This window comes from Adiantum capillus-veneris, chromosome 2 (assembly GCF_014529385.1).
Source record: "Adiantum capillus-veneris isolate H3 chromosome 2, ASM1452938v2, whole genome shotgun sequence".
NCBI lineage: Eukaryota > Viridiplantae > Streptophyta > Polypodiopsida > Polypodiales > Pteridaceae > Adiantum > Adiantum capillus-veneris.
In genome coordinates this window covers 106,444,504-106,516,592 of record NC_140932.1, presented here as the reverse complement: position 1 = coordinate 106,516,592, position 72,089 = coordinate 106,444,504, and the positions used below count along the sequence as shown (strand labels likewise).

Here is a 72,089-nt window from a genome sequence, read left to right as displayed (position 1 = left end):
AGAGCTGGAGTCGAAGATTATGCATGAGGAAGATGATATGGACACTTTCCTTGCTAGTGTCAAGGATATCAATGAGAAACTTATTTCTGCAGGTGAAGTCATTTCAGACAGTTCCCTTGTGCAGACTGTTCTTCATGCCTTACCAGATTCTTACAAGACTTTTGCTAGTACTTGGAGACTTATGACCCAAGGAAATCCAGAAGTTGTCAAGTTTGGTGCATTATGCACATTGCTGTTGCAAGAGTCACTTTCCAAAGAAAATAGGACTAGACAGCGTACAATTGAACAGGCTTTTATTGCTTCTCAAAGAAAGGGTGGTAACAGCAATGCAGCCACTTCTTATGGTTCTGTTGCGAGTGGCAAAACCATGTTCCTAATGCTTCTATTGGCAACACTTCGTCTGACAATTTTGGTGATAAGGGCAAAAAGAAGATGCTTTGCCATTATTGTGAAGCTAATGATCACTTGATCAAGCAGTGTCCGAAGTTGAAGGCCAAAGAGACTAAGAAGAAAGAGGGTGGTTCCACTGCAAATGCTGGTTCCACTACAAATGCAACCATTGTTGAGTCTTCTTTGAAAGGAGACTGTGATGCTGATGTCGATGCAAAATGGGCTTTTAGCGCAGAGTGCACTTACAATCCTGCTATCCATGATGCATGCTTGTCAGTTGCTGCAGATTCACATGTGTGGTATTTCGACAGTGGTGCTACAAAGCACATTACCTCACATCGTGAATTGTTCACCTCCCTCGAGTCTGTCCCTCATGGGAATTCAGTCACTTTTGCCAACAATGCCTCTTATCCGGTTCAGGGAGTTGGAAAGATTGTGCTTACTGCTGCAAATGGCAATTCCTTCACACGTGTTGATGCACTTTATGTACCTGGGATCAAGAAGAATCTCTTGTCTGTATCCACACTTGCTAGACTCGGACTTGTAGTCAAATTTGTGGATGACAGATATACAGTTCATGATCTCAGTTTTGGTGTTGAATTTGTTGCATCTGGCCTTTTGTGCCGTGGGATGTATAAGCTCACTTTGTATGACAAGTGTGGACAAAATTTTGCAAATGCTGTTGCAGATTCAAGGGCTATTTCAGATGCAAAACTTTGGCATTCACGTTTTGGTCATCTGAATTTTGCCAGTTTGTTGCATTTGCAAAAATTTGATATGGTTGCTTCCTTGCCGCCTCTTGAATCACCTGTCAAACATGTTTGTGAAGGTTGTATTTTTGGTAAGATGCAGCGTTCTAAGTTTCCAAAGGATGGTTCAGTTCGGGCCACATGCAGGTTGCAACTTGTGCATAGTGATGCTTGTGGGCCCATGCAAACTCTGTCCTTGGGCAATTACCTTTACTTCATGACTTTCATTGATAATTACTCCAGGCATGCATGGGTATTTATGCTTAAAGCGAAGTCCAAAGGTTTTATGTGCTTCAAACAATTTCTGGCTATGGCTGAAAATCTCTCGAAATGTACTATGGGCACCCTCCGTTCCGATCGAGGGGCGGAGTATGTGTCTCATGAATTCAATGCATTTCTGGCTAGTCGTGAGATAAAACACCAATGTACAGTGCCTTATACACCTCATCAAAATGGTGTTGCTGAGAGGAAAAACAGGTCACTTACGAAAATGCCACGATGTATGGTCAAAAGTCAAGCTTTGCCGCATTTTTTTGGCTTAAGGCCATCATGTGTGCCACTTGTGTACTAAACAAGTGTCCTACAAAAGCTTTGCAGCCTATTACTCCATATGAAGCATGGCATGATAGAAAGCCTTCTATTGAGCACATGCGTGTTTTTGGTTGTTTGGCATATGCTTTGGTGCCACAAAGACAGCGCAGAAAATTGGATGATAAGGCTGTCAAATGTATTTTTGTTGGTTATAGTGCTGAAAGCAAAGGATACATGTTGTATCATCCGCAAACAAAACGTATTCTGGTTTCAAGGGATGTAGTGTTTGTGGAAGATTTTGTTCAGCCCTTGCTGTCATGTACTAGAGATAGTAATCTAAGCTCACAGGACATTTATGACACTTTGTTGCCTCTTTTCAGTGGTGGAAATACAAATGTAAGTTCCAATGAGGCAAATGTACAGCCTATGGGGGTTTCTGAAAATGTTATAGATCTGCCTATTACTGATGCAGATGTACATGATGTACTTGATGAGGAAAGGGCTGAAAATGAGCAGGCTAGAAGTATGCCAAAATGGCTGGTGCACACTTTGCATGACAGTAAATTGGATGCACCTTTGTCTAGTCGTACTCATTCAGGCTCTCGCCATGCATCTTATGCATCAAATTGTTATGCTTTGGCTATGTCTAGCTTACATGACGTTGAGGAGCCTCTGTCTTTTGATGAAGCACAGAATTCAAAAAATTGGATGGCTGCCATGCAATCAGAATATGATGCACTTATAGAAAATGACACATGGACTTTATGTGATTTACCTCCTTGCAAAAAGGCCATTGGTACGAAGTGGGTTTACAAGTTGAAACGCAATCTGGATGGTGAGATCGATTGCCATAAGGCTCGACTTGTTGCAAAGGGTTATGCACAGCAAAAAGGCATAGATTATGAAGAGACTTTTGCTCCCACTTGTCGTATGTCTACTGTGCGTTTCTATGTGCATTGGCAGCTCATTTTGATTGGGATGTACATCAATCAGACATTGTTACTGCTTTCTTGAATGGTGACATATTTGAAGAAGTTTATGTAACACAGCCTCGCAGTTTTGTCATAAAAGAACAAGAGGACAAAGTGTGCAGATGTAAGAAGGCTTTGTATGGGTTGAAGCAATCTCCTCGTGCTTGGTATGAGAAAGCTGACACTCATTTGGTTGAACAAGGCTTTCGTAACAATCCAACAGAAAGCACATTGTATGTAAAGCGTGAGGGTGATGTACTTCTCATTGTGGTTCTTTATGTCGATGATTTGCTGATCACTGGACCAAATGAGAGACATATTGCTGAATTTAAGGCTGATTTGAATGCTACTTTCAAGATGAAAGATTTGCAGTTGTTGCATCATTACTTGGGTATACAGTTTAAGTAGTGTGATGGTGGTATTGCCTTGTGTCAGAAAAGTTACATAGAGATATTGCTATGTAAGTTTGGACTTGAGGATTGCAAACCTATTGCCACTCCCATGGAAACAAGTTTGAAGTTGAGTCTACATGATGGTGGCGATCCTGCTGATGTCACTCTTTATCAAACTGTTGTTGGCTGCCTCATTTATGAATGCAACACGAGGCTGGATATTCAGTTTGCAGTCTCACAGGTCAGCAGATTTATGCATAGCCCAGGGTCTAAGCATTGGCAGACTGTTAAGAGGATTTTCTGCTACCTTAGTGGCACTTTACATCTTGGCTTGTTTTATCCCAAGGGGGGATCAATGATGCCAGACTTACATGCTTTTTCGGACTCAGATTGGGCTGGTTGTTTTGACACGCGAGTGTCCACAAGTGGTTTTTGTTTCATGCTTGGCAGTTCATGTATATCATGGTTGAGCAAGAAGCAACCTACTGTGGCCACTTCGAGTTGCACAGCTACAATTGAGTGTGTATGGCTCACATGCCTTATGGCTGATTTGGGTGTTGGACAGGACACTGGCAACACTATCTACACTGACAATGAGAGCGCATTGGCAGTTGCGAGGAACCCAGTTTTTCATGCTTGCACAAAGCACATTGAGGTGCATTACCATTATGTCAGGGAGAGGCTCTCATCAGGAGAGATCATCTTGGCTTATGTGCCGACACAAGACAACCTTGCAGATCTTTTCACAAAGGCATTGTCTCGTGAGAAGCTTGAAGCTTTCCGCAAAGCTTTGGGCTTACTCCCCTTTGTGGACTAATCATGTCCTCAGGGCATGGCACTTCCCTTTACTCATGTGCCAGCTCTCGTTCACCGCATCACTCCAGGGGGGATTTGTTACCATATACATGTGGTAGTGATGTGTGTGAACACACTAGGACTGTTGGGGCATCTTTAGGAGGTTTTTTCCCCCGAGCATTGTATATACGCCCATCACTCTAGGGCGGCTATCTATCTTTCCATTGCCCACTAAGTAACACACTCTCTATTGTGTTGAGCTTCCTTCGTCTTCTCCAAGCTGTGTGCGTTTCTCTGCAACCCTAATTCCAACATGTGTGTCACTCTAGTGTTCTTGCATGTTCCCATATTTGTGTTTTTCTTTTACTACACACTTTGACTTGGTGTCAAAGTGCTAAACTCTCTGAGACCTTCCATCACCCACCCATCTTGGTGCCTCTGTTTACGCATGTGCACTCTCTGTGGCTCACACAATTCTTTTCTCCCCTACATTAATGTTATTTTATAATCCACCTTAGCACCTTTAAAAGAATATTTGTCCAACATTTTTAATTATTGCAAAGGTCTCAGCATTTTCTTGTAAAAGTTGGCCACCGAGCATTCTTTTTTGTTGGTTACACTTTCTCTATGTTTGATTATTGGTTGCTACACGTGGGGCACCTCCTCTCCACTCCTCTACTACTTTGCTACTGGACTCTTGGCATTAAGTGCTACCTCCTTTGATATCGGTCTCGATCATAGCTTCTCTCTTGGCTTTGTAGTTTCTCCTTCCTACGTGAACTTCGCCATCAAATTCCTTCAAGTGCTTTTACATTTCAACTCTTTCCCGTTTTGTTCATTCCCTTTGGCATGAAACCACCTTTGGATTGCTCTACCATGGTGTCTTGCTAGTGCTACCAACCCTCGGATTGCTATGTTTTGGTATGGACAACTAGATACTTATGCACTTCCCGCTTTTTTTGCATTGACTTCATGGGGTGTGGGTTTTTGATCTCCTTCGATTGTGTGCTTCCTACTTCGTGAGACTTTGATTTTTTTTAAAATACTTGCCTTTCCTTGTAGTTATAACAATTTTGGCAACGGGAGCCCGATCTTTCACACATCAAAGAAATTGGGCGGTTTTGACGTTACAGTTTGGAAGATGGATGATCATGGTTATTCTTATGGAAACAACTTGTAAGATTGACTTTTGCATCACAACAATGTGATACATGTTGGGTATTCAAGCCCGGATTCAGTGTGTCAAGCCTGTGGGAATTAGCTCTTAGAGCATACAGATGAAACTTCAGTTATTTTTAGCAGTTTGCATGGCAAGATTGCTTTTATATACATATGTAAGGTTTTAGTAAATGTACAAGCAATATCAAGCGTGTCTTTTGTTCACTATGTCGAATCTCTCTCTCTCTCTCTCTCTCTCTCTCTCTCTCTCTCTCTCTCTCTCTCTCTCTCTCTCTCTCTCTCTCTCTCTCTCTCTCTCTCTCTCTCTCTCTCTCTCTCTCTCTCATATGCTCTCTCATTCTTTGTGTGTTGCACGCCTCCAAGGCCTCCATGGATCCTTACCGCCAACACCCACCATAGCTCCGCTGCTCCCAACACTCGTATCAGAGCCCAAGAGCCCAGGCAGGCCAAAGCAAGGAGGCACTCGCAGAGAAGAGTTCTAAACACTATTGAAGAGCCCATAGGTGCAGGAGAACAGACGTTGCATATCAGAACGCTGTTGTTCCCAGGCTAAGAGTTGGAGCAAACAGTGGTCGTCGTCGTCCTCCTACAGAAAGCCTAGTCGCTCTAGGTTGTAGTTTTGCAAGCATATTGAAAGGCACACAAAGTCATCGGCGCTCTCAGCAAGCAGTTCTACTAGCAAAGCCTAGGCAGTGAGCATTGGCATTTCAAAACACTGCAGATTGATAGTTTTTGATAGGCAGCTTTGTAAAGCTTCTCAAAACGCTGTCATCTCTAGCATGCAACAAACAACAACATATCAAGATGTTGTCTATCCAACAATTGCAGAGGCAACACCTTTTCAACAAGCATATCAAAATGCTTCTACAGAGGGTTGATATGCTTAGGGTGCGTTTCAAAACGCCCTCTCGGCGGTGTGGCAAAGAAAGCATTTTCCGAGCATATCAAAAGGCTGTTGTGTAATGCTAGCCATCAACAAACAATAGCATATTAATTCATTCATAACGATGTTTAAGCGTGCGAAGCATTATGTTCTTAGGAGGGGAGATGCGGTGGGGGTGGGCTATGGGGAGGCGGGGGTGGGCTATGGGGTACCAAACGCGTTTCACTCCAGGAAGTGAACTTTCGAAGGGGTTTAGTTAGGGAGTTAGTTCATCTAATTGAAGGAAGAGAGTGGTGTAGAGTGTGGTGTAGAGTCCCCATAGATAAAAAATAAGGGCTTAGACTTTTTTACCGAGGGAAGTCTTCATTGACCAGTAGCTGAGGGGTGGTTTAAGTGAAGGCGGGGCCTAATAATATGGATAAAATGGTGGGTGGGTGGTTGGGGGGGGGAAGGGGGGGGGTTTGCGGCGTCGAACGCAATACAAGGGGTGTATCCCTCAATGGTGTAGCGGAGGGGTGATACTGCGGGTTGCTTGTTTCGATATAAAAGAGTATTGGAGGGGTTAAATTTTAAGGGGGACTAAAATAGAAAACAAGGAGTGAATAGAGGGTTTTTAAGAATAACATGAAGGGTGGTGTTAATTACAAAAAGAGTTGTTTGGTTTCAAAAGAGTTTTTAATCCAAGACTGTGAGTGTAATGTACAGGACTGGGTGTAAGCTGTACATCGGGGGGGACGGGGGGACGGGGGTTGGGGCTGATTTGAGAGCTTGAGGAGCAAGGGGGAGTAGTTTAATTCACAAAATGGTGTTACAAGAGTCCAATTAAAAGGGACAAAAATTGGAATGTAAGCTCCAAAGAAGAAGGGGGGTTTTTAGGATAGGAGGGGTCTTTGTCGCCGGTGAGCTTTTTTGGGGGGGAGGAGGGGCTTTGAGAATCAACTTGCAAAACAAGCGGTAGCGGTTAGGGTAGGGTATAAAGAGTATTTCAAAAAAAATTGGTTTGAATTTTGTTTTTGGATTTGGTTAGAAGAGTGCCTAAGTTTTGGCCATTGGTCCAACATAGGATAGGTTTGTCAAGATGAGAAAGGATGGGAGAGAGGTTGCAGGCCGTATGGATAGGTTTGCCTATTGTAAGGGTAGGATGAAGTCTTCGAGTTTCTGGTGCAAAAGGGAGTTTGAGAATGTTAGGGAGAGGATTTTTTGAAGAAGGGGTTTTGGTCAAGAGAGAGGTTCCTTCCTTATAAGTGATCAATCCAAATACCTTAAGAAGGAAGTTTCTTGGGTAGCCTCTCCGAATGAGCCTTAGGAAGAAGAGGTTTCTCAAACTAGAGAATCCGTCGGGATTACTTTCCCTAATGATATAGCATCTAAGTTCTGTTTTGATAAAAGCTACTTTTTGGTGGAGAGAGTGCAAAGAGATAAAGGTATATATTGGTATGAGTTGAGAGGCTTTTGGTAACAATTGGAATCAAGGATACCATAAAAGTTGAAAGCATGTCCCTTATAGAAGTGGACATCTAGGATGGTAGCTTCAAAGGAGGAAATGATGGGTGAGATCACTATATGTTCTTGTAAAGGGAAGGCGCAAGAAGCGAGGGCTTTGGTAAGTGATTTACGACTTCTTGTCCAGACCCCGAAGGCATCATCTATGAATCTTTTGTAATATGCTAGGTTCAGGCTAAGGATAAGAACAGAGTGGTTTTCTAGGTGACAGAGAAAGAGGCAAGCATAAACCACTGCAAAATTAGATCCCATTGCGGTGCCTTTAATTTGCTTCCACACTTTATCATTGAAGCAGAGATAATGGTGTGAAAGAATAAGGGTGGCAAGTGAGATGATGAACTCTGTTTTTGGGGTGTCGAAGAAGTTAGTGATGGTTTTTTTGAGGGCTATGAGTCCCTCAGTCATAGGGATGCTAGGGTAAAGGGAGGTCACATCGAAGGTAAAAAGGAGACAATGGGGGAGGAAAGTCTGGGAGTGGAGATTGATGATTAGGGATAGCGAGTCTTTCAGGTGTTGCTCTTGTGAAAGGAGGACAGGATAAAGTTGGAAGTGTAGCCATTTGGAAGACAAGTATCCACGATAAGAGCAAATAGGGCGGGCTACAAGCAAGGGTTTGTGTAGCTTAGGGAGAAATTGGATAGCACAGGATTTGAACGGTTTAAGGGATGGTGTGAGGATAAAGGTGGCTTCATCTAGGGTTAGAAGAGTGTATTTGAGGGTGATGGAGTGGAGTAAGGAGGCGAGGTAGTTTAGTGGTGGTGGGGTGAGGGGTGTGTATGTGGAGGGATCATTGAGTTGTTTATAGGCTTCTTGTTCGTACCATTCTCGTGATAGGATGGTAAGGCCAAGATTTTTATCCGCCGATTTAATGACTATTGTGTCATCCATTGAAAGAGTTTTAAGGGCACGCTTGATGAATTTGGGAAATTTTGAGTGGGAAGATTTGTAGTGTACAAGTGCATCATTAAGATTTTGGAGGTTTAGGGATGTGATCCCCTCTAGTGTAGGATCTAAAGAGGGGGGTATCCAAGAGGGGTTAGGGATTTTGTAAGGGGGGGTTTGTTGGATGTAGAAGATTGAAAAAACAGTTTGAGTTGTAAAACTCCTTGCCAAGGAGTCGTGGGCTTTGATAATGAGTTCCGCAGAGGGGTGAGGGGGAGGGGGGATGTATTTAAGTCCTAGGTCTAAGCATTTCTTTTCATCATTAGAGAGGGGATGGGAGGTGAGATTGTGCACAAAGTTAGTACAAAGGTTGTTGACCAAGGTAGATGAAGGGAGCTTACCAAAAATTGTGAGTTCGAAGGCATGGGGATTTATGAGAGGAACCCAAAATTTGTGTCCCTTCCTTCCTCTATTTGTGGGAAGTTTTTTGAAAGGGATGGGGGGGCTCTGTTGGAAACGGATAGGATAGAAGGTGGTGAGGTAGAGATGGAAGGGATAGAGTGTTGAGTGTTTATCCAAAGGTAAGGGAGGAGGGGGGCTTGCTAAAAAGCAAGTGTAACTAAGAGGTTGGACAAGAAGGCCCTAATCCCTCCTCCCTTTTCCTTTTCCCGCATTGTAGGCACGCTTGTGGTTGTCGTCGTCATTGTAGGCACGCTTGTGGTTATTGTCGTCGTCGTGATTGGTGTAGTTAATGTTGTTGTCGCGATTGGTGTAGTGGTTGTGGTGGGTATTGTCATCTTCATTGTCTTCTTGAGGGTGTTATTGTGGTTGGGAGGTTTGGTTAGCTTGTTGTAGGGGAATGGCTTGGATTTTGTTTTAGGGTTGTAGGCAGAAGGGATATTTGGTGTAAAGAGGTTATGGATGCAATTGAGGGGGTGTTTTGGGTTTGTGATAGGCTTATTAGGAGGCTTGTTAAGAGGGGAGTAAAGGAAGGGTTTTTTGGAGGGCTGGGAATGGGGAGGAGAGTGGGGTGGTTCGTGTTTTTTGAAGAGAGTTGAGATTGTGTGGGTCTTTGGGGTTTTAATATAGGTTTTGGTGGGGGATGAGGGAGGGTGTGTAAGGTGGGAGGAAGAGGAGAGAGAGGTTCTAGGGGGGTAAAAGGGAGCTTTGGCCGGGGCACGGTTTTTTGGTGACTTGGTGAGAGGGGTGTTAGTGGTGAAGGGTGAGGAGATAGAGGGTTTGATGAGAGGGAGGGATTGGAAATGTTTGCGAACTTCTCTCTCTCTCTCTCTCTCTCTCTCTCTCTCTCTCTCTCTCTCTCTCATATTTGCTCTCTCATTCTTTGTGTGCTGCACGCCTCCAAGGCCTCCATGGATCCTCACCGCCAACACCCACCATAGCTTCGCTGCTCCCAACAATGGTATCAGATCCCAAGAGCCCAGGCGGGCCAAAGCAAGGAGGCGCTCGCAAAGAAGAGCTCTAAAACGCTATTGAAGAGCCCATAGGTGCAGGAGAACAGACGTTGCATATCAGAACGTTGCTGTTCCCAGGCTAAGACTTGGAGCAGACAATGATCGTCGTCGTCCTCCTACAGAAAGCCTAGTCGCTCCAGGTTGTAGTTTTGCAAGCATATTGAAAGGCACACAAAGTCACCGGTGCTCTTATCAAGCAGTTCTACTAGCAAAGCCTAGGCGGTGAGCATTGACATTTCAAAACACTGCAGATTGATAGTTTTTGAGAGGCAGCTTTGTGAAGCTTCTCAAAACGCTGTCATCCCTAGAATGCAACAAACAACAACTTATCAAGATGTTGTCTATCTAGCAATTGTAGAGGCAGCACCTTTTCAACCAGCATATCAAAATGCTTCTACAGAGGGTTGATATGCTTAGGGTGCATTTCAAAACGCCCTCTTGGCGGTGTGGCAAAGAAAGTATTTTCCCAGCATATCAAGAGGCTGTTGTGTAGAGCTCGCCATCAACAAACAATAGCATATTAAAGAAATACTCCAACGGGTTGTTCCACTTTGACGAGCATCTCAAAATGCAGCTGCAAATAAGTGGTCCATCGAGGATGCTTTGACAAATTTTTTGTGATAAAGCAAAGTGGATCGGACGGAAAGCCTGTGAAATTAGTGCTATACCTATAATAATATCGTATAGTAAAGGTGTCACAAGTAGCAAGGATCTCGTAAGAAATCACCTTGTGACTTTTTTGACGGTTTTACTTCAAGAACGTGGTATACAACTTTAAATTCAAAGCTCATCCAGAAGGAAAGGAAAGCACATTCAACGATTCTCTCAGAGCACTTGCTACAACAACATATACAAAGTCCAAAATTGTTTTTCCTTGTTAAGTGTCATAGACTTATGGTTTGTCTTTTGTCAACAAAATTATCTTTTGCAGTCAAAGCCTCTTTTACTTTATCTATTGTCAGTCATGCCATGATAAAAAATTGTACGGGTTAGACACTGCCACACATACATAAGTGGTAAGACCTCCCAAAACATTTGTTCTCAGTCCATTTTTTGTCCCGCTTCTCATGAGGTTACTTGGGTACACCTTAAACCCAAGGTTTGGCAGCGAACCAAAAACTCCATTTAACGGTAGCCTAACAGTAGCACCAAGTTATGGATACACCAAAATCCTTGGTTGTGAGAGAACCTAAAACTCACAGTTGATGAGTATACTGAAAACTCAAGATATCATGAGAGTGATGTAGTTCGGGCTTTGGGCGAGGGGGGGGGGGGGTTGTTGGGCATTCAAGCCCGGATTTAGTGTGTCAAGCCCGTGGGAAGTAGCTCTTAGAGCATAAAGATGAAGCTTCAGTTATTTTTAGCAGTTTGCATGGCAAGATTGCTTTTATATACATATGTAAGGGTTTTAGTAAATATACAAGCAATATTGAGCGTGTCTTTTGTTCACTGTATTGAATCTCTCTCTCTCTCTCTCTCTCTCTCTCTCTCTCTCTCTCTCTCTCTCTTTCATCTGCTCTCTTGTTCTTTGTGTGTTGCACGCCTCCAAGGCCTCTATGGATCCTCACCCCGACACCCACCATAGCTCCGCCGCTCCCAACAATACCTCCTACCATTTTGACTTCCTCAATTACTGCTTCTGCTTTGATGACTCCTACCTTCTTAGTCAATTGATTTTTTATTAGATCTGGTACTCGATCATTGATTGTTATTCAAGCCATGGTTGAAACCCAGAACAAGACTAGTCGTGAGGTGTGTTCCTTTCTCTGCATGAACTGTGCAGATTCCATGATCTCACCTCTTACTTCATTTTGATCATCGCATAAGGTCTGGGACTACCTTTGCAACTTGTATGAGACAAGTACCTCTCGTTGGATCCTTGATCTAGGGAAGACTTTGTTCAATCTACAATACTGGTACTTCTCTTCTATTAAAGCTCTTATTTCTTATACACAATAACTTTGAGACGAGCTTTCTGTTTGTGGCAAGGTGATCACTTTGGAGGACACGACTACTTGACTTCTGGCTTACCCTCCACTCCAACATTTTCTATATGGAAAATTGACCCATTTCACGATGACAACTAGGAACCATATCTCAACAATGATAGACACATGTACACACCTCTCTCAAGGGTTTTGCATGGAGAATGACCTAAATCTAATGCCCATCTGAGCTTAACATTCAAAGTCTTAGAAGAGAATAAAAAAGCATAAATAAAGACATCGCAGATAAAGACTATAATCATAGCTAAAAAGGGGCTACGTAGAGTTGAAGTGAATTCTTGGAATGAGTCAAAATGGAGGGATTCTTGCATAGGTTGAAAAGAATGGGGGGCCAATGCAAATTTTGGTGAGAGATAAAATATGTCACCACAATAAAGGCAGGAGGAGATGCAACCGAACTATGATAAAGTGACATAGAACAATAGTTTCATAATGTAAATGTCACTTTTACATTATATTATCTGTCGTCTACAATGTGAAAAGTCACCAATGATCTACATAGGTGGTGGTCCGTAGTGATTGCTTGTCTTAGCTACTTTTGAGAGAGTAAAACAAGGTAAATAGTCACAATGGCCCCCCATAAAAGATTGGGAAAGTGCTTATGGTCCTCGAGTTAATGCCCCCACTTAAACATAGATAAGATGCTAATTAGAAAGTGTGTGGCCTTGTAGTGAATGGCTTTCTCAAACACTCAATTGAAAGTATGAAAAAACATCATTGACTTTTTCATATGGCCCTAATCAACAAGCTTAACCAAATGGTGTCCAATTGCTACCAAGAGTTCCCGGAGTTCACTTAGGCTTTATGTAGGCCAAAAAAATGTGTTTACCATCATTGACTTTGCCATGTGGCACTAATCACGCTTAAACCGATGGTCCACAATTGTGTGTGTGAGAGAGAGAGAGAGAGAGAGAGAGAGAGAGAGAGAGAGAGTCCCCTCCGGGATTAAACTCCATAGGAATAGTAAGGATGGAATATATTCTGGGAGTATGAGAGAGAGAGAGAGAGAGACAGAGAGCCGGGATTAAACTCCATAGGGATAGTAAATATATTCTGCGAGTATTGGCATCGAGTGGCAACATTGAGTCGTGCATAATAATACGATTTCTGTTGGTACGCGGCATTCACGTCATCGTCAGCATTCGGAACCACGGCAACGGAAAGGTTAGCAGCAAAAGAGCAGCTTCCCGCACCGCCATTGCTAACTCAGAGCATTAGGAGGAACTTTTAGTACGCGATCACTTGAGGAACAGCTCTGCTTCTTCTCTCATTTGAGCTTAATCGCACCTCCATCGTCATAGCTTGTCAAGGTTATTCAGTTCTCACATTTCTTTCTGCTTGTTTCTTGTTTGATCTACATCTTGATTTTTCTGTCTAGCTTCTTTTCTCCGTAGGCTAGAATGCCATTCTTTCTAGCGTTAATGCTGCTGCTACATGACGTTCCTTTTCCTCTAGAGGCCGTGCATTGATGACTTTACCCTTTTGATGCCTTTTGATCAGGCAGTGCTGATTGCACCACCGAGTATTTTATTGAGGTTTTCTCCTTTCGTAACCTCAAATGTGACAAATACATGCACACCGATCTCATGCCATCTTAATATTTACCTGGATAACAAATGTTGCTGCACTACCAAGATCCCGTCAAGCTAAAAACCAAGAAGGTAATCTTGGTTCCACTCATACATTTCAGCAGTCAAATGTCTGGCTGTAAATCTGAGTTTTGGTTCTGATGTCTTTTGCAGGTAATATTTGAAGACACATACTATGCAAGGGACTCTGGCACTTTAGAGCAACTCAAGGAACTGACAACAAGAAGAAAAGCTGTCGAAGACTTTCTCAATGGTTCCAATCAGCTTACACCGGCGATTGCAAGAGAGATGGCAGGCGGTGTTTCCTCTCCAATTTTGCAGGTAGGTTGGTTATGTAATCTGTTTTGTTTGCATCTTTTTTCAACTTTAACCGTCTGGCTATGCTTAGCTTCTGGGCGCATTGACAGAATCATGCTTTTATTGTCATGAAAATTTTGATGCTGCAGGACCTTCAAAAAGTAGAAAGATACATACCCTTGTTGCAGAACCTTGTTGTTCGTGTCGAGTCTTCCAGCAGCAATGCACGCGTTCCTCAATGGACCTCTGAATTGAAAATTCGTTGGACCAGTGTTTTGACCAGTTCTGGTCCTTTTGGGCTTGCAGCTCTGAAGTTTTATCGCGTGGATAACCTAAGATTTGAGCTAGCAATGGTGTTTTTCCTATATGGAGGCTTGCTACGTGAAAGAGCCTTGGAAGTTTTATCTACAGGTCAAGTATTGGCGTGTGTGGTAACTGGTTTTGACCATGTAGACTTCATGTTCTTTGACCTATAAGTTTTGAGATGCAGACCTGGTTGAAGCTGCAACCTTGTTCAGAAAAGCAGCAGGAGTTTTTCAACATATGGCAAAAGATGTTCTTCCACCACTGCAAGATCTGCCATCATCAGAGCGGATTCCTGAAGTCACTTCAGCGATGGTCACCGTCATGTGCCTTGTCTGTCTGGCAGAAGCACAGGTTAAGTGCTGAACATGGTATTTTCTTGAGTGGCATTGCATATTTGCTTGGGATAAAAAGTATGGGAAGCAAGCTCGTTAAGGAGGACGTTCTAAATTTATCAATAGAAACATATTTTCTCAAAGCTCGAGTCACAAATTGGTATTGATGATCATTAACATGTCTTTCTAAGCAAGCTAGATCAGGAAGATGGTCTAAGCTGTCACTAGTACCATATGAAAAGAAAGTAAAAAGTTTCTGGACCTTACTGTTTTTTACACAGTCTTTAGATTATACACATAATTTGTTTGTGAAGCTTGGGGTGGGACATTCATCCTACATGGCTGATGCCAAGAATGTTGTTTTGAAACAGGCTGTCATTGTACGAAAAGCTGAAGAGAAGGCAACCAGTGGAAGTTTGTTGGCAAAATTGCACTATGGGGTTGTGCAATTCCTAGAAGAGGCAAATAGCCTTCTTCTAACTCATTCTAGCGAGTTTAGTGATATATCAGATAAATTAAAGGTCAGTGAACCAAACAGAGTTCTAAATCTGGGAACTTTGCCACTATAGATTCTAAAGCTTATATTATATTTTGCAGAGATTTATTAACACATGCATGATCTTGCATGAGGCACGCAGTCAGGTCTATATAGCAAATGAGTTCAAGAAACAGGAAAAACTAGGTATTGCTGTTGGTATATTGCGCTACGCTATGAATAAATTTCAGGGGAAGTCTCCTGGTAAGTTTGAATTTTTTACTCTAGTGTTTACAGTGATATATAAATGTTAACATGCATGTTTACCACAAGTCGTGGGCTTTTGCTATTAATTGAGTCTGTGTGCTTTTTTGTCACATTGCGATGTGTTTTATATATTGTTCTTTATTTCTATATCCATGGAAATCTGATGACCTGCACGATGTGTTTTGTACATGGTTCTTTATTTCTGCATTTATGGAATCGGATGACCTGAATGAAGTAAAGTTTCTCCCTTCACTTCTCTCTAATAATAAAAGTATGCAATGGGTCCATGTCGTTATAAGTCATGACATTTTGGACTGAAGCTTTGCAGACTCATTAAGGACATAGTGCCATCTTGGTAAAAATTTGTTCCAATTTTCTGGGATAAAGTAGTATTTGCCAAAGGCATCTCTTTTATCATCAACTGCTCATTCATTGGTCTGAGTAACACCATTCTGCTAGTGTTGTTGCTTTTGCAAGGTCACACCATGTCCTCAGCATTACTGGCAAACTCGGTAGTGGTGGTTGTTCATCCAGGCCTAATGCGAGATACCATTAGCTATCGTTGTATGGTTGTACAATTGGAGTTTTGGTTTGGTATGGTGACACGTAATAGAATCTAGCTGGCCATGCATGTTACAGATTTTCGTATATTGCAGCTTTTACCTTTCTCGGAGGATTATTAGAAGGATTTTGTATGAGCATGGATGGCATACCATGTATGTTGTATGTTTGGTTATATTCTAATTGTCCTGCACAGTTGATGCTAGACGTGATAGACACCAGTTTTCATACAATCATCCCCTTCGCTTGGTTTCTTTTACCTAGAGAATGTTCCTTTGCACTAGCGGAGAGAGATACAGAGTTTGGGAGGTGACTAATCTGTGATGTAGCGAACAGAGCTGTCTCCATGTGGGGCTGCTGATGAACACGAACAGGGAGATCTTGGGCACATCAGATGGAAGAGGTATCTATGGCTGAATGCTGTCTGCAAAAATGCAGATAGGGTAGCCAGACGATGGCTGCAAATTGTGGGGAAAACGCAGCTATGGATGCGGGAAATGATGGGGAAGATGATGGGCAGCAGGGGCAGGCACTATGGACAGGGAAGAGTGGGGCAGCACTTTGTTAGTTGCCAAGGATGGCAATAGCTGCTATGGGCTGTCGGAAATGCCTGGAAAGGACTGCTGAAAAAAGCCAGGGCTCCCAGATTCACTGAGAATATGGCGCTAGGGCTGAAATGTGGTTTGCATTTATACCTACTAAATAAAATCTGCCCTTGAAACTTTTGAGTTTCATAATCCCCCAAAACGAAAAACGTGCTCACAGTTTAGGGCTATTTTATGAAACTATCTCTTAAATAGGAACACATTCTGGTCTTGTCCTAATCTACATGCTAGTGTGACATGTCAATTTAAGTGTGATAAAACCTGTCAAACACCTCATACAAACCATTTAATCCCCTAGGCTCTTTAGACAAACCTTGGCATGTGGCACATAGCTATGTACATGTGACATTTCCTCCGGCTTAAGGTGAGGCACTGCTGAGGCACTGCTGAACTCATTCCCGCACCTCAAAATGGTCTCCGATGGATGATGTCTTTGCAATCTACAAAGAAACTGGATCGTTCGGGGATGGTTGCGATGTAGGCTCACTAACGCTTTCATCTTCGACAATGATTGCCGCGGATTGGAGCTGAAACCGGCAAGTCACCTCACAAGGTGGTAAAACAATGCAACAACGTAACAACAAAGGGAAAAACAACAAACGGAATTGAAAGAGAATACTTTAGATAAGACACAGTGGGTTAGAGTTTCTCACTTAGAGAGATTGAGATTGACCCCCTCTAATAGGCATCCCTTGTGGTATTTCTATCCATGTTGATGACTTACGGCGGTTACAACTATGTGTGTGAGCCCCCACACACAATCTTAGTACAGTTGGCAACCGACGTCAAATATATATATTCAAACGCCAATCGAACGTCAAATGCAAATGAGTTTGATTTGAATCCCTAGGTTCAATCAAACATGACTCTAATTTTTTAACTCGAAGAAAAACAAATCTACAATCAACTTTTTTTTGTCAGTGTCATTACATTGATCAAGATGAATCGAGAACTAATGATCATCGACCGTTGTGAATCGCAATAGAAAATTTTATTAATCATTTAAGTAAAGAAAGATGGCTATTGCCATCAATTAGCAAACTCAACGAGTCGTACTTAAAGATAAAGAGTTAAGACTCAAGGCTGCAGAAATGGAACTTTGGACTCAAAACTAATGAAAACCACCAAACATAATAGGTCGGAAAAAACCATTGTCAAATTTTCCATGGAAAGTGTCACGAGATTGTGACAACCACTACATATATTTTCAGGTTTCTTTCCCTTGTTTTTTTACTTTATTTTTGAGACCCTCTTGTTAAAATCACAAATGCTCAGACATTGCATGGCCAGTGTGAAATTGTCATTGGCCAAGAGTCTCACCCGCAGTTAGGAAGGGCAGGTCGCCAGGAGATGGTTGGGCCAGTTAGCAGTGAAATCCGAGCCGTAAAAAGTTGGCTATGCTCGTTCAAAGTCATTTAGGCCCCTCGCCAGGACTTTATAAGTTGGTGGGTACTAGGAAATTAAACCAAAGGGAGTCAAATGGACACCTGGCAGTAGGGAAGCTGCATGCAGGCCAACACACACTTTCCAGAAGCCTCATCCAAGAGGGGGTGTCCATTTTTGAGCGGGGGCTGTTTTTTGGACTTCATATTACATAAGTGTGCTACACAGTGTGTGAGACTGTGAGTAGCGGGTGTAGGTGATCACAACGTTAATGGAAAGCTTGCCTTCTCCCTTGCTCTATGTAGCGCCATGATTTGCTCTCGCACATCTTTCTCTCCCCTTTGCGCATATGGTAATGCCCCACTAGTTGGGCTTCTCAGATGACCATGTACAGTTCTGGGGGTGTTATGTGCGTTTGCCAAGGCAAGAACCTTCTGTACAGGAACCGGATTAGCTAATTGCTAATCCCCTTTAGGTACGCACAGTTCCATCGAGAAGGAATGCGAAAACAAAGAGTTCTCTCGTGTGAAAACTCGTCCGATTTATAGGGGAACTGTCCCATTGTGTGCGGGAGCTCTTGACACATGCGTAGACGTGTTTGCTTCATGCAAATGATACGAAACAGAAAATTACAGCCTGCTGTGATTTTTTGTAGGTTTAGGGTTTCGCACCTTAACTGCAAGGTAACGCTAGGGGGGTCTCGGGAAAGCCTTGGGTACTTGTACAGGACAATTGAGAGAGATTTCCCGCGAGGAATTTTGTCTAGTTCAAGGGGCAAGCGACCCTACACGTGCGAGAGCTCAAGGGCTCACTTCTGAAGTGATGGGCACGCGAATCGGAGCGCAAGACAGAGAATTACAGCTTGCTATAATTTTTGCAGGTTTAGGGTTTTGGCTAGTTTTGATGCCTACAGGTCCCATGAGCTTTTGGGAAGCTAGGAATCATTGAACAGGTATTTTGGGTGCAAATTGGAGGCCAATAACAGAGAATTCTGCGTGCTGTAATTTCTTGCCAGGTTTTGTAAAGTGCTTTGAAGTGCGTGGAAAGTCAATGTTTACTTGGGATTTTGTCCATGGAGACTTCTATTGTGGTTATGTTGCCAAAATCGGGTTAGAGTAGGGGAATTTCAGCCCGATAAAAGTGGGACAGCTTGTAGAAGTTTATAGGTTTTTCTCAAGTGCAATAAGAATAAAGAAATACCGAAAGGGGCGCCAGTTTTTGGGGCCTATAGGGTGTCGCTGGCTGCTTGGGAGCGCTCTAGCTACCAAGTTGTGAAATGTTGAATTTTAATCACAGGTTTATTCGTGAAGTTTCTTTGTGTTGTAAAGTTCAAGTAAAGTTAATAAAGTAATGATGGGGTGAAAACGAAAGTCTACCGCCCTACGGGCTGGTTCCATGGTTCCATCGTTGGGATAGAATCACTTTTTCCTTAAGAAGCGAGCCTTGGTTGGGTTTTGGCGAAGACAGAAAGCATATAAACTCGGAATTACACTATAGATGACAAGACAAATGACTCCAGGGAAGAGGGTTCCTCTTTTCAGTACAAACAGGTCGTATCTCCAGTGTTCGAGGTTGGCGAGAATTCATGGCAACCACTGTCTGTACCTTTTGTTGATTTGAATGCTCCTGTAACCGGCTTGGACACTCCAAGTGAGAAATCAATAGCAACAGGCGAACAGAAACTTCATAATCATTGAACTTTAATAGTGAGAGAGAGAGAGTCGACACGGCCTGACGAAGTTCTGTGCCCAGAGGTATTGGCCCCAAAGTTTTGCGCCCCTTTTATTTTTCATTAATCATTGCAAAGTACAACTCCCGAGGGACCTCTTCTCTCAGACTCTGTGTCTAGATGCTTTGCAGAGTGAGGCCGAAAGGGCTCTTATAATTTTTTTTACAAGGGATGCCAAAAGCAGAGCCCCAAAAGCTTCAAACTCAAAAGCAATAATCCCCAAAAGCAACTGGCTAAAAATCTGCAAGTAAAGTCAGCCAGCACAAAAAGCGGAATTCCGTACAGGCTGCCACATCAACACTGTTAGCGCAAATCTCAGAAATCCGTACTGTTCTGCCACGTCAACAGCCAATGCAAAATCAAGAGAGTCCGTACTACTGCCATGTTAGCGTCCGTACCGTATTTGCCATGTCAACACCTGTCTGGGTGGTCATGCCACGTCATCACTTTGTGGCATTGTCACAAAGTGATGACGTGTCTACGGACAGCAGAAACCCTAATTTCTGCTTGAAACCCTAAAATTCTTGCAAACGATAATTTTTGCCAAAAACCCTAATTTCCGGAAATCGCGGAGGCTTATTAAATAATAATTTTATAAAAAGAAAAAGAAAAAAGATGAGCGACGTAAATTTTGCTTTTTCTCTACTTAATAAGAAAGGGAGAGAGAATGCTTTTGCTTTCAAGTTTTGACTCTCTGTGAGAGAGAGAGCAATTGCTTTTGATTTGAAGCTTTTGGGGCTCTGCTTTTGGGCATCCCTTGTAACCTTTAAATTAGTGGTGAGGGCCTCACTTCTGAGGGCATCTGGACGCAGAGTCTGAGAGTGAAACCCTAGCCACTCTCTTGTACTTTGATCCGATTAATATAAAAAGAAATACCGAAAGGGGCGCCAGTCTTTGGGGCCAATATCTCTAGGCACGGAACTCCGCCGGGCCAATGCAAATCTATTGTGATCTGTGAATTGTTTTGAAGTGGTTATTTGGTGCTGTCGCGATTGATTCTTGACTTGGAGTGTCCAAGTCTGTTACAGTGGTATCAGAGCACGGCCGATTTCTCTTCTACGGGAAATCTGATCCCCGAATTTTTTTTTTCGGGGCACCTATGGCTTCAGGCAATGATCAGTCGACTCCCTCTGCATCTGGAGATGCGGGCAGGGATCACAACGAAGATTCTGGCAGAGAGTATGGCCCGCCTTGGCCTACTTAGGCGGAGCGGCGAGAGATGGAGCGTCGCCAGTTGATTGGCGATGCAACAAAGATGATGCTCAATTTTGCCAAGGACCCGAAGATGGCAAAATATATGAACCAGAGCTCTTTGGAAGAGGTACAGACGAAGTGGCAGAGAACCACAACACCACTCCCGAAACCCGCTCTCAAGAAACCTTCTGCCTCCAAGAAATATACGGAGAAGGAACTGGAGAACGTGGTTGATGCACGGATTGCGCAGCTTTTCGATGTGCAAAAAGCACGGCAAAAAGCAGAAGAAAGGCACTGACTTCCCGGGATACAACGAGGATTCAGACAGAGAGTATGGCCCGCCTCGGCCTACTCAGGTGGAGCAAAGAGAGATGGAGCATCGTCAATTGATTGGCGATGCAACAAAGATGATGCTCAATTTTGCCAAGGACCCAAAGATGGCAAAATATATGAACCAGACCTCTTTGGAAGAGGTACAGATGGAGTGGGAGAGAACCACAACACCACTCCCGAAACCCACTCTCAAGAAACCTTCTGCCTCCAAGAAATATGCGGAGAAGGAACTGGAGAACGTGATTGATGCACGGATTGCTCAGCTTTTCGACGTGCAAAAGAAAGGCAAAAAGCACGGCAAAAAGCAGAAGAAAGGCATTGACTTCCTGGGATATTTGGGTCGTCGGTCGACATTTGACAAGGCAAAGAAATTGAAGAAGCGCGTCAAGTTTGAAGACCTACCCAGTTCTTCTTCTTCTTCTGACAGTTCTTCTAGCTCTTCAGACTCGAGCGAAGAAGACATGAAAAGCAAAAAGCGAAGCAAGAAACAACGCTTCGGAAAGGGCAAGAAAAAGGCAAGGAAGTCTAAGTCTCGCCTAGTGAGAGTGACACTTCTACAGAGGACTCGTCTACAGACAGTTCAGACTCTGACAATGGAAACTTTTATGCGAACAAGAAGAATTTTTACAAAGCCAACCAGTATGACTTTCTCGAAGATAAAAGCAAGAAAGTCCGAGAGTTTAAGGAAGGTGGCCACTCGATCAAGTTTGATACTTTTTCAGGATACTCAGATGCTTCGAAGGCTCTGTCTTTTATACAGCAGTTTGACATCGCTTTCGCGGGAGGACGCTATTCAGAGCACTCCAAGGTTCGGAGAGCTGCCTCTTACTTTAAGAGGAATGCTCGCACTTGGTGGTCCACGCTTCTATTAAGCAAGACTGTGCCAGTTAAATGGCTGAAATTTAAGAAGCTTTTTATTTCTTCTTGGTTAACGCAACAATATGAATGAGATATACGAGCTACTTGGAACCATCTTCAGATGACCAAGAAAGACACAATCAATGCTTATTGTGAAAGATTCTGGAGCTCTTTTCTACCCGCCTCTTCATTTAAGAAGATCTCATTCAGAGAACAGATTGAGCGGTTTACCTTGGGTCTACCTACAGAGATCCGAGATCACTGCTTGGAACAGAAGTCAGCTTCTATTCAGGAGTTGATTAGTCATGCAAAGCGGGGCTTTGCCATTCACTCTGGCAGTCTGACCTACCCCACAGATGAGGCCATGACACAACGAGCCGAACAGACTTCTGGGAATGAAAGTAGAAAGAAAAAGAGCAACCCAGAGAAAAAGGATGTACGACCCAAGCTTACTCCTGAGGAGAGAGCTCGCTTCATCAGAGAGGGTAAGTGCTTTGGATGCGGGGAACATGGACATATGTCCGCGAAGTGCCCTAAAAAGGCACAGAAAGAACAGAATGATAAAGAACGACGACAGGCGTAAGAGTTCGAGAGCAGCTGAGGAGCGTGGCAGAAAAGACAGATAGAAAAGCAAAACTGGTACCACATGGCATGGGACTTGCACCGAATCAAATGAATGAAAGTACAAACTTTGCTGCTTTTTGGGGCAAAGTGAAGGATCAGGAAGCTCTTTTGAAGGAGCCAAGGCCAACTTCTTTTCACTTGGAATTGGCGGTTCGATTTGGAATTATGCTCGACAGATGGACGCCACATGCGGAGGTAGTTCGACTGGCACCCGGATGGGATATTGCCATTAGACCGAGCATTGGCAAACTTCGTTTGCAATGACAGGGGTGCTCAGGGCACGCGAGTGACGTTCTACTCAGGATCCCTTAGTACCACAAGAACTACACCGTGGTTGACTATCGTGCCGAGAAAGCGACTTTGATAAATGAAGGGCTTAGAGATGTACTTGATGAACTTCAGTTTCTTACTCATTCTTTTGGGAGAGAACTGAACGCTGGATAAAGGTTGAATATGTTTTGACCTGATCAAAAGAACGCCAAGATTTTTCTCCACACTCATGCCGATTGCTTTTCAGAGGGCCTGAAGATCAAACCATTGATCTGATACCTGGAAGCACGCCTGATTCATGCGCTCTTAAGTTGGAAACACTACCTGCTAGGTGCAGACTTTGTTGTCCAAACGGACCATCAGACCTTGCGATATTTCTTGACACAGACAAAGTTATCTGAGAAGCATATGCGATGGGCAAATATTTTGTCCATGTTCCACTTTCAGATTGTGCATGTGGAAGGCAAGAAGAACGTTGTGGCTGATGCCTTGTCAAGGAAGCCACAAATTTCAGCTGTGTCAATTCCTTATCATCATGAACTTGATGATATGAGGGAACAGTATGCAAATGATGAAGATTTTGCAAGGGTCTTCGAGCAGCTAATGGATGGACAACGTCATGAACACTATCTTCTTAGAGATGGGTTCATGATGATGCATGGCAGATTGTGTGTCACAAAGCGATTGTGACACAAAGTTATAGAAGAGAGTCATGTCCCACCGTATGCAGGGCATCGTGGTATCGATGCTACTGTTAAAGCGATTGAGACATTCTTCTACTGGCCTACATTGAGAAGAGATGTGGATGCCTTTGTGCGAGAATGCCTAATTTGCCAGAAGGTCAAGTTTGACAGGCAAAAGGCACCAGGGTTATTGCAACCATTGCCTATTCCAGATAAACCATGGGAAAGTATTGCTATGGATTTTATCTTTGATCTTCCGAGAATGCAGACAGGAAACGATGGTATTTGGACCATCATTTGCAGATTTAGCAAGCATTTGCAGATTTAGCAAGCAGGCTCATTTTATTCTTGTCAGGAAGAAGATAAAGCCAGATCAGATGGTACGCTTGTTTATGAGCAATATTTTCAAGTATCATGGCATGCCACAGTCGATTGTTAGCGACCGTGATCCACGCATGACAAGTTTGTTCTGGAGAGGCTTGTTTGAGAATATGGGCACCATGCTCAAATTCTCTTCGTCATTTCATCCTCAAACAGATGGGCAGTCAGAAGAGGCAAATTCTACTGTCCTAGATCTGCTGAAGTGCTATGTGTCAGAGCATAAAGGAAAGTGGGAGCAGTATTTGCCATTGGTGGAGTATGCATACAATAATACAATGCATTCATCAACTGGCAAGGCACCTTTTGAGATAGTTGAAGGTGGCAAGAAAGTTCCTCCCATACTGCATACAAAGGACAAGATATTTGAAGCAGAGAAGTATGTTCAAGACATGGATGAAATGTACAAGAAGGTCAAAGTGGCCTTGGAAAAGACTCAGGCAAAGCAAAAGAAAGCAGCTGATCGTCACTGTCGTGAAGTGGTATTTTCACTTGGTGATTGGGTGCTTCTACGCTTTGAAAAGGCAAGGTTAAAGAAGATGAAGGGCAAGGAAAGCTTGTTTCCAAAGCTCAGCATGCGTTACTATGGGCCTTTTTAAGTGTGCGACATAATCAATGATGTTGCATATAGGCTGAAATTGCCTGACAGTTGGAAGATTCACAATGCGTTTCATGTGAGTCTTCTCAGACCCTATGTGGGTGATGTGCCAGAAGATATGCCAGCTGAAGATCAGTCGGAAGTCGAGGAACTTGACGAGATCTTGGTCCCGGAACAGATTTTGGCACATAAAGAAAGAAAAGTGAAAGGCAAGGCTGCTAGGCGTTAATGGTGAGTTCAGAAACTATCCACCAATGGATGCTAAGTGGATGGAAGAAGGTGAACTTGCAGAGTCACCAACTGTGTTATCACTTTACCTTGAAGCCTTGGATTTGCAACCTACCTTGACCCCTTGAGTTTCAAAGCTACATGGATTGTCAGTGTGACAATGGCTTCTGAAACAAATGATGTACATGGTATTTAAAGTGAGCTCAAATCAAATACATGTTACATGAATGTTAGAGCTGTACAGATTGACAGTTCGGCAATTGCTCTTATGGAATGTCCAAAAGTTTGGTTAGTGCTATAGAAGTGAGTATTTCTTGTTAGTTTGTCAAGGATACAATAATTGCTTCTATTAAAGGGTACATGTGTAACTGCATTCTTAAACTGTCGGTTTGGGTATGCTCGAAAGTGTTATTGGGCCCAACGTGTACTATAAGACAGTGGCAAAATGTGTGCCTACCGTTTTGTCATTGGAAAGTTAGTGACTCAAAGCAATGGCAGAGTGCGAAGCTACCACTATGTCATTGGGACAGGGTTCACACGCAGGCAATACATGTGTCGACGAGGTGTTGAATACACCAGTGTTGACTGTGAGCATGTACGACATAGATGCAAATGAGGACGTTTGAGATTTCAAGAGGGGGGTATGTCACCAGCGTGTGACTACTATCTATCCTTTTTGTTGATTTCTTTCTTATTATTTATTTACTTTCACTTTTTGGAAACACCCTTCGGGAAATCTGATTGCCCTGCATTGCATAGCTAGTGTGGAACTGTCCAGAGGGAGTCTTGGCCTGAGGGCAAGAGAGCACTAAGGTTGGACAAGGACTATGGTTAGCCAAAGTGGGGTCATTGGCTAGCCAAATTGGAATCCTTTGCTACAGAGGCTACATTTCAATTCTGGGTGTGGCTTCAGTGTACAAAGGGGGTCAGATGACCTAGAAAGATACAATGGCAGCATCTCCTAAAATTTAGGGAACTGCTATTTTGGGACCTAAAAATGTATTTGCGTCATTACCTCCGGAATGACAAGGGGAACATTTTATTACTCTGCCGCGAAGTCAATTGGGCAACCGGTCAGGATATTTTTAGGCGGTAACCCCGAAACGGGAAAATGCTTGTAAATACGCCAAGTGGCACATTCTGGTGCACTTTCCTCATGCATGAAGAGGGGGCGCTGATTTTAGTGAGGGGAGGGGCTCATTTTCTCCTTGTCACAGGGTAAGAGCTATGGAGTGCTTCCTTTCCCTCTTATGTACAGTGCGGTGCCAGGAGTGATGCCTTGCACGCTACGCACTGCCCTCTCTCTCCCCTATGGTAGTATGTTATTCCCCTCTAGTGGGCTTTTCAGTTGACCAATGTACAGTTGTGTGGGTTCATGCGCGATTGCCGAGGCAAGAGCCTCTTGCATAGGTATTGGATTAGCTAGCGGCTAATCCCCCGCAGGTACAGGTGAATTCGGAGAGGTTTTACGCCAGAAATCTTGTCCGATTCAAAGGGCAAGTAGCCCTACAGGTGCGGGAGCTCGAGGGCTTACTACGGATGCGACCGGCACGCGAAATGGAGCCCGAAACAGTAAATTACAGCCTGCCGTGTATTTTTGCAGGTTTAGGGTTTTGGCCCTAAACGGTCCCTAATACCCTCAGGAGGTTCGGGGACGCGAGGGGACCGCTGTACAGGTGATCTGGCGCATTTTCGGGGCTGAAAACAGAGAATTCAGCGTGCTGCAGATTCTCGCCAGGTTTTGCAAAGTGCCTGTATGCGTCGGGAAAGTCATTCAATGCGTGGGAATATTGACTATGAAGGGTCCTAGTACAGTTATGTTGCTGAAATCAGGCCGGAACAGTTGAAATTCAGCCAAGTTTGTGCGGGGCAGCTTGTAGGGAACCACAACGTTTATTCCCTCTTTTAAACAATAAAGAAATACCGAAAGGGGCTCCTAAGTTAGGGGCCAATCTGGTGTCGGTCTACTCATACAGGTGCAATCTAGCAGCCTGTATCCCTCTCCCCTTTGTTGTGTCTTGAAAGTACAGGTAAAGTGGGCGACAAATTAAATGGGTGAAAGCAAATAAGGTTTAAGTCTAAGGTCTACCGCCCTTTTTGGATTGAACATGCCGGTTTCAATTGCCACAGTTGATTGCTTTAGATCAGAAGAGAACGATTGGATCTCATCATTTGCATGTATGTGGTGAATGGTCTGGCACTCGGTCTCTTTGTTCATCTACGTTGCATGCACAGTCTTTGAGGAAGACAAGATTTTTTCCAGTCACTTTACATGGAATAGATATGTTCATGTTTTTGTGTTGGAAGTGGTTTCAGAAATTTGGAGCCGTGGAGATTCTTGAAGAAGAAAGAAGCAGGACTCTAGACGAAGTTGAAGCATCGAAGGAGCCACAGAGACTTTGTGCTGCTTTCGGCGCGACCCAAAGAAGCAAGCATTGCAGACCTTTATGAAGTTCAAGTACCGCACGATCCACATATTAGAGTGGGCCAGCGAAGAGTCCAGGATGCTATTGGTGATCTCCCTTGATGCCATACAGTTCAGTACCAGTACCTCACTTTGAAAAGGAGGGGATGTCACGTGACACATCCAACCCTATGTGTCCATGGACATGCTACAACATGACTAGGGTTCAGTTCAGTCAAGTCAGTTTAGAATAGGAAGTGATCTGGCACTTTTGTGAGTCTCTTCGTAGCATCTGCGTTTTCAGCGTATCGTCGTTGCATCGTCGTCATCGCCATCGTCATCGACATAGAGTCAGAATTCAATAGATACAAGATTTGCAGATTTCAGCCCTTAGCGTTTGCAGATTTCAGCCCGTCTCGTCGTCGTCCTCATCGTCGTCGACATCGTCGGCAAGTCCATGCATTGTAGAGAATTGTGCAATCATAAGTAGACCGCTCTTGTTGAGGTCGCACGAACCCAAGTTCACTTAGGCATGTCGATTCCTAATCGTGTTTTTGAAGAGTGACAAGCAACCCAAGAAAGAAGGGCTTGTCCAACCTCCCCTTGTGCCTCTTTTCTCTCATTGAGAGTGGACCGTGCACTTAGCGGCTAGCCAATCGACGTGTAACTATGTCAGACTTTGTAAATAATTAATGTATTTACGAGAAAAGAATTATTTAATTAGTTGTGTACACATAAGAATAGATCTAGCAGTTCTGGGGCCTCAGGTGCGCCCAAGTTTGGGCTAGTGCACCTTAGGGAGACTCTAGCAGAAAATACTCTGAAGCCCGAGTGATTGAGTGATTGAGAAATCGGGTCTTCAATGAAGGGGTAGATAGTAGCCTCAGATTTCAGGCTTAGAAAATAACCCGCGCTAGTGCAAGCACAAGAATGAGATGGGGTCCTTAGAATAATAACCCTAAGGCCTGAATTATTTTACGGCCTTAGGATAAGTTAGTTAAAGTATTTTTAAATTGTTTATGCCGGATCAAATGACCGGACAAGTGCTAACAGGTAATGCCAGAGCAGTGCTGGTACAGCACTGCGCTGGGGAAGGCCCGTGGTCTCTCTAAAAGAAATTCATGGAAAGCACCAACTCTAAAATCATCTGGCCTCCAAAAAGTTGTCAGCACGTAGAATGCTATATAAGCTCACTTTGTATGACAAGTGTGGACAAAATTTTGCAACTGCTGTTGCAGATTCAAGGGCTATTTCAGATGCAAAACTTTGGCATGCACGTTTTGGTCATCTGAATTTTTCCAGTTTGTTGCATTTGCAGAAATCTGATATGGTTGCTTCTTTGCCGCCTCTTGAAGCGCCTGTCAAACATGTTTGGGAAGGCTGTATTTTGGGTAACATGTAGCGTTCTAAGTTTCCAAAGGATGGTTCAGTTTGGGCCACATGCGGGTCTTTTAGGTACAAGGGTTGAACCTACTTCAAAACAGTGATCTATCTGGGCAAATTGTCTAATGATGATACAGCTTGGAAGCTCATAGCCTCGGATTCTCCATAAATAGAAAGTAAACAAAGATCTAATGTTTTTTTGGCAAGAAAATTACAATCACTTTCTATTACAAGGGCTTAATAAACCTCTCAAACATCTCCTTTTCTAGAGCAGGCATCTATTCCTGGAATCTTCCAGCGCACGCGTGCGCGCGCACACACACACACACACACAGTTTCCCCAATAACATCGCAACCCTCCAAAAGTAATTACATGCTGTTTTTGAGGAAAAAGAGAGTTAATTCTTAGACAAGAAATGCTTTATCTACAGGTAACATTTTCATTGGTTGCATCTATGTGTGCAGTTGTGGTTCAATTTGCACATTTCATTAATAGTTTGTGAACTTTGAAAAGTGAAAGTTGAAGGGTTTTTAAGTTATTAAGTAAGTGTGCCACTTAGTGTGCCAAGTGGCACACTTACCAATGCAAACTAACCTTCTCACTCTCACTCTCACCCTCTCTCTCTTCCTAGTGCCCCCTCTTCTTATTGGCTTGATAAGAGGCCCTCCTCCCCGACTTCTGAGTGCTGGTAGTGCTCCTACCCCCCCTATTGTGAGTATGCTCTACGCAATGGAGCTCTCCATGGAAGCTTGAGAGCAGCCCTTGCGACATATGTGGTGGCCTCGTGCTCCCATTGTCTAGAACAAGGGTTCTCATAGCCATAGCCAGCTTTTGGTGAAGTTTCATCGCGAGAAGTTGCAGCAGGTACTCTCTTCGTAGAGTGTGGTGGCTGTAAATTCTCTGTTTTCAGCCCTTAATCATCTCTCTTAGGGTGAATTTCAGCAAAATATGTATAGAATCTAGTACTTCTCTACCTACACTACGCGTACACAAAGTTTCGTGCAGTTCCATCGTGGAAAAGGTCTCTATTTCGGCTTTGGAAGGTGCCCAGGTAACATTTTCAGGTTATGTGCAAAAAGTTACAGCAAGCATGTGTGCGTGCATTTTGCGTGTTTCTCCCTTGTTTTTGTTGCATGAATGATTATGCATAAAGGGACTTGGTTAGCGGAAGGTAGACTCTCATTTTCGAGAGCTTCGGTTGAGTTTTGTGGAAGATAGACTCTCGTTTTCGAGAGCTTCCCAAAATCTCATAGCAGAGGGAAAATCCTCTCAGTATTCAAAGAGTAGCTTTCGCAGTCTCTCAGTCAGAAGCAAAAAAGAAAGAATAGAGGACGGGTTATTGCCTCGTTCTTGTGCTTGTAAAGATTCTCCCTTAGTAATAAAGATAATCTCTTTATGGGGGGGGACCAGCCCATCTTCTGGTCCCCAATGAAGTGTCAAGCTTTCTCTCTCTCTCTAAGTCTCTTGAGTATTTGAAGTACAATTAAAAGTCAATTTACTTTTTGTGACACGACGTGGGGTGGGAAAAAGCAACCTTGGTGTGAGCGCAAGGCCGCCAAGGGGTGCGCTCGCGGAAAAGAGCAGAACTCGTGTGAAGAGAAGAACCTTCTCTAACACAGATTGCAAGCGAAAGAAGAACCTCAAGAATCTCAAGACCCGCAAGAACCTCAAGAATCCAAGAACCCCAAGAACCAAGACCACCAAGAAACCAAGTTCCTCGTGAACTAACCCAAGACTTCAGTGGATGGTCATCACTCGAAGCGGAATGGATACTTCGCTTGGAGGTGATGAGCATGAGAGAGGCGAAGAAGAATTTTCCCAACCAGGAGGTTTTTCCGACGCTCCCCCTTTCCCATCTACGCCAAGGATTGCACCAACTCCTATGAAGGAGTTGACGCAGTTGTTTATGGACAACAAGTTCGAACGCGAAGCAAGAGAAGCAAAAAGAAAGGCCTACGAAGAAAGTATGGCAGCCATAGATCGTGAATACGACGCAAAAATAGAAGCCATAGAGCGTGAGAACGAGTGCGAGAACAAAGAAAGACTAGCAGAATTTGATCGCGAGAACAAAGCAAGAGATGTTGCGACTCTTTTCTCAAGTTCAGGCACAGATGCAAGAGATTCGGGAGAAGGAGACTATCTCAGTCTCTTCTTCTCCAAAGCAAGACACACAGGATTTGAATGATAATGACAAGCATGATGAATTGAATGATAATGATAAGCATGATGATTTGAATGACAATGACAAGCATGAAGCATTGCATGACAATGACAAGCATGATGATTTGCATGATCAAGATGTGATTTCTCACGAGCATGATGATTTGCATGATGATCAAGATGTGATTTCTCACAAGCATGATGATTTGCATGAAGATGATGTGTTAGTTGATACTTTCTCTAGTGAAGCAGCAAGCTAACCTCATTGCAAATTCGATCAATCACGAAGAACCGATCTTGGCCCTCGAGTGGAGGTTCACAAAACCCCCACAGGAAGGTTCGATCACACACGAAGAACCAATCTTGGCTCTCGAGCCTAGGTCCAGAGAACCCCCACAAGAAGTACTATGTGTTCGCATGATTAGTCAGCACGCATTGTTCTAGTGTTTCATTCGTGATCGTTTCCTGTATTTTAGTCAACGTCTTTATGTGATCCCTTTTCCTAGGCATGACATATTGTACGTTGAACACGTTTCATTCATGAATGAGCACGTATGTATACGGATTTCTAATGAAAAGCTGAAAAGTATGTATTCAAGGAAGTCAAATTTCATGTCTCTTCCTTGGCACGACACACTTGTCGAAAGAGCGCATGAAAGTATGAGCACCAAGCATGGGCATTTCCGTTGTGAATTGCCACAGTTGATTGCTTTAGATCAGAAGAGAACGATTGGATCTCATCGTTCACGTGTGTGTGGTGAACAGTTTGGCACTTCATCTCTTTGTTCATCTACGTTGCATGCAGAGTCTTTGAGGAAGACAAGATTTTTTCCAGTCACTTTACATGGAATAGGTATGTTCATGTTTTTGTGTTGGAAGTTGTTTCAGAAATTTTCAGACGTGGAGATTCTTGAAGCATCGAAGGAGCCATAGAAGACTTTGTGCCGCTTTCGGCGTGGCCCAAAGAAGCAATCATTGTAGACCTTTATGAAGTTCAAGTACCGCACGACCCACACATCAAAGTGGGGCCGGCGAAGAGTCCCTTCCAGGATTCCGGATGCTATTGGCGATCTCCCTCAATGCCATCCAGTTCGGTACCAGTACCTCACTTTGAAAAGGTGGGGATGTCACGTGACTCATCCAACCCTATGTGTCCGTGGACAAGCTACAACATGACCAGGGTTCAGTTCAGTCAAGTCAGTTTAGAATAGAAAGTGATCTGGCACTTTTGTGAGTCTGTTCGCAGACCGTGCATGTCCAGACACTTGATTTAGATGCATATCCTCTGGTTGCACATAGCATGACCATCAGATTCCAGCCAGATCCTATCAACAACATTTTTACAGTGCATAGACCTATTTTCCCTACGTTTTTCACTTATTATTTTTAAGTGACTTGTTGGAAAGTAGGTAGGGCAATTTTGCTTAGATAATATATAAGCAAACCAGAGTTAGCACTTTTTGGCAGAAGAGGCAGCAGGAGCACTCGCTCAACAAGTAGAACCCGCAAGATCCCTAGCGTTTTTGCCTCACAGCAGCTACACTAGCGTTTTTGCATCAGTAGACCAGCCTTGGCGGTTTTGTTCAGCAAATCAGCCCGGCGTGATCACGACACAACAGATCAGCCTAGCGTTTTGCATTTGCAGAACAACCGGCAGCAGAAGGACCATTTTCAGCCCTAGCGTTTTTGGGACAGCAGAGCACCTAGCGTTTTGCAGTTCCTCCGCGACGGAATCAGCAGAAGCATCAGCGTTTTCAGTTTTCAGCCTTTAGCACTCGCAGAAGAAGTCCCGAACCTCGCAGATCTCACCTTCTCGGAGCAGATCCTCGCCGCACGGTCGGATCCCTCAAAGTTCGCAGTTTCAGCCCGGAAAACGCAGATATTAACGTCTGCTTTTTCAGCGCGTCATCGTTGCATCGTTGTCATCGCCGTCGTCATCGACATAGAGTCAGAATTCAGCAGATACAAGATTTGCAGATTTCAGCCCTTAGCGTTTTCAGATTTCAGCCCGTCTCGCCGTCGTCCTTATCGTCGTCGAGATTGTCGGCAAGTCCAAGCATTGTAGAGATTTGTGCAATCATAAGTAGACCGCTCTTGCCATAGAGAGTGGGGCCTTCAGAGGAGTGTTTTACAACGTCTCTGATGTCGTATTCTCTTCTCTATCTCTCAGTCTTAGCACCTTCATTCACAGTGTTAATCCACTTTGTTTATGTCCATTGCACTCTCTCACTAAAGGAACGGAAGTCTCTCCCTTCCGTAAGTAAAAGGAACCCTTGAGCATAGTTCGGAGCACTCATCTTGAGCAAAGTTCAACAATCATTCCGCTGCACCTTACAACTATCCTGCATTGGTTGCGAAGTGGATGGAGGAGGAGGACCTAGCAGATACTCCTCAGATTGTGAAACTTTACCGTGAAGCTTTTGGTTTAACATAGTCTATTCCAAATGGAAACCCGAATTTAGCTTGGCCGGATATCTGGTGCAGTGGGTACGCACAAGAGGGAAGTTACTCTGCTCTTTTTTCAACATATGCCTCGATTTTTGATACTAGAGTCATTGATGTCTCTTTGAGCTTTAGGGATAGTGAGAGCTGACAGTATTTTGCTGTATGACTTTATGAAATGGAATTCCGGATAATATGAAACTGATTTGTTCCTTGCTTGTTTAAGTGCAGGAACTGATAGACGAAATGATTGCAGCATTTTGGTCTGAATGATCTCGACAGACATGGTTGCAATAGGGGTTAGTCAATCGGGCATCTCTGGGGTCTTGAGTGGATCTAGATGCGATTGCTAATTGCATTGCCGATAAATCATGGTCTGAGATCCGAATGAATGTTCAATGTGATTTGTCATGTGATGTCAAGTGATGTCCTGTGATGTCGTGTGATGTGACTGTCGATTGATACATGTGCTAGTTGTGAGTTCCTAGTGTGTCGGTACTAACAGTCAGTGTCTGCTAAGACAATTTATGGCTTCTGTCTGTTTTGCACGCGTAATCGAGGGCGATTACAATGCTTTCAAGAGGGGGGTATGTCACAAATTGGTGACGTGGCAGCCCAATACACACACACACATCCTCTGGCAAGGACTCTCGGCGGTTGCAGGGAGGAATGATGACGTGGCTTCCTTGTGCGGATCCGGACACTGAAATGCTGACGTGGCATGTCTGTATGGCAACCCCAGGAAAATGCGAAACCCAGCTACGTGGCATGTTGTACGGACGCGTGCTTTTTGCGGCGCTTTTTATGGAAGCTGGTTGGTAGATTTTATGGCAGTTTCACCTGCTTTTGGCTTCGCAATTTGAGAGAGAGAGAGAGAGAGAGAGAGAGAGAGAGAGAGAGAGAGAGAGAGAGAGAGAGAGCTCTTTTGCTTTATCTCTCTCAAGAGAGAGATAGGCTTTTGATTTTGAAGCTTTTGGGCTCTGCTTTTAGCATCCCTTGTAAATCTATATATTAGTAGTTTGGACTCTCACTTCTCAAAGCATCTGGACGCAGGGTCTGAGAGTGAGTCCCGACTACTCGCTTGTACTTTGAGCTGCAGATTAATACAAAAAGAAATACTGAAAGGGGCGCCAATCTTTGGGGCCAATATCTCTAGGCACGGAACTCCGCCGGACCAATGTTGAATCAATCGTGAACTGTGAACTGTTTTGAAGTGTATTCTTGTGGTGTCGCGGTAGAATCTCGACTTGGAGTGGCCAAGTCTGTTACAAAAAGAGCAAGAAGACCAGTGAATCCACGGAGGGCGGACAAGCAATAATTTTTGATACCTTTTCAAGTGTCCGAGATGCCCGGAAGGCCCTCGCTTTTATTCAACAGTTTGACATAGCTTTTTCTGGAGGGCGCTATTTAGAGCACTCCAAGATTAGAAGGGCAGCATTCCATTGGAAAGGCAATGCACAGACATGGTGGTCCACACTTTAGTTACGAAAAGAAGCACCGACGAAGTGGCTTAAGTTCAAGAGACTTTTTATTTCTTCGTGGCTCACTTAAGAGTACGAACGAGACGTGATCACCGCCTGGAAACTCTGGATACTTATTGCGAGATGTTTTCCTACCTGCTTCATCCTTCAAGAAGATTAATTTTAAGCAGCAAATTGAGTGATTTTGCTGTGGACTGCCCAAAGAGATATGAGATTACTGCTTGATACAGAAATCTGAGTCCATACAGTAGTTGATGGGACATGCTAAGCAAGGGTTTGCTATGCATTCAAGTAACTTGACTTATCCAACGAATCAACCTTCGACGAGTGATGATGAAAGAAGAAGAGACAAAGATACACGTCTCCGACTGACAGAGGAACAGAAAGACGAATACCTCAAGACGGGGAAGTGTTTTGATTGTGGGGAAGAAGGACACATATCTGCGCGGTGCCCCAAAAAGGCACAAGAATGAGAACGACTCACAGACTAAAATAGACCTCGGCGAGGAAATACTCACTCCAGAACAAATACTGGATAGAAAATTGGAAAAGATATTGATATGTTGACAATATTTTTGCTTTATGATGTTATGAATGAATAATTTTGAAATAGGAATTTTTGAAGATGACTTTGATTTATGTATGAAATTAATTTGTATGGAAGATCCTACTATTTGTGAACAGAGAAGAGGTGAAATCGAGAATGAGATCATGACGAAATTGCATTTGAATGCAATCTGGAGCAATGCCAGCTCCAGAATGAACTTGATAACGATAAGAACTTGCATGCGGGGTGCGCCGAAGAGGGGGTAGATAGTCTTCCGAGGATTAGTCTGCGACCTTCCTTGAACCAAGAGGAGACATCCTTGCATGGTGAAGACTCGTAGCTGTGTGGAGACCTCCACCAATCAAGAAGGCGAGCAAGTTCCACCTACGGATCCTGCCACGAGCCCTCCCCCTACCTCTCCCTCTTTGCCAAAGACGAATCTCGACGACAAGAGCGTTTGGAATTGGAGGAGGCACGTCGATTAGAGCGTGCGGAAGCGACGGAGCGAGAGGAACGTCGATCGGCAGTGGCAGCCGAGTCAGGTAGACGGGAGCGCGAGGCAGATGCCGAGGCCCGTAGATGGGTGTCACAAAACGAGCACCACATGTCAATAGAAAATAACAGATTGAACAGACTTTTAGCACTTCAATAACTACTGAACTGAAAAAGAGAGAGAGAGAGAGAGAGCACATGCGACACGAAGTGGCAGAATTCCACCCCAGAGAGTATTGGACCCAAACCTTGGCACCCCTTTCGGTATTTCTTTATATTGCTTCAACTGAGTACAATTCTGATACTCCAATCCTTGCACCTTCACATTGAAGCATGCCAAAGAATGAGCCCTCCACATTGAAGCATGCCAGAGAATGAGCCCTCTACATGCTTCTTCTGTTTCTTTGCCTTTTCAAATGTCGACTGACGACCCAAATAGCTCGGGAAGTTAGTGCCTTTCTTCTGCTTTTTGCCGTGCTTTTCAGCTTTGTTTTGCGCGTCAAAAAGCTGAGCAATTCGTGCATCAACCACCTCTTCTAATTCTTGCTCTGTGTACATCCTGGGAGTAGGAGGTTTCTTGGGTGGTTCTGTGGTCTGCCGCCACTGCGCATGCACTTTCTCCAACAAGGTCTTGCTCATATATTTTACCATTTTCGGGTCCTTGGCAAAATTGAGCATTATCTTTGTTGCATCGCCGATCAATTGACGACGCTCCATCTCTCGACGCTCCGCCTCAGTAGGCCGAGGCGGGCCATACTCCTTGCGGATTCTTCGTTGTGATCCCTTCCCGCGTCTCCGGATGCAGAGGGAGTTGACTGATCTTTGCCTGAAGCCATATGTGCCGCGGAAAAAAAATTTGGCATCAGATTTCTTGTACTCCTTGCGGATTCTTCGTTGTGATCCCTTCCCGCGTCTCCGGATGCAGAGGGAGTTGACTGATCTTTGCATGAAGCCATATGTGCCGCGGAAAAAAAATTTGGCATCGGATTTCTTGTAGAAGAGAAATCCGCCGTGCTCTGATACCACTTTTAACAAACTTGGACACTCCAAGTCAAGAATCTACCACGACAACACCAAATAACCACTTCAAAACAATTCACGGTTCAAAGTCTATTCGACATTGTCCCGGCGGAGTTCCGTGCCTAGAGATATTGGCCCCAAAGATTGATGCCCCTTTCGGTATTTCTTTTTGTATTAATATGAGTTCAAAGTACAAGAGTGCGGGCAGGGGCTCACACTCAGACTCTGCGTCCAGATGCTCTGAGTTGTGAGAGGCCTTCTCATAAATTTAAAGGACAAGGAATGCCAAAAGCAGAGCCCCAAAAGCTGAAAATCAAAAGCTCAAAAGCTTTGCAAAAATAAAGTAGTTTCTCTCTCTCTCTCTCTCTCTCTCTCTCTCTCTCTCTCTCTCTCTCTCAGTAAATTAAAGCAAAGAGGCTCTCTCTTTCCCAATTGCCTAGGAAAAAAGAAAAACCAAAAAGCTATCCAAAAAGCATTGTTGCCGCAGCTTGTGGCTTCCGCGAATCCCGCCGCAAATCACGGAGATTCGTAAAGCTACCGTGTGTCAACTTCAACGCCAGCAAAATTAGGGGTACTGCAGTTAGGGTTAGGGTTTCTGATTTTAGGGTTGGGGTTTCAACAGAATTAGGGTTTTTGCAAAATTAGGGTTTTTGGCAGCCACGTCATCACTTTGTGACATACGCAAATAGAGTATAAGTGTGTGTGTAGTCCTGCTTTATTTAATCCCTTTAGGTCACTTGGGCCCCATTGAACGTGGTTCCATAAGTTGGCGGGAATTTCTCTTTAAAAATAGGGCACTCGGCAAGACTTTGCAAGTTGGTAAAACTTCTTTTGCTGCTTTTGCTTCTTCACTTAGGGTTTAGGTCCCTCGGCCGGGATCTGCAGGTTGGCTCCGTTCTTCAGTGGCTTGACATGACGTCAGCAGTTTGTGACAACAAGACCATGAGGCTGAAGGCCAGGCGCGTAGGCAAGAAAGGACAACCATGCGTGATCTCATCACCACTTTGGCGGTGTGGTCGGATATCTCTTCTATGAAGCCTGATTATGAAAAGCTTGCGAAGACCATTACACGAATGACCAATGAACCAATTCTCGAGAAGATTACGTTCAGTAAGTATGACGGTAAGATGGACGCTATTGTCATTATTCTTGGTTGCATCAATTTACATCCTATTTTGCGGTTGTTAAAAAGTTTGATAATAACAAAGGTCTCTTGGCTTTATGCATCTCATAGGTGATGCCATCACTTGGAAGGATGAGGGGATAAAGGAGGAGGAGGAAGCCCACAAGGGCTGCCCATTCCGAGCCTCTGTTCGTTTCCCCTCTCAAGCTTAGTTGGGAGGAGTTCGAGGAGGATCTAAAGACTAGTTCTTACCTCCATAGTATCTGAAGCGATTGAAAGAGGATTTTCGGGCTTTGTCTCAACAAGGTGAATCAATGATGTTGTATGCTAACAGTGTGTCTCAGTTAGGTGGACAATTGCGGAAATTGGATGAGGAAAGGTTAGAGGCCTTTCTCTTTGGATTGGACCACTCGATCCAGTTTGATGTGGAAGCTGGTGATCCAAAGACTTTGCAGGAACCTGTATGCTTGGCTCAACTCTAATATATGAAGCACAACAAGAGTAAGCTCAAGACAACCTCAGGTAATGGTAAGTGTTCCTCTCATGACTCGTCTAAGGTTAAGAATTCTAATGGGAATGGTAACAATAAAAAGAACTCTTCCAGTTCTTCTTCTCAGTCTAATTCTCCATCTCAATTTCAATCCAAGAGCGATAAATCTAAGGATAAGGGTAAATGAAAAATCTAATAAACCTCAACTCACACCTGATGAAAAGATTGCTCAAGGAGTTTTAGGTGGTCAATTAAGTAGAGAAGAACAAGCATTGTATGCAAAGGAATGTAGGTGCTTTCATTGTTCGTAGGTCAATGAAAAAGGAATGTCCCAAGAAACAATCTAAAAACGAAAACTCTACTGCGTCAACTTCAGACTCTACAGGTCAAGTGAATGCTATGAGTGTGGTAAAGCAAGAAGCTAAGCAGCAGGGGACTTTCAAAGAGGATGAACTCATCAAATGTTATGGACATGTGAATGGTCAAAGGATCATTGTGTTGTTTGATTCGGGAATTTCTCATGAAGTCACAAGTGAATCTCTTGTGAAATGTGCTCGTCTTCAGACTTCTCCTATCCCCACCCTCCCAGGTAGGGGTTTTTTGAAGGCATGGACGCTTCGATGTCAAATTGGTCATTCAACAAACTCAATTTACTCATCGTTTTGTAGTCTCTAAACTTGCAGGGTGCGATATCATTTTGGGCATTAAGTGGTTTCGTATGTTTAAGCTCATTATTGATTGGGAGAAGTTTACGCTTCTCATCAACAATAATGTGTTGCAGCCAATCCTCATTCGAGGGGAGAGTGGCATTTCCTCTCTCCCTCTCATTTCTCGTGTCCAGGTTAAAAGAGAGCTACGTCGAGGAGCCCCAACGGTGGTCATTTATGTTAACCCCACATCATGGAATCTGGGTATTCCTGTCAGGTAGAGTGAGTTGTTTGAAAAGTTCGAGTGCTTGTTTCTCCAGGATGATCTTCTCCTACACTTCCCCGAACGACGTGATGAGCACAACTTGTAAGTAAGTTTCCACATCGTATGAACACGGCTAATGAAGAGGAGCTAGAGCTTCAACTAGGTCAGTTATTGGATAGGGGTTTTATACGTCTCAGTATAAGTCCATTTGCTGCTCCAATTCTTTTTGTTCGTAAGAAAGATGGCGCATCGCGGTTATGTGCGGATTACATGGTCCTTAACAAGATGACGGTCAAGAACAAGTTTCCTATGCATCGCATCGAGTACATTTTTTAGCGTCTCAATGGGGCGATAGTGTTTTTGAAAGTCGATTTGAAGAGTGGTTACCACCAGGTAAGAATCGCAAAGCGAGACATCTACAAGACTGTCTTTAGGACTGAACACGAGCACTACGAGTTCATTGTTATGCCGTTTGGTCTAACGGGTGTATTGGGTACGTTTAATGGTATGATGATGCGTATCTTCATTGAGTTGGTCGGTAAGTGCGTGTTTATTTTTATGGATGACATTCTTATTTTCTCCTCTTCTTGCAAGCAACATGCTATCGATGTGGAGAGAGTGTTGGCTCGATTGGATGCTAACCGTCTCTACTGCAACAAAGAAGTCGGAATTTTTTTTGACTATTGTGTGCTATTTAGGCTACATCATCTCTCTCGAGGGCATTTGATTGGATCCCGCGAAGATAAGTGAGATAAGAGAGTGGCCTATGCTTCGAACGGCATACAATGTTTGCTCATTTTTTGGATTTGTGTCAAGCATACAGTTCTCACATCAAGCACTTTGCACATATTGCGGCACCATTGTCTGATTTGTTAAAGGGTGTTAAGACTCGCCGCGTCAACGTGTTGTCATGACCGATGCCGCTAAGAGTGCTTTTGAAGCGCTCAAAGTAGCAGTCACTGAGGCCCCATGCCTCGTCCTTGCCTCTTTGGATGAGCCTTTTGAGGTTTGGATTGATACTAATAACATTGCCATTGACGCAGTGTTACAACAAAACAACCATCCAGTGGCATTTCTCTCTCATAAACTTAGTAGTGCTGAGAAAAATTATTCTGTTTATCATAAGGAACTCCTGGTCATTCATGCATTAAAGCATTGGAAGCATTTCATTTATGGGCGTGAGTTTGTCATTCGCACAGATCACAAGCCACTTAAATTGCTTCAATCTATCTCTAGTACACAATGGAGCGAACAATTTGGTGGTATGATTGAGTATGACCTTGGCAATTCTAACCTTGTTGCAGATGCATTGAGTAGGAAAGGTCAAATCTTCTCTTTAGAGTCTCATTCTTTTCTCTCTATTCAAGCTGTTTGTTCTGATGATCTCAAAGACAATTACATGGAATCTAAATTTGAAAAGCACTAGTTACAAGCACTAAATGCTCAAGGTCCGTGCAATTATGTCATTCGTGATAGTTGGCTTTTCTTTAGGAACTGGTTGTGTGTGCTATCTTCTCATAGAGCACCAATTTTGCAGGATGCACATGATGCCTTCTGAGTTTGCCCATGAGACTGTGGATGAAATGCAAACGAAAAGTTTAACATAGTGCAATAATTTTCAAACAAAGCAGGCCAAAAATGGGATGTGAACTTGGTACCACGATCCGACACTATAGACTTGGGTAGCCTGCACAATGGATAACAATGCTTGATGAACAACCGTGCATATGTGGATGAAGGTAAATTAGTCACAAAATCCATACTTATGTGTTCAAATGGTCCGTCAAGGATAGGCAACGGCATGAGTAGATCTTGTTTCTTACCATGAGGGACTTTTAACTTTTTGACATGCACACTTAGTAACGTAGTTGTAGATATCCTTACGCATCTTAGGCCAATAGAAAAACCGTTCCAACTTTTTCCAATGAACAGGTGGTGATAGGAGTATCAATGCTAATATACAACCAGTTGGTATTTGATGTTCTCCAATCGTATGCGCATGATAAGCAATCTAAGTGGGAGCAATATTTGCCATTAGTTTAGGTTGTCCTCAATGATTCGTTCTCTAGTGCAATTGGTCGGACTCCTTATGAGGCAGCGTTTGATCGACCTTTCCAATCTTTGTTAACTAAGTCTAATTCCTAATTTAATGATGCTAATTGTGTTAGTCAAACCTATGTGGAGGTACTTGAAAGTGTTAAGCTTGGCTTAGCAAGACTCAAGAGTCCTATTATAGGCCTGCTAATAAACGTCGGCAAGATGTCTCATTCAAGGAGGGTGATTGGGTGTTTTCAAGGATCATGAAGCAACGTCTCAAGCAAGCTGGTAAGAGGTGTCCTAAACTCTCATTTCGTATGTATGTTCCGTTATTGATCGTCAAAAAGGTAAATGATGTTTCCATGCAATTACGTTTGTCACCTTCTTGGACAATGCATAATTTTTTTCATGTTTCTTGGCTTGAATTTTTCAAGGTGAACCTCTAAGGAGCGTCCCTGACGAGGAGCAGCCGGAGATAATTAATGAAGCCGAAGTTATGGAACGGGAACAAATCCTTTTGCATCGATTCAAGCACGGAACAAAGAAGCAAGCAAGACAGTACTTCCTAAAGTTAAAGGATCGAGGAACACATGAAGCAGCTTGGGTGGACGAGGAGTTCTTCACCGACTACCCAGATTTGCTAGCCTCATACAAGGAGGCCATGCAGATCGGTCGTACCTCATCTTAAGCAGGAGGGGATGTCACGCGCACATGGCTCTATGTGCCACATGGACATGCTTCATCGACTTCTAGAGCCAGTTTTCCCCTTCTTCCTAGATAGGAGTGTCTAGAATCTTAGGAGGATTAGTATCGGCAATTTTGTGAGCTTGTTGCAGGACCTGCATGTTCGACGAGTCCATGATTAGGTTTTCCAGTTTTGAAACCCTCTTGTATAAATGGTTGTACACGCGTTTGGCCAGATGTTATACACTACAATGGGCATATGGCATGACAAGCATGTAGTTCTAGGTTAGAGGAATCCAACGAGCCATTCCCCGTATCAATCAGTTTCTTGGGTGGGCAGATGTGAGACAATTTCACCCAAAATGGAACCCCTTGACCTAACTTATTAATAAATCAATTTATTGATATATTTGTTGGGCCTGGTGAAAAGGAAGGGCTAGCACATTGGAGAGCTTGGCGTTTTGGGAGAAGACAAACACAACCCAGTGTTTCTACCAGGATCAACCAACGTTTTCTATTTTCATCCCTAGCGTTGCATTCAGCCTGCAGTTCAGTCAACGTTTTGGAGTTTCAGCCATAGCGCTACTTCATCCTTTGCAAAGGCAACGGTGTGGGGGGCGGGACCCCATCGTCTCTCTCTCTCTCTCTCTCTCTCTCTCTCTCTCTCTCTCTCTCACACACATCTCTATTGCATTCTCTCATTCCCTCTCTCCAAGGAAAAGTAAAAGGAACCATCATTCAAGCTAAAAGGAATCACTATTGCAAGGAAAGAAAGGAAAGGATTTGTGAGTGTGTAAAATTTAGACCTTCACCCTTTCAATTCCGCTGCACGTGACATAACTCTTGGAATAGTCGAAGCTAGACCAAAAGCCTCAAGTTACCAATTGTATCTGCTAGGTCCTCCTCTGTTATCCATTTTGCATCCAATGCCGGATAATTCTTAAAGTCGACTAAATACCGGCGTATCAGCTTTCCTTGTGGGCCAGGATATGTTTTTGAATGAGAATCTCCTCTGTCTCGTCCACCTCAGGGTGCTCCTCTGGCTCCCTGTTGACTGGCACCTCACCTGTGAAAGGTCTCAATAGACTCACATTAAATGCATTGTGAATCTTTCAAGTATTTGGTAACGTCAGTCTGAAGGTTACATCATTTATCTTCTCTTGAATCTGGAAAGGGCCATAATACTGGATACTCAACATTGAAAAAAGTTGCTCCTTACCCTTTCGTTTTTGTAGGCGTGCCTTTTCAAATCGTAAATGCACCCAATCATTCTTCTTCAGCTACAAGTCACGTTGATGCTTGTCCGCTGTCTTTTTATGCCATGCTTGAGACTTCTCGAGAGCCTCGCACACCTCAGCAAAAGCAGTGTCCATATTTTGAACGTATTGATGTGCTTCAAAAATCTTGCTTAGAATAGGTGGAATCTTCTTAGCACCCTCGCTCCCCGTAGACGTATGTTCTGTGTTGTTAAAGGCAAACTCCACCAAAGGCAAATACTTCTCCCATTGGTGTACTGGTCTACCATATCCTCAAAGCTGTGGTGATGAACCGCCGAAATAGCTAGGACCAATGGCTTAGAAGACAATGGGTCTGCCACAACATTTTTCTATCGCTGCACAGACTATTTGAAAATGAAATTGTGACAAAATGTTTGTCCACCGCATCTGCTTGTTCGAAAGATGTTTTTGAGGCAAAAAGTATCGCAAACTTTGATGATCGGTGAACATTGTGAAATCGGCTTTGAGTTGAAAGTGTTGCCATTGAGTAAGAGCATGGATGATTGCCAAAAGCTCTTTCTCATAAATGTGTGCAACCCGCTCTGGTCGCGAAGACACTCTGCTCTCGTAAGCTATAACATGGCCCTCTTGGATTAAGACCGCTCCTAGACAACGACCACATGCATCACAATATACTCAAATGGTTTTTGCAAGTATAGCATAACCAATACTGGACGAGTTGTCAACTTCTCTTCGAGAGTTTTGAAGGCTGCAATCTCAGATGGTTCCCATGTGAAAGGAACCCCTTTGTGCGTCAGCACATGCAAAGGAGAAGCAATTTCCGCAAATTTTCAAATGATCTACCGATAGCAAGAACACAAACCCAAAAAGCTTCGAACCTCGTGAATATTCTTCAAACCTGGCCAATCTCGAATGATGTCAACCTTGGACGGGTCTATTTCGACACTCTCCGTAGAGAAAACGTGTCCCAAAAAGTGGATCTCTGGTAAGAAAAACTTGCTCTTCTTCCCATTAACCACCGATTGATTTGCCGAAGTGCTTGAAAACCCTGTAACAAATGGTGTCGATGCTTTGCCTCACTCTTGGAGAATACGATGATGTCGTTGAAAAAGGCGTCCACAAATGACAGATACTCTTGGAAAATCCTGTCTATCATCCTATTGAACGCTGCAGGAGCATTTGTGAGACCAAAAGGCATCACCAAATACTCGTACAATCCAAAGGACGTCCCGAACGCGGTCTTGTGTACATCTCCAAGAGCGATTGCCTATGACAAGTGTTATGGCTACATCCCGTCGTGGTGCCGCTAGAACCGCCTCAGCCCGTGGTTCCATTTCCTTTTGCGTGATTCCAAGTTGAGCCGCCAATTCAGTCGAGATGAAGTTGGCCTTGGCTCCTCTGTCAAAGAAGATGAGGGCTTCTTGGTCTCGTACTTTGATGTCACGTGACACATCCAACCCTATGTGTCCGTGGACAAGCTACATCATAATAGGGTTCAATCAGTCCAGTCATTCTAGATTAGAAGTGATCTGGCACTTTTGTGAGTCTATTCGTTGATCGTGCATGCCCAACCACTTAGTGTAGATGCATATCCTCTGGTTGCACACAGCATGATCATAAGCATTCCCATCAGAATCCTTCAGGGGAATTTTCCAGTGCATTTAGCCTATTTTTCCTATTTTTGACATTTTTCACTTATTATTTTTAAGTGACTTTTGTTGGAAAGTAGGTAGGGCAAATTGAGTAAGTTTGCATATAAGCAAACCTTGACTAGCACTATTTGGCAGAAGAGGCAACAGGAGCCAAGCTCAGCATGCAACTTCTCAACAAGACCTTGGCGGTTTCCCCCTCCAAGCAAGAAGAACCATCTCCCCTAGCGTTTTCTCCATCAAGCACCATCGCCTAGCCCTGCATCAGCTTGGCGTTTTTGCATCAAGATACCATCGCCATAGACCCCATCCCCTAGCGTTTTTGAAGAAGCTCAGCAACCTAGCGTTTTTGACAGAGTTCTGGCCTAGCGTTTTCAACAGGTACAGCTTTCAGCATGCAGCGTTTCTCAGCCATGAAGAACCTGCATATTCAGCCCTAAGGAGTAGCAGATTCAGCCCGGAAAGACCATCAGTTTTCAGCCCTTAAGAACCTCAGTTTTCAGCCCTAAACCTGCAGATTTTCAGCGACAAAGACGTACAGAAACAGCCCCCAAAATCAGCGTTTTTGGACTGTAGTAGATTTCAGCCCATAGCGTTTTTTGACAGCAAATACAAGCTTGCAGATTTCAGCCCTAGTGTCGGCCTCGTGATCCCCGTCCTCATCGTCGACATAGCTTAGACTTGCATTAGTCTCATGCATACAGTTTGTACCAGATTGTGCAATCATAAGTAGACAACTCTTGCCGTCGAGAGTGGGGCCTTCGGAGGAGGGTTTTACAACGTCTCTGGTGTCGTATCTCTCTTCTCTCTCTATCTCTCAGTCTCATACACTTGCACGCACAGTGTCCATTCACTTTGTTTGTGATCATAGCATTCTCTCATTAAGAACGGAAGGCTCTACCTTCCATAAGAACAAAAGGAACCTTGAGCACAGTTCGGAGCACTCATCTTGAGCAAAGCGCAAACATTCATTCCGTTGCACCTTACATTGGTATTAGAGCTTTGGCAGTGTTTTGTATCACTCAAGGAAAGAACCACAAGAATCACAAGAATTTTTTTGCTTGTTGAGATCGCACGAACCTAAGTTCGCTTGGGTGTGTCGATTCCTAATCGTGTTTTTGGAGAGTGACAGGAATCCCAAGAAAGAAGGGCTTGTCCAACCTACCCTTGTGCCTCTTTTCACTCATTGAGAGCGGACCGTGCACTTAGCCGCCGGCCAATCGACGTGAGCTGGAAAAAAGCAACCTTGGTGTGAGCGCAAGGCCGCAAAGGGGTGCGCCCGCGGAAAAGAGTAGAACCCGGGTGAAGAGAAGATTCTTCTCAAACACGGTTTGCAAGCGAAAGAAAACCTCAAGAACCCAAGAACCCAAGATCCACAAGAACCCAAGTTCCTCGTGAACCCAAGACCCACAAGAACCCAAGAGCCCTAGTGTCGGCCTCGTGATTCCCGTCCTCATCGTCGACATAGCCTAGACTTGCATCAGTCTCATGTATACAGTTTGTACCAGATTGTGCAATCATAAGTAGACTACTCTCGCCGATGAGAGTGGTCCTTTGGAGGATGGTTTTACAACGTCTCTGGTGTCGTATCTCTCTTCTCTCTCTATCTCTCAATCTCATACACTTGCACGCATAGTGTCCATTCACTTTGTTTGTGATCATAGCATTCTCTCATTAAGAACGGAAGGCTCTACCTTCCATAAGAACAAAAGGAACCTTGAGCACAGTTCGGAGCACTCATCTTGAGCAAAGCGCAAACATTCATTCCGCTGCACCTTACATTTGACCTCTTGCTTTGTAGAGCTCCGGACTTTCGTCCATTTGTTCAGGGTCGGTCCCCTAAAATTTGCTACCGATCTTGCTTTAGTGTTGCCTTCCCTTGCTCGCTCCTCCGCTGCTTTGAAACTCTTTGGCTTGTCCTGTGAGTGTTCTTTAGGTGCTTTGTTGGGGCACCTGGAAAATACATGCCCTTTTTTCTCACAACCGTAACATTTATCCTCTTTGAAGTATTCGGCAAGTTGCGTCGTTGACAATCGAGTTCCTGAAGGCTTCTTTTTCTGTTGTTTTTCCTTTTTCTTGTTACTGTTTTTCCATTCTTGTCTGGTGCGAATTGTGACTAACTTGTTGGTAGGATATGTAAGAGTGCCTCCGTGCATTGGAAACCCTTGCTTTGCGTGTTCCATCAATCGTTGTTTGGACTCGGACTTCTTCAACAGACAGTAATCCCGTGTTTGTCCACAACAGAATCGCTCAATCTGTTGCTTGAATGTGATTTTCTTTAAAGAAAGAGGCCGGTAACAAAGTGTCCCAAAATCTCTGACAGTAAGTATGTAGTGTGTCTTCTTGGTCATCCTTAGATGATTCCAAGCTGTGTGATCACATCGCGTTCGTATTCCTGGGTGAGCCGTGAATAAGTAAAAACTCGCTTGAACTCAAGCCACCTGACCTCGTTGGTGCCTCCCTCCGTAGAAGCAAGGTAGACCACCAGGTTTGTGCGTTCCTTTTGAGGTAAGTAAATATATAGTATGATGCAAGTAGTATCTAATCTAAATTTGTAAAAAAAGGACACTTAAGTATCCTGTTTTGGTACTAAACTAGTGTTAACCTCCAACCGATGTTGCCGTAGTGCCTGAAAAGCCTGTAACAAATGGTTGGTGTTCTGCCTCATTCTTGGAGAATACGATGATGTCGTTGAAAAAGGTGCCCACAAATGACCGATACTCTCGGAAAATCTTGTCCATCATTCTATTGAATGTTATAGGAGCATTTGTGAGACCAAAAGGCATCACTAAATGCTCGTTCAATCCAAAGGATGTCTTGAACGCGGTCTTGTATACATCTCCAACCGGTCCTGATAATGATTGCCACTTTTAGGTCGATTCTACTGAAACATGTAGAGCTCTGTGCCTATCCAGTATATCATCGATCCTGAGTATTGGAAACCTATTCTTGATGGTGATTTTGTTGAGAGCCCTGTAGTCAATGCACATTCTCTAAGATCCTTCTTTCTTTAAAACTATCAACACTGGCGAACAATAAGGTGATGTAGTGGACTAAATGACACCCTTCTCTAGAATCTCTTTCACTTGGTTCATAATTTCCTCGTTTTGGGCTCTGCTAACTCTGTAGGTTGGCCGGTTCGGTGGCGTGCTATCAGGAATCAAATCAATGGTGTGATCTTTAGGAAGTTGAGGAGGTAACTCTCCTCGTAAGCCTTCAGAGAAGTAATCAGCTTGAGCTTGCAAAAAGTCTTGTCATTCCTTCTCAAGGTCATACAAATTTGACATTTTCTTGTCATCTAACTCATGTTAGTAGATCGAGTAAACAAACAGACTGGATTTTGTTACTTTGGAAATGGTTGAAGCCGATGCAAGTGGGACAGACTCGCTCTTTGATTTTACATGAAGAATTATATCTCTATCCTTCTAATTCTTCAAAGTTGCTTTCCTTGCTTTATAGTCAACCGCCACATTGTTCTTATGGAACCAAGGGATTCCCAAAAGGACGTCACACCCCTCCAAAGGCATGATGTAAAAGTCTTCATGTCACGGAATGGGCACCACGTGCCAACGGAAAAGAACAGATTGAACAAACTCTTAGCACTTCAACAACTGAACTGAAAGAGATAGACGACACGAGATGGGGAGTTGCGGAATTCCTCCCCAAGAGAGCATTGGCCCCAAACCTTGGCGCCCCTTTCGGTATTTCTTTATGTTACTTGAACTCGGTATAATGCCGGTACTCACGCTTTGCACCTTCACCCGGAACAGTGCCAGAGAATGAGCCCTCTGCACATATTTAAAGGCCCTTGGTCTATGAAAAGCAGTTTACATTAAAAGCTTCAAACTCAAAAGCATCTGGTCCCAAAAAGCATCTTGCCCAAAAGCTGCCGCGCGTTTTGCCGAAATCCGTACAGCCTATGAGCGCAAAATCTGGGATGTCCGAACAGTCTGCCACGTCTACATGTCAGTGCGAAATCCGGAATCCGTACAGCTGCCACGTCATCACAGCCAGCCTGAATTTTGGGAATCCGTATAGCTGCCACATCATCAATTCTTTGGATGTTTCTGTCTCTCACTGTGGTGGACTAACGTGAACAGAACAGAGAACAAAATCTGCTATGGGCTCTCTGTTATTTGCATATGTGCCTCTGCTTGCTCTTAAGCAGGTGTGCCATTTTCAAGTCCATGGATGCTCATCTCAAAGTGCTGCTCAAGGCGAAGGCATATGACTTAATATGAGGACCTGTTAAATGCACTCCATTTAAATTGGTCATTTTTTCTGCCATTTTCATAAGTAGTTTGTGTTTCTTATTCCTTAACGATATTTTTATTGAAGACGATGGTCCAAGTATGCGTGGTTTTTTCTTGGTCTTGATTCAAAACAAAGGAACCTTGAAAGCATTGTGGTCTGGCAAAATATTATTTTGTTTCCTCACTTACTACATCTTTGGATACAGGAGAGGAGTCGTGGAAGGCAATCTTCAGGCAAGAAGCTGATTTGTTGGGAGATTTGTTACGCAAATGCGAAAATCAGAATGATTTTATTTGGCGGGAAAAGCTTCCCAGGTTAGATGAATTACCCATCTTGGAAGGCAAAAAAATTGTATCACAAGTTGAATATCATTCATCTAAATTGGATAGAGACTTCGTTTTTGTTGTATAAGCATGGTGTCTGAGTGATCCCTTTTTTTTCCATGAGACGCCAGTCGTGAGCTTGAGTCAGTCTTGTCTGCCTTGAGCTCTGGCTGCTGATCATCTTTGTAAATTATTGTATGATTGATTTGTTTATGTATGTTCTCCCCCATTTTGATCATGGCAACATTGGAGGTAATTTTTGTAGTTTGCTAAGGTCACGGGGATTAGCTTTGTTTCTTTGATTGTCCTCTATTACCTTATGATGCCTTAGCACCGAGATTATGTTGCAGTAGCCTCTGCATCACTGAGTATTCTTCAAACCATGGCCGTATTGTGGGAAAGTATTCAGCATTTTTTTCTCATTTTTACCATTTCGTGTTTACTCTTACTTTGGGTAAGCTCTGTCGACTTATCAACTCCGAACATGGGCTCTTGTAGCTTTGTCAGAGTGTTGGACTTATAAATTACAGAAGAGGTCCTATTGAGTACTCACAGACAATCCATTACTTCCGCACACAGATGTCCCTTGCAAGTTCGAGAGTCTGAGCATTATACCTTACTTGAGTGCTCAACTTTTGATCACATTAAAGCTTGCTTTTCTCGCATTCTTCAGCCTCGACTATTCCCTGCATACACCTTTCTCTCGCAGCCACTCTGTGGACTCTCAGTTGCCACCGTCGTATCCACAGTCCTCGAGCATCGAGAGTCCTTGATCAGCTCAAGCAAGAGCGTGAGACATGCCTCTTTTTGTCCCTAGTCGTTTTTTATCTTCGAGGACAATAATACAATCTCTCTCTCTCTCTCTCTCTCTCTCTCTCTCATGCCCATGCCTATGAACGTACGAGTGCACAATTTTATATACATATGCATGTGTACTCCATATTCTCATGTGCATGGACTCGTATTTACAGCGATCTTGTTGTATTGATATAACAATGATCTTTTATTTAATCTTGGGATCTATTGCTAGTGCGGGATTGTAATCATCACTGTAGTTTGAGGTTTTGTTTGTTAAAAATTTACATTGAATGATTAGCTAGCAGAACAAATTTTAAGAGATGAAATAGCTTTGTTATAGCATCTACAATTGTGCGAAAGAATTGTGCTTTGAAGTGTAGGCTCCAAGGCCACTTTTAAGTTGAGAGTAAGAAAAATTGAATAGGTGGGTTTGAAATTTAAGGCTCCTTAATAGCTAGAACGAATCAGCTCAAACCTTATCGTGCAATCTGGATCTTTATGGACAACCTTCCACATTTTTGAAAAGTGGTTATCTTCAGATTCTTATTCAAGAATCAATAGAGTGAGTTGTATACAGCCTAATGTCTGCACACGATTTATGTGGTATTTTTAGAAACCTTCGAATGATACCAATGATTAACTTTTGCAGTCAGAAGAGGAGAGGTTTTTGCTGTACATGATTTTGGCAATCAACACTAAAGTGCGTAGTTTGCATGGACAACTGTCCTCATTAGTTAATCAATGTTTGGATATAGACTAAAAGCATGTGATTTGCTTGACCCATCATAGAATTATCAGTACTTTTCTTTTAAAGCTTCTATCACCTTATTTGCAGTTCATTGCATGAATTTTTGAAGTTTGAATCGCACTCATTGGCAGCTTAAAACTATAAGCTCTCCCTAATTGGAGATACTTTGTTTTATGTGATGAATGACCCCCAAATGGGAATTCAACATTCAACTGTCTTGTTTTGTGGTTTCAGACTAGTGATTATCATGCCTATGCCACCTTCAAGGCAAGCAATGACGTGCGTTGAGCATTCTAGGCTTGATTTATACTCTTACATAACATTTTTTTACATATCTAATGCTAGAACAAAAAAGTTCCTATGCCTGGAGATTGTCCACCTCAAGACACTCTCAAAAAAGGTGTTAAGTGCACAATGCACCGTGTACTAAAATCCTAGAATTGTGGTTAAAGGGAGTAAGCTATTGGATAGTACAAGTGCATAATGCAATTCGTGCTAAGAATCCTAGAGTTGTGGATAAAGGAAATAAGCTATTGGCAGAATCAAGTAATGTGAAGTAGGTCTACAAGTTGGCCTAAGACATGGGAAGATATGAGCAAGCTAGAATGGTGAAATATGATGGGAGGAAAACACTTGAAATTAAATTTTTTGAACGGAAAAATGGATAGCTTTGTCAGGGTCCAATAAGGGTGGGTGATACTAAGGAGTAGATATATGGTGCAATACTTGATACCCTCACTAATGCAAGATGAAGATGAGGAGAGAGAGAGGCTCATCGGCCACGAAATTTAGAGGTGCAAGAGGCTCATTGTTTATATCTGTTAAGAGGTATGATGAGATTAGTGCATTTCCCTAGGTTTTTCGTGACGGAAACTCTGGATCAGCCGTAGGATATCTGCTATTATTGATGCCAGTAGGAGTAGGGCTGAGTTGAGAATAATGATTACGATCTGACCAGTTAACGATACTTTGCAACTTGAGTCCTTGAGGCATTGTTTCTCGGTTTGTCCCTATGCTGAGCTAGCATGAAGGGTGGTTTGTTGTTTGGTATTCATATTGGATTTGTGATGTGGCCGGCAGTTGCATGGATTTTGCGATTTTCAAGATTGCCATATATGATCTCTATGCTTGCTTCATTGGGTTATAGATTGGGCACTCTACAGATGATTCCAAATGCAAGTTGCTAGTTGGGACCTCTTACAGGGATGAAGTTTTCACTATGATATGTAGCATCTGAAGAAAATAGAAGAAGTTTGAGATCACCTTTTTGTTTGGTAAAAATTCCAAAAGAGGGAATATTTGTTGTCATTGTAGAAAAGAAAAAGGGTATTTTCAAATATAAAACTATTGAGGTGAATCGCTAGTTTTTTATATTTGTAATTTGATTGTTATTCTCAAAAGTACTAGAGGAAATATCCCTTCCACAATTCCTAGACCATAAATTTCTAGAAAGGTTGTCCTGCTTAGCCTTGTTTCCTTCTCATTCTCTTTTGCAAAATAAAAAACATTCCCCCTCTTTCCGAAATCGCTTTGTTTTGGCATCTTCTTCTTCACAATATTTAAGCTCATCTTCTTCTTCAAAGGAATTTAAACCTTGATAAGGTAGCTATATATCCATAAGGAATGTTGCTAAATTAAAGCATACCAAGCCATATATCAAGAAAATGGAACGAGAATCTCAAACATACGAGTGGAGGCTGCAGTTGATATGAGAACAATTCATTTTCTTCATGTGATTCTTTTATAGAGCTTGGTGTTAATAAGATTTTAGTTTGGTACCACTAACAATAGTGTTTTGCGTCTATTTTCTTGATTGCTAAGGTGGAGGATGCAAGAAAGATGAGAATGATTCAATTTCTTTATATGCTCTATTTTTCTAGTTGAGCATTGTGGTGTCCTGCCTTCTAGTGGTGGGTTTTCTGATTTTAGATTGGCTTTGGGAATCCTGTGGTAACTATTTGGTCTACATTGTGTCACTTGACTGGTGATGGAACAATGTTTGATCCAAGATGTGGAAATTGGATTTTGCAAGATAATCTTATCAAGTACTTTGGAGATTGGATACTCATACTATGAATATTGTGGATTGTTTTTTTTGTGAACGCAACATCCTACAAGAAAGTTCCTTAGGGTTATGCTGGTATATCATAGCTTGGAACCACTCAAGAAGTTCTAATTTGTGGTTATATACCGATCCTACTATTCTAGGAATAACTGGAGTCTTTTCCTTTTTGATGTTTTCAAGAAATATGATGTTCTTTTGGCTAGACATGCTTGTTCTTGACTTATCGGCCAGTTCTTGACTTATTTTGGAGATATCTCTTGCTCTTGATAGAGACATTGAACCACGTTTCTTGTTCTTTTGGAATTTTGCTTCCTTATATCATTAAATCATGGGATCTTTGTAGATCTTTTGGTCTTTATTAACTAGGTTAGATTCCTACGCTAACTTTTTTCCTAGAACATTTACTTTTCCACACTCTGTGCCGTTTGCAAGTAATACACATTTGATTGGATGTGGGTGAATTTTGCTTTTGATGCCAATAAGGCATAGGAAGTTTGAAACTACTAGTTAAAGAGTGACTTGCGTATCTCTTCATGGCTTTTGCTGACACCATAGTGCTGGTGTGGTATGGTAACATGCTACATACAGCTGCCTCCTTTAGGAATCGTACTATAATATAGATTAGAATTGGTATGAGTGCATATACTACTCTAGGATTTTACACTTGATGGTTTTCCTTTAGGAATGGTACTGTAGGACTATGTATATACATTAGAATTGGTATGAGTGCAGATACTACTCTAGGATTTTACACCTAATGATTTTCCTTTACGAATGGTACTATAGGACTATATACATTAGAACTGGTATGAGTGCAGATTCTACTCTAGGATTCTACACCTGATGGGTTTTTGCTATAGGACTTTAGCTATCTGATGTTTGTAACAAAACCTTATGGCTAACTTTTTGTTGGGCTAAGTATGGTGATCTAGTATTGCTCCTAGTTGGATTTTATGGTCTTATACAACACTATGCATGATATGGATTTTAATTTGATAGAATAGGTGCTTCCTTTTTGGCTGATACATCCAATCATAATAAGGTATATGTAGTTTGAAAATACTATTTAAAAAGTGACGGGTATCTCTTCACGGATTTTGCCGACACCATAATGTCTTGTGTGGTATGGTAACATGTTGCATACAATTGCCTCCTTTAGGAATGGTACTATAGGACTATGTATATACATTAGAATTGGTATGAGTGCAGATACTACTCTAGGATTTTACACGTGATGTTTGTAACAGAACCTTTTGGCTAACTTTTTGTAGGGCTAAGTATGGTTATCTAGTATTGCTCCTAGTTGGATTTAATGGTCTTATACAACACTATGCATAATATGGATTGTAATTTGATAGAATAGGTGCTTCCCTTCTGGCTGAAACATTTTGTCATAGGTTTAGCTTATCCTCGACTCCTTGGTAAAGGTGTTAAGGGGTAATTTACTTTTCTTAACTCACCTTTTCATAATTAGCTTGTAGATGCCATCTCTTAGAGCATGAAATGATGATCATACTTAATTCTTTTTTCTTCAAAGGTTCAATTTCGCGCTCTGAACAGGTTTGGGCTATCGATAACCCATACCTTGTGATTATATGGAAATGATTCTTTAATGCCCATTTTTAGCAGGCGTCTTAGACTATAAACACCTGATGTTAGATGAGTGGGTTTGTGCTAGAAGATCCTTTCAATTATTATCTCTTGTAGCAAATGATTCTTGTTGATAATACTTCAACTACTTTCTATTAATATATCTTGTCATAATGCATTGAAGGGGCATATAGATATATCTCTTTGAGGAGTGGTTGTGAAAAAAAATTTAATTGAATAAATCTTATTTTAGGTTTAAAGAGTGATTCAATGGACACTATCATGAATAGACATATACATAGGTTAATCTTTAGGTTAAAAAAGTTAACATGCATAACAATGTAGTGGCTTTGGTAACACCCGTCATATACTTCTCAACCTAACACATTGTTGATCGGTTTTGTATCATCATCCTTTCTTTTTTCCAAGAATGATTGCACCATAGACTCGTTTGTTGGAAGAGAAAAAAGTTTCCCCTTTTTACTTTGAATTAAGTTTCATTCCTACCCCGAATTTGCAAGAATTTTTTTTACTTACATTTTTTGTACAATCACTATCCCTGTCTTTGGTCATTCTCTCTTAGAAGTAAGTTATGTACTTTTGTGCTATTGGTATTCATAATTAAATACACACACACACACACACATGTCACTTCCATCTGTGGCTTATTGTTATGAGAATGGATACTTGCTGATATTTAACACTACATGGATGGTAGGTACAAGTTAAAAAGGTTTTAAGTAGGACATGGATAACAACTAATAGGTTTGTTGACACCTGTAATACGTATTCAACGCTAACGAATCTATTGTCTTGATTATATGAATGCAGGTGAGGACTCTATCTTTACTTATGATCTTTTTGGCTAAGTTGTTGTCCATCACTATCGAACCTGGCCTCTTTCACTTTAAAATAAGTTGTTCTTGACTATCTTATGTACAAAACATTAGATTGATACCTCATTATTACTATGATGTACAAAAATGAATCAAAGACTGGTTGTTTTTGTGCTAATTATTGTCCTTTGTCTAAAGACAGTTGTCTTTTGAATTGTTATGTTCTATTATGTATAAGTGTAAGTCTAAAAACAACAACACACACATCCTAAACACAAGGTTCTCTCAAAAAGATAGGAAACCAAGACGCTGCTTTTAGAGATTTTTTCTATAGCCTTTGATGGACCCACTATATATAATTTCTTGTTAGGTTGACATGTGTTAGGTGTTCTTTCCTTGTCTATAGATCGGATTCCTGCTCATAGCTATTGTAGTTTTTGACTCTGCTAGTTTTAGGTTGCAGGTTAATCCAAAATCACTTACCCTTGTGTAATTATTTTAATTCTAATGATTCAAGAACATTTTACCTATAAACGAACTAGCCTTGGATGGACGGTTCGTTTGAGGACTGTCCATAGAAACTGGTTAAAGCATAGACTACTTCTACGATTGACTATGAACGATATTCATAATATTCTCTACTGACTAACAAAGCTTTAAAACTCCGACTGGAGTATAATCCTCTCTGTTAACATTGTCACTTATAGCTCCGATGAGACGCATAGATTTTCTTATATGATACAGGTCTTTGGCTTCAGACTTGACTATTCTATTCTCATCAAGTTGATGAGGTAGTAGGCCCATACTCAATGGGCCTACTACCGACTCATTGAGAATGGTGCCTGGGTTAGGGCGGACACACGCACACGCACACGCACACGCACACGCACACGCACACCCACACACATCACTTTCATTTGTGGGTTAATGTTCTGAGAATGGATACTTGCTGATATTTAACACTACATGGATGGTAGGTATAAGTTAAAAAAGTTTCAAGTAAGACATGGATAACAATTGATAAGTTTATTGACACTTGTAAAATAGGGTGTAATATGTATTTAAAGCTAACAAATCTGTTGTTTTGTTTATATGAATACATGTGAGGACTCTATCTTTACTTAGGATCTTTTTGGCTAAGCTGTTGTCCATTATTGTCAAACCTGGCCTCTTTCACTTCATAATAAGTTGTTATTGACTATCTTATGTACAAAACACTAGACTGATACCTCATTCTGACTATGATGTACAAAAATGAATCAAAGACTAAGTTGTTTTTGTGATAATCATTGTCCTTTGTCTAAAGCCAACTGTCTTTTGAATTGTTATGTTCTTTTGTGTATAAGTCTAAAAATAGCAAAACACACACACACACACACACACACATACACACACACACACACACACAAGGTTGGAAAGATCCTTGTTTAACCAAAGACTTGAACGAGTTGACCCCTCTCCCTATCTTAATGGTCCATTGGCGACTAGAAAGATTGCAGGCTTGTCTAGGGAAAGTGTTCCATACACAACCTTAGTACTATTTTGTGACCGGTTTTCTCGGAATGTAGGAACACTTAATCATACTATCATGTTAAATTTTAGCAAAGTTTTTTTTTGAGGATTCTACTCCTTTCAAAATGACTACTAGGATTAAGGTTATCACAAATGCCTTGCATCAAAAGAAGATCTTTGAGAAAATGGCTATGCTACACAAGAGCTTTATGTTAAAACCTATAGGACTAAAACCTATAGGACTAGACTTATTTTCCTTGACAATGTAAAAAGTTACCCTACACTCTTTATTTCTATGTTTCTAGATTCTTTCTCTTGCCCAAGGTCTAGAATTACATGTTGAACCCATCTCCAAAGCTAGTCTTCTCGTGATAAGATTTATTTTAGATATTGAGGCTTCCAAGGAGACCATATCTTTTTATGTCTCATAAGTTTCTCAATATCTTTTTAAATTACTTACTTTTTATTTTAGTTATTGAGGCTTCCAAGGAGACCATATCTTCTTATGTCTCATAAGTTTCTCAATATCTTTTTAAATTACTTACCTTTAGGGATTGGGTGCAGCTTTAGGCAACAATTGACAAAGACTCAAAGGAAGGAGGCATGTCCATCAAGGAATATGACAGTGGTCACTAAGAGCAATAGAAAAGGACCCTGTTTTAAGGAACAAATGTGGGCTTGACCTCGTTTTTGTCACTTCTCTAGTTACCCTTCTTGTCCCTGCTAAAGGCAACATCGTTTGCAAAACCACTATTGGACTAGAAGTTGTCAAAGAGTTTCAATAAAACTTATGGACTATGAGTGAATCAACACTTTTAAAGCTCAAGGCAACTAGAAGTTGATTTAATGCTTCAAGTTGACCACCAATTTTGGACTTTGCCTAACAAAGGATTTCTAGCCCTTAAACCAGCTAAAAACTTGCTCTAAATCTACACTATTTCATTGCAAAATAAAAATTCTCTAAGGTGTCCAATTTCTTCACAAAGGTGAGCTAATCAAAGCTCCCTCTTCAACATGTGTTTTTTGAACCTTGGAAAATGCACCTCCAACATGGTTATGTACAGAAGAACAAAGGGGGTCATGACCTTCTCTAAATTGCTTGCAAAATACTATTAAGATGCCATCTGGGATGTTTACATGCTATATTTCAAATGTGCTTGTAAATGTCTATAATGGAAATTGCCTATGAACTTTGAGAATAGCAGAATTAAGAGAATTAGAGTGAGCATTTTTGTGAGATTACTTTGAGAACATAGAGGGTGAACTTAATTGATGGTAGCAACATAAACATAGTAATTAATTAACTTGGCATGAACAATACTTTTGCAAGAGAGAGAGTATTAGAGAACATGACAATAGTTGAGGGCCGGATTTACTCGGAGTTGGTCCCCTCTCCAAAAGACGTTTGTATTTTAGATTCTCCCATCAAGAGAGACTTGATACAATACAATCTTTGTGTTCCTTGTGACCTAGGTGATGCAATGAAGATGGAAAGCTTCATGCATCTTACGCATAACATAAACTTTGCAAAAAGCATTAACTATCCCAAGCCTCAGTCCTAAGGTCTCAAACACCTTCGAAGGTGGAGAGAGATAGCAGGGAATGAGGGTAGGGAAGAGGAAGAAGAATCATACATAGGAAAAAGAAATAGTTCCTCACTTATCATTACTCTTCTTTCTTAGCATAGCATAATAGCATAGTAATGAAGATGAAGAAGATGGCAAGCTTAAGCATTGAAGCATGGCTCTTGGTTGGATTTGCATTCCATAGCCAAGAGTGTTGGTGTAGGCTCTCCACTTCTCAACAAGCTTGGACAAGGAGATGGAGCTCTTGTACTTTGCACTCCACACAATGAGAGTTTGTGTGTGTATGTGGGAGAGTATACCCCCTCTCATGCTTGGTCCACCTCTCTCTCTCTCTCTCTCATATTATTTAATTATATCATTTGGACATGTGTTCTCTTTTTCCTCTTTGAGAGAAAGAACTTAATTATTTACTTTTATGCATCTAAATTCTTATAGGATTCAACCACATCATGAGGGCCACATGTGGAGGATCTTGACATGTGTCTTTTGTTCTTCTTGAGATATCATGTTTGAATTGAACACTTCAAGCACCTAGTCATTTAAGCATATAAACCGTTTATGCCTCTTGAGAGTTTATGTTTGAATTGAACACTTCAAGAACCTTAGTCATTTAAGCATGAGAAGCACCTCAAGGTTGGGAAAGGTTCCCACAAACACTTTAAGCACTTTAGCTACCAAGCACGACAAGCACCTCATGCTTGGGTAGGATTCCCACCTCAAGGTCATCCCTAGCTTGCCTAAGGTCAAAGGAATTTTTAACACTAACTTTTGGAGGTCTTTAATGAAGTTAACCCTAAGGTCTTTAAGCTCCATTAGGCAACATTTCTCTTTAACAGACGATCTCTCATTTGGACTCCTTTAACCTTAGTCCCCTCTCGAGACAGATCCATAAGCACCTGTCTATATTCTAACCCTTGTTCCCATTTATTCTCCCACATTAAATGATCAATTTAATATGATAAAATCATTTGGGTTGGTTAGGTATTAGATTTTATGACATTACCTCTGTCTTGAAATCATAGTCGTCCTCAACTTTAAGGATGAGGTAGTAGAGATAAAGTCTTATCCATTAGTCTACGTTTTTTAGCGGGTAGAGGATCCCTTTTCACCCTACGACATCATTCCAGAATGATTGATGTCCATTTGGTGCTTGGGAGACGTAGCTGCCGCAAGCATGTCAGCTCTTTTGTCTATATCATACTCCCAAAGTAGAGTGACAAATTCTACTTGGTGTTTGAGCGATATCGCCATCACAAACATGATTCTAAGCATGCATACTATTTAAATTTGTGCACAAAAGAGGATTAGTCTTATAAGAGAAAAACATTGTTCATTTAGAAAGCATTTACATTTGTTTACTCTAGTGCAGCATTGTAAGCATTTACAAGGTTCATACAATCATTAAGCTGTATTCCTTGCATCCATCTAGCATCTTTAAAAGGATAATTTTTGAACTTAATAAGGTACCATCGGATAATCTTACCATGCCGTAGAACCTTGTCTTCATGCCGAAGGATAGCTTCGGGTTGTAGCACCTCTTCTTGGTCTTTGATTTCTGGAGGGTCTTCAATAATTGGTTCTCTTGGTGGCTCTCCTTTGTAGGGCTTAAGGAGGCTCACATGAAAAGCATTGTGTATGAGCCAATGGTTGGGCAACTTGAGTTGATAAGCCATGTCACTAATTGGCTTCAAGATTTAAAGAGGACCATAGTATCTTTTTACTAATTTAGCATAATACTTTTGATGGCCCGTAGGATTTTTTCCCGTCGTTTTCCTCAATCGAGCCTTGGGAAGCTTAAGTAAGACCCAATCATTTTCTTTGAACGTTAAGGCCCTTCTGTGCTTGTCAGCAACAACCTTTTGCCTTTGATGAGAGATGGATATAGCCTCCTTAACCTTTTGAAAAGATTCTTGTAGGTCACGGTTATACTCATTAGCAACAGCGAAGACCTTCCCATGTACTTTAAGTAGCAAGAGAATTTTAGGTCTTCCTTTTATGATCTTTAAAGGTGCTTTGCCCGTAGTAGTATGGACAGTATTATTGTACGCATACTCTACAAGGGGTAAGTACTTCTCCCATTGTGATCGTTGATCTACTTATTTTTAACATAAGTCTTTAGTAGATCGAATATCGTAAGATTGGCTATCTCAATTTGGCCATCTGTTTGTGCGTGATAGGCTGAAGAGAAATTAAATCTTGTACCTAGAGTTTCATAGAGACCTTTCCAAAAATTATTGAGCATTTTAGGATCTCTATCTGACAAATGGATGTTGGTAACCCATGGTGTTTCCAGAAATTATTGAGCATTCTAGGATCTCTATCTGACAAATGGATGTTGGTAACCCATGGTGTTTGAAAATTTGAGATATGAAGAGGGTTGCCATTTGGTGTGCCTTAATAGTCTTTTTGACAAGAATAAAGTGTGCTTGCTTGCTAAACCTATCGACTATTGTCCATATTCTCGTATTCCCATGGATAGACTTAGGTAATCCAAAAATAAAATCCATGGATACACTCTCCCATGGTGAATTAAGGATTGGCAATGGCTGGAGTAATCCAAGTTTCTTCCCTCTATCATACTTAGTCTTTTGGCATACCACACATTTTGAAACATACTCTTGTATGTCCACTTTCATGGTAGGCCAATAGAAGTACGTTTCTACTCCTCGAAGAGTAGGTTGAATACCTATATGCCCCGCATAGGGAGGAGCATGCGATTCATACATGACTTTCTCACGAAGAGAGCGGGTAACACATAGCCTATTGCCATGGAGAAGATAACCATCCTCTTGCAAGGTGAATGGTTCCTCTTTCTTCCCCAAAGCAAGGGCTGAAATTACATCTTTAAAGTTAGGGTCAGTAGCATACTCATCTATCATAGAAGATAGATCATTGTGAGTTACTAAAGACCCGCGTTAACTTTTGGTCGTCGTGAAAGTGCATTGACCACTTGATTGTGCTTTCCAGTAATGTGAGCAATATGAAAATAAAATTGTGAAGAAACTTTGCCCATCTCATTTGTTTATCGGAAAGCTTGGTTTGTGTCATAAAGTACTTGAGACTTTGGTGATATGTTCGTAAAATGAATGAAGTCCCCAATAAATAGTGCTTCCATGTGTCTAGGCATGTATAACAGCTAAAAGATCTTTCTCATAAATTCCCAAGACCTATTCATCCGTATTGAGCCTTCGGCTCTCATATGCTATGACATGCCCTTCTTGAAGCAAGACTGCGCCAAGGCAATCACCACAAGCATCACATTGGACCTCAAATGGCTTTGAGAGATCCAGAAGCATGAGGACTGGTTGAGAGGTAAGCTTCTCTTTGAGCTTGTTAAAAGTATTTTTCTCCTTAGCAGTCCATGAATACTTAACATTCTTCTTTGTTAAGTCATGTAATGGTCCTGATATTTGAGGAAATTTTGCTATGAAGCGTCTATAGTATGCACACATACCATTAAAGCTTCTTAGCTCAGGTAGATTCCTTGGATTAGGCCATGCTTTTATCACCTCTAACTTTAAATGATCCATATAGATACCATCTTGAGAGATAATATGACCTAAGTATTGAATCTCTTGAAGCAAATATTCGCTTTTCTTTTGGTTGAGAAAAAGTTTATTCTCCCGTAGTGCTTGAAAAATCACTTGGAGATATTGCTTGTATTCCTCCAAGGACTTGGAGTAGATGATGATATCATCAAAGAACACTCCAGTGAACTTGCAGTAGGATCTAAATATTTTCTCCATCAAACAATTGAATGTGGCTGGTGCTTTGGTCAAGCCAAAAGGCATGACTAGATATTCATAAAGACCAAACGTTGTAAGCAACGTTGTCTCTAGGATATCTTCATCCACTATCCTTATTTGATGATAGTTACTTTTAAGGTCAATCCTACTAAAGTAGGTAGAGCCTTGTAGCTTATCAAATAGATCTTCTACCCGAGGCAAGGGAAATATGTTTTTGATAGTGGTATGGTTTAGTGCTCGATAGTCCACACACATACGATATGTACCATCTTTCTTTTGCACTAAAAGGACTGGAGAACAAAAGGGAAAGGAGCTAGGCCTCACCATCCCTTTGTCTACCAATTCTTGTACTTGTCTCATGATCTCCTCTTGTTGAGCTTGGGAAACTCGATAAGGAGGCTTGTTAGGCGATGAGCTTCCTGGTAGGAGCTCAATTCAATGGTCATCATCCCCTTGTTTTGGAGGTAAGTCCATAGGTATATCATCAATGAAAACATCTTGGAATCCATTTAGAAAAGTAGACAAGTCCAACTCTTCTTGATTCCTACCATTTTCATTTGATAAGTCATTAGCATCATTAGTGGTTTCTTTGACAAAAATCATGTATGCAGAAATTTATCAAAAGCTGGTGAATTTACAAGTGGTATAGTACGACCAGACTTATTAGCATCTATATACATGCTCTTTTCCCCGTATGTGAAGTAGATTCTGCTTTCAGGGAACTTCTTGTTGGTAGCCATGCGGTTGAACCATGGTGCCCTTAGGATAGCATCTCATGTTGGAGAGGAGAGATGAAAAACTCTTCTTTGTCGACATAGCTTTGGACATAAAGTCTCAACTTTCGAATCAAGGGAGTAACAGAGGCTTGCTGTCCCTTGAAAGCCGTGTCAGCAGTTACAGTATCTCCCATGTTAAAAGCTTGAATGCCCAACTTGGTGGCCAACTCCATTGATATGTAGTTGTGAGTAGAGTGAGGGTCAAACAAGATGAAGGAATCATGTTCCCGTACCTTTCCCCAAGCATCGGAGAGAGGTGATCCTTTGCAATGAGCATCCTCTTTTTGGAGCTTCGATGGTGGAAGCTCTAGGAGTCTCACTTGTCAGCCATGCTAACTATACTTATGTGTATACTTAGTGTATTCTTTGGCAATTCAAAACCGTAGTTGCTACTCCTCTTAGTCTTTGAAAATAAGCACTTAAGTATCTATACCCACGGCTCAAAGTGGTTAATGATAGAGAGTAGTTGAGTGGGTCTAACATAGAAAAATTAATGAGGGATAATTCATTTTGGACTTCTTATGGCTCAATAATGGTAAAGCCGTACGCAAGTCTAAAAAGACCCCATTATTAAGAGCAAAGCTCCCGAGGTGTGCACCATATCCCACATAGTGGGCTCAACAAAACCGATAATAGATCGCAATCCCATTTACCCTAATATAATTAACAAAATCAACCATTAATAGGCTACTTAAGGAGCATGAACAATACTTTTGCAAGAGAGAGAGTATTAGAGAACATGACAATAGTTGAGGGCCGGATTTACGTGGAGCCGTTCCTCCCTCCAAAAGGTGTTTGTATTATAGATTCTCCCATCAAGAGAGACTTGATACGATACAATCTTTGTGTTCCTTGTGACCTGGGGGATGCAATGAAGGTGAAAAGCTTCATGCATCTTAAGCATAACATAAACTTTGCAAAAAGCATAAACTATCCCAAGCCTCAGTCCCAAGGTCTCAAACACATTCAAAGGTGGAGAGAGCTAGTGGGGAATGAGGGTAGGAAAGAGGAAGAAGAATCATCCATTGGGAAAAAGAAATAGTTCCTCACTTATCATCACGCTTCTTGCTTAGCATAGCATAATAGCATAGTAATGAAGATGAAGAAGATGGCAAGCTTAAGCATTGAAGCATGGCTCTTGGTTAAATTTGCATTCCATAGCCAAGAGTGTTGGTGTAGGCTCTCCACTTCTCAACAAGCTTGGAGAAGGAGATGGAGCTCTTGTACTTTGCACTCCACACAATGAGTGTGTGCTCTCATGCTTGGTCCACCTCTTGTTAGGAAATAAGACGTAGCTAAATAGATATTTGAGTAGATTACTTAATGGAGAGAGATAGATTTCACACACAAGAGATTATAGAGTAGAGAGAGAGAGAGAGAGAGTACACACGATATACGTGGTTCACCCAATGTGGGCTACGTCCACGGAAAAGCAGCCACTCAATGGCTTTAGCACTTCAAAAGAAGAAGTAGTTTACAAAGGGATTAAACCCTTAATGGAGCTCCCGCCTTGCTTCACTCTCACCACCTCACACTCAGCTTGTTGCATCAACTTCACACTATGAAATGTGTGTAGAAATGGCCTCCTTTTATAGGCCAAAAGGGCTGCCCTCTCTTATGAGAGACAACCATGTGTAGCCGCCCTTGTGCGAATAAGTCCAAATCGGACCCTCTAATCCGCCCATGTGTGGCCGCCCTTGAGAAGACAAGTCCGCTTTTGAATTCGGCCACCGGCCACCGGCCATTGACTTCCGACCACCGGCCGCCGGCCATTGACTTCCTACCACCGGCCATCGGCCATTGACTAACCGGCCACCGACCAACCGACCGGTTTTTTTTTGACCACTTTCCGGCCGCCGTCCGGCCATAATATTCTGGCAAAAAGGAATATTCCGGCGAAAAAAAAGTCTCGGGGGTCTCCGCCCCCGAGGCCTCTAAAGTTGCCCCTGATTCTTGTCCGTGAAAATTTTGGTTTCCGCTGAGTGATTTTCCTTCACGCACGATGGCTTCTCCTCATAATGGGGGCCTTACAAATGTGCGCTTTTACCACAGAAAATTACAAGGGTAAATCAGGCTCCATACTTAACACCTCTCTCTCTCTCTCTCTCTCTCTCTCTCTCTCGTATTATTTAATTATATCATTTGGATATGTGTCCTCTCTTTCCTCTTTGAGAGAAAGAACTAAATTATTTATTTTTATGCATCTAAATTCTCATAGGTTTCAACAACATCATGAGGGCCACATGAGGAGGATCTTGACATGTGTCTTTTGTGCTTTTCTTAAGATATTATGTTTGAATTGAACACTTCAAGCACCTAGTCATTTAAGCATGGGAACCATTTATGCCTATTGACAGTTTATGTTTGAATTGAACACCTTAAGAACCTTAGTCATTTAAGCATGAGAAGCACCTCAAGATTGGGAAAGGTTCTCACAAACACTTTAAGCACTTTAGTTCGCAAGCACAACAAGCACCTCATGCTTGGGTAGGATTCCCACCTTAAGGTCCTAGCTTGCCTAAGGTCAAAGGACTTTTTAACACTAACTTTTGCATGTCTTTAATGAAGCTAACCCTAAGATCTTTAAGCTCCATTAGGTAGCATTTCTCTTTAGTAGACCATCTCTCATTTGGACCCCTTTAACCTTGGCCCCATGTTGACACAGATTCATAAGCACATGTCTATATTATGACCCTTGTTCTCGTTTATTCTCTCACATTAAATGATCAGTTTAATATGAGATAATCATTTGGGTTGGTTAGATATTAGATTTTATGACAATGTCTAAACAACAGGGCGCCTTGTGAGCCAAAGATTATCTAGTTTGACCATGCTATGTGTTATGCCTTAAATCATTTGGAACTTTTGTTCCCTCATAAACCATTAGAGTTCTATCTTTCCTTGTTCTACTCATGCTTTAGCGTGCAAGCCCATGCTCTTTTCATTGCCCAAATTAGATTTATGCATTTTTGTGCTAGGATTATGGAAGCTCTAAGGAACTTAGGCTGGAAAAACTTGGTGTGTTCCTTACTTTTTATGATAATTTTAAAGGAGAAAATTTGCTACAAGGACTATTGAACCCTTGCTTAGAAGAAGAGATCACTCCTTTCCTCACACACAACCAAAATCACTTCTACTAATAGCCGATTTACTTCCTTTATTACCTGCTCAATACATTTCTTAGGATGAAAGATCGATAGTTGCATGTGTATTTATTAACCTTTACTTTCTAGGACTGTAGAGAAACATGGTTCACATGCGTGCACTAGTAATCTTGATGTTTTCAAACAGGGGATGTTAAGAAGGATTCTTTCTAAAGGGGATGTTAAGAAAACATCCCACTAACTAGAACCTTTGGGCTTTTAAATATTTTGGAGGAACTCATGATATGGACTTTGACAAAAACATGAAGGTTGGACATAACATTGTTGTATGGATATATAACCTTAGCATAATGCCTACCTCACAAATCTTGAACCTAATAGAGAAATAATTGCTTTGTCTAGGTATAATTGGAGGATGGTTTAGTTAGTCTTCTCAGGTTATGAGATCTGATGGTAGAGGATACCTTGGCTGAAAATTGGGATTCCGTTTCTTTTTTTTTAAGGGAACATTTGTAGACATGTCCTCTATTCCTGTTTTGGAGTTTCCTTACTCCAAATCAGTAAAGGGTCTCTTCCTTTTTTTTTGGGAAGCCCTTCAATGAAGTGGATTGGTCCTCCAGTGGTGGGTTTGAGATTTTAGACTAGCTTTGGGAATCCTCTTGGAACTATTTGGTCTACATTTTATAAGTTGATTGTTGGTGGGCAATGTTTGATCTAAGATGTGGAATTTGGATTCTACCATACAAGCAATTCTTTTATAGGGTACTCCTAGGAAGTGCTTCTGAGATTTGATATCCATACTATAGAGTACTACGTATTGCTAATGTGATTTCAAGAGCATACTAGAAAGGTTCTTAGGGTTATGCTAGTCTACCATATCCTAGAACACTAAAGTTATAATTTGTGCTTACATTTTGATCCTACTATTTTAGAAATAACTAAAGTCTTCCCTTTTTTAGTCTTCAAAAAATATAATGTTCTTTAGGCTAGAACTTGACACATAGAATGGTGATGGAATTGGGGAGCGGAAGAGTGCTCTATCCTAAGCGTGATTAGTGAGCTACGCTATGGTGGATGAAGCCTTAAGCTCACCATGATGCTAGGGTTAGGGTTAGAGCAATGGAAATTAGGATTTGGCTATATCTTAGGGCAAGAGCATAAAGAGAGAGAATATGGACACAATGATGATAGCTTAAAAGTGCTTTATGTTTCATTAGAGAGTAGCCTCTTAAAGAAGATTAGTGCTTTACAATCATTGGGTAGAGAGGTTGCATCCTCTTGCTATTGGATCATGTCATCATTTATCTCTTCCTAGGTGGCTAGAGGGCATTCCCATATGGTGCCACAAGTTGGGCTTACTCTAACAATTGCCCCCCCCCCCCCCCCCCCCCCCCCCCCCCCCCCCCCCCCCCCCCCTCTTAAGCCAAACTTGGAGTTTTACAAAGACTTCACATGTTTTGGTTCACATGGTTGACACATAGGTTCACACATATAAGGTGCACATAACACAAAAGGTATTGCACTCACACAAAGTGTCTCCCTTCAAACACAAATTTGCCTCCTCTAGACACAAAGGGGGTAGGCACAAAAACATCAGGGTGTAGGCATACACAGAAGCCTCCCTTGGCACAAAATGGTAAGCACACAAGTTTTTCAAACACAACGATAGACACACAAAGCTTCCCTAACACAAATGAGGGTGACACACAACTGAGTGCACATAGATTCACATGGTTATTCTTGTTTGTAGTTTGGAGGAATTTCTCCCCCACACAAATCTACAAAACTTGTTTGTCGATGTCGTTGTCAAATTTTGCTCCATCTTCATTTTGTTATCGGAGTGCGTTCCGTTTTCTTTATTTTTGTATGTCCATGTTGTGCTTTGGTTTCTAGATTTTTGTTGGTCTGATTTGTTGAGAATGCGGTCTTCTCGGCCAATGGTGTAGAACACACATATATTTCATGTGTAATGCTTGTAAGTGTGCTCATGATTATGGGAGGTCTTACTGTATACATGATGTATAGGTAGTGTCTAAAACCCATGTTCATGAATATTTCATACATTTAATAAAATGGGGATGCCTTGAGAAGCTTGTAAAACTCCTTGCTAAAGCTTTGATGCTTTACCTTGAGGCCTTGAAGCTTTGAATGTGCCCTTAGCCTTGGAGGCCTTTGGGATGCTTCGAAGCCTGCAAGGATGGCCCTTTATTAAAAAGTCTGAGACTTAGAAGTGTTGATGCAACAAACTTTCTGGGAATTGTCCCTTATGAGGGTGCCTGGCTTGGGGCCTTAGGCTAATGGCCTTGGCCGGTTGGATGATGCAACAAAGGCAATGGTCTACGATGGATGCATCTGATTGGAAGTGCATCTAAAGTGATTGACCAAAAATTGACGGCAATCAATAGCACAAAAGGGGACAACTAATTTAGTCCAACAGCAAGCGTTCGTCCGGACCCGACTCCATAGGGTGAAATTGAGAGCGCTGCTGAGATCCAGCCGCGTTGCCCACTTGCCAAAATTAGTCAGTGCGACTTGAGGTACGGACCTCGCTCGCTAATGATTTTTAAGTGCCTTGACCACTTAACCTTGAGAGTTTACACAAGTAGGTTTCCCAAAGTAAGCAATGTGAACTCAAAATTGTAAGGGTTCACACAAAGAGATCAGCTCGAGATTATGAAAGCAATTACTGGGGCTAAACTAGAGCTTAAGGGCTCTATGGAAAGATCTTGCAAAGGCCTACCAATGAGCACAATTAACCAACCAAAAAAAAATAATCTATTATGATTATTTCCTCACCAACGAGCACCTAGTTGTGGGTAGTGGCACACAACATCGTGCACATATCCCATTAAGTAGGGGTAATTAGTGAGAGTAGATAAAGACAAAACCTATATGAAGTGCAAAGGAGGTTGAATCAATCACAACGGAAATAAGAGAGATCTAGCATAGAGAAGAATGCCTAGGATTTCACCACCATCGACTCTGATACCACTTGATTGAATTGGGGAGCGGAAGCGTCCTCTACCCTAAGCATTATTAATGAGCTATCCTATGGTAGATGAAGCCTTAAGCTCACCATGATGTTAGGGTTAGAGAAATGGAAATTAGGGTTAGGCTATAGTTTAGGGCAAAAGCATAAAGAGAGAGAGAGAGAGAGAGAGAGAGAGAGAGAGAGAGAGAGAGAGAGAGAGAGAGATAGATAGATAGATAGTTCTATTATCGTCCTGGGAGGTCAAATATGACATATGGGACCAAATGAACATGTGACGTGGTGTGAGTGGAGTTCATAAGTGACTCTCGATGCTCAAAAATGGTTGAAATGAGCATCGCAATAGAGAGTCCACATCGTGGTTGGTAGAGGAAGGTATGTAGGGAGAGATCATGGCTGAATATATGGGGAAAAGAGGACCTAATGTGGTCAAAAGCTGAGCACTCAAGTAGTGTGTGGTACTCACTCTCTCGCACTTGACGAGGGCATAAGGTGCAAAGTCGATGACACTCCTCGCCAGTGCCCCAACGTCCTGTCTCGCAGCGTAGAGAATGGGAGCTAAGACGAATGGAGGCAATGGTGCGGATCGCACTCAAGGGGATGGGCTCAAGGATGTAGGAATGGGTTCGGTTACTTCGTTCCGAGAAGAAGAGAGATTTGTAGTTTGGGGCAACGTGTGTGGTGTAATGGCTGAAGCGAGAACCTCCGGATTTCTCCCAAGCCGTGATACATTGGCGTTGTAAGAAGGCCTCATTAACTTGGGAGTCGATCGACGCATCCTTGACCAAGTGATATGCATCCCATCTTCCTAACCATTTCTTGATATCAAGCATCCACCCCGAACTTAGTATTTTGCTCTTGCATGTCTTTTGAACCATTTGACTTGCTTCATATGCGATTCTAGGAAGTCGATGCAAAGGGCTACGTTGTGTCTTACGCATGTACTCCACAACCCTTTGCATGCCCAAGACCTCAATGGGAAGCAATCCGGACTCAAGAAGTAAGAGCATGTAGGGTGTTTGTGTCTTGACTTGGAGAAAGTTGGTGAGAAAACGCTTTTGGACATTCTCAAACTCTTTCCAAGTAGACTTCCCGATGCTTCCACCCCACACCTCCACTCCATAAAGAAGCACCGGTGTCACCAATGTGTCAAAGAGGTACTTTTTGAGATCCCAACACTTGATCTCTCCTGCATTGCACATGTTCTCAAATGCATAATAGGACCTCTTTCCGGCTTCCAAGCGACGCATTGCACAATCCTTCCATTTATGATTGGATGGAACCTCAAGGCCAAGGTACTTGAAGTGATCTACCACTTCAAGTTTCTCATTGTTATATACAATGCATGGATTTTCATCATTGAGGGTCTTTACAAGCATAACCTTGGTTTTGGATCCATTCACGATCAGCCCGCTATGTAGGCAAAAGCGTTCCAAGACACTCATAAGCTTTTGTGCATCTTCTAAGGTATGTGCCAAGAGCACTACATCATCGGCATAAAGCAAAAGCATGATCACCGCATTTCCAATCTTAACCTCTTCTATGCCTTCTTGCTGCATAAAGTCAAGAACCATGCATTCCAATTCATCAATGAGTAGCCCAAAGAGGGTTGGGGAAAGTGGGCATCCTTGTTTGACACCAATAGTGCTTGCAAAAAATTCTGAAATTCCATCTCCCATACGTAATCGACATATCACTTTTTGGTAGATGCGAAAGACTGCATGCATAAATTCTCTCGGCACTTGAAGGCTTTGCATACGTCTCCAAAGATTTCCTCGCGGTACCATGTCAAAAGCTTTCTTGAAATCCACAAAGCAACAATACAACTTTTTTCCTTTCAATCGAGACGCTTCCATAAGAACTCGAAGAGTGACAAGGTGATCAATAGTGCTATGATGCTTTTGAAAACCTGCTTGACCAAGTGCACGTTTGCCATTCTTTTCAGCCCATTCACTTATCTTCATCTCCATGAGACATCCAAATAACTTTGCCATTAAAGAACCAACCATTATAGTGCGATAGTTGTTCACATTGTTTACATCTCCTCCTTTGTGCAAAGGTTTGATCCAATTTGCACTCCAATCATGAGGCATGCCATACTGAAGTGCAAGGTTAAACATATCGCATATCCAATATCATGTTTTCTTGCTTGTCCATTTAATCATTTCAGCCTTGACACCTTGAAGGTCACCTGCCTTGCGAGTAGCAAGTTTCTCAAGCGCGCGGCATACATCTTCAATGGTAAAGAAGGGAGACATAAAACGGAAGGGAGCTACAACACTCCATCTTATCAACATTGGGTTGCTCATAGAGATTCTTACAATGCATATACATATCCTCAAGAGTCAAGTCACCAAAGCTCTCAACGCGCTTGCCTTTTAGATTTTGCCAAAACTTGCCACATGCATGTGCTTTCTCTTGTGCTAAAAGAAGTTGTTTTTTGACTTCCCACCTTCTCCTCTTCTTTTGAACAAGTGCTTTGTATGTGTGTGAACATTCCAAGTAAACTTCCTTGTCTTTGATTGCATCCAATCTTAGCAAGTGTTTTCGGGCTTGACTACATTCCATGTCAAACCATTTCTTCTTGGTGCTACCCTTCTTAGACCTTTTGCAAGACATGTGTTTCACCGAAAAGCATTCCTTCGCACAAGAGAAAATTACTTCTTTGAAAACTTTCCACTTGCATTCTAATGTTGGGCTCTCTTGATGCTCTATCATGCTTAACCTTTGGTCCACCATATCAGCATATATAAGTGCTCGTTTGAAGTCTAGACGTAGGTACAAATGATTCACATAATGATTGGAGGCTACATGCTCGGGCCGTTTACCACACTTGAGGTCAATACATAACATCCTATGATCCGATTCCGGATTCCATTCACCAAGTGTAAAGCTTTGTATGCATTCTAGAGTGGCTTCTGAGAACAACATATAGTCAATCACGCTAGCACCGTTGTGCTTTCTACATGTAAAGTCATTGGTGCCTTGCCATAGAGATACACCATTTGCAATGAGCATTCCGGTACTATTGCACATATGTAGAAGTGACTTTCCATAGTGATCCACTTCTTTTGCATCATTAGAACTTCCATTATACATGTATGAGTCATCCATTCTTCTTGAGACATGCGGCATGTCTACTTGTTGTGTGTCATGTTGTAGCATATTTGTGCGAGCATTCATGTCTCCAAAAACAATGACTTCACCTTGATCCTTGTAATGAGCAATGTCTTCCT

At 42.2% G+C, this 72,089-nt stretch overlaps 1 protein-coding gene across 2 annotated transcripts; it reads left to right on the top strand.

The window, feature by feature from the left end:
- The first annotated feature begins 12,765 nt into the window (after positions 1–12,765).
- On the top strand, positions 12,766–49,359 carry LOC147463341 (Endosomal targeting BRO1-like domain-containing protein). 2 transcript variants are annotated; one of them, XM_086488222.1, is made up of 8 exons: positions 12,766–13,063; positions 13,258–13,414; positions 13,496–13,663; positions 13,789–14,050; positions 14,130–14,296; positions 14,649–14,798; positions 14,875–15,016; positions 48,986–49,359. In XM_086488222.1, exons 2-8 carry the CDS (start codon positions 13,370–13,372, stop codon positions 49,189–49,191), a joined length of 1,140 nt encoding a protein of 379 aa, XP_086344348.1. In that variant the 5' UTR covers positions 12,766–13,063; positions 13,258–13,369; the 3' UTR covers positions 49,192–49,359. The 2 variants fall into 2 exon arrangements, with proteins under 2 accessions (XP_086344348.1, XP_086344346.1); XM_086488220.1 differs by having other exon boundaries at positions 13,254–13,414.
- The last annotated feature ends 22,730 nt before the right edge of the window (positions 49,360–72,089 follow it).

Excerpts from the sequence above, each read along its gene's own strand:
- LOC147463341 (XM_086488222.1), top strand. The coding sequence starts at position 13,370 with ATGTTGCTGCACTACCAAGATCCCGTCAAGCTAAAAACCAAGAAG. Across the intron at positions 14,799-14,874 it reads ATATATCAGATAAATTAAAG|AGATTTATTAACACATGCAT; the intron begins GTCAGTGAACCA and ends TATATTTTGCAG. Across the intron at positions 15,017-48,985 it reads ATTTCAGGGGAAGTCTCCTG|GAGAGGAGTCGTGGAAGGCA; the intron begins GTAAGTTTGAAT and ends CTTTGGATACAG.